The sequence below is a fragment of the Notamacropus eugenii genome, chromosome 3 (assembly GCF_028372415.1).
Source record: "Notamacropus eugenii isolate mMacEug1 chromosome 3, mMacEug1.pri_v2, whole genome shotgun sequence".
NCBI lineage: Eukaryota > Metazoa > Chordata > Mammalia > Diprotodontia > Macropodidae > Notamacropus > Notamacropus eugenii.
In genome coordinates, this window is record NC_092874.1 from 393,387,034 (window position 1) to 393,459,122 (window position 72,089).

At 37.3% G+C, this 72,089-nt stretch overlaps 2 long non-coding RNA genes across 2 annotated transcripts; one reads left to right on the forward strand and one right to left on the reverse strand.

The window, feature by feature from the left end:
- Positions 1 to 28,234: 28,234 nt before the first annotated feature.
- On the reverse strand, positions 28,235 to 41,180 carry LOC140497180 (uncharacterized). Its single transcript, XR_011964561.1, has 2 exons — positions 41,034 to 41,180; positions 28,235 to 29,411 (listed from the first exon to the last, which is right to left on the reverse strand). It is a non-coding gene; the product is annotated as an uncharacterized lncRNA (long non-coding RNA).
- An 11-nt stretch (positions 41,181 to 41,191) lies between these two features.
- Positions 41,192 to 57,415, forward strand: LOC140497179 (uncharacterized). Its single transcript, XR_011964560.1, has 2 exons — positions 41,192 to 41,412; positions 57,022 to 57,415. It is a non-coding gene; the product is annotated as an uncharacterized lncRNA (long non-coding RNA).
- The last annotated feature ends 14,674 nt before the right edge of the window (positions 57,416 to 72,089 follow it).

Here is a 72,089-nt window from a genome sequence, read left to right on the forward strand (position 1 = left end):
GCTTTTGACACTATTGAAGTCACCCTCTTCTCCTTGAAACTCTCATCTCTCATTTTTATATATAACACTATTCTCTTTTTGTCCTCCTCCTCACAGTCTGACCACTTTGTCTAAGTCTCCTTTGTTGGACCTCCACCTAGCCTTGCCCAAAAAGCATGAGTGTCCCCTATAGGTCTTTTCTCTTCTCTCTAGATACTATTTGCTTCGCTCTTTTATCTTCTCCTCATCTACTTTTTTTTATTTGATAGTCTCATCAGCTCCAGTAGATTCAAGTATCATCTCTATACTGATGATTTTCAGATCAATTTATCCCACCTAAACCTCTCTTCTAACCTTCATTCTCACACATCCAAATGCCTATTGGATATCTTGAAATGGATGTCCCACAGACATCTTTAACTCACCATTCCAAAGCTGAACTCATTGTCTTTATCCCTAAACTCTCTCTTCTTCCCAGTTTTTCCTATTATTGTCAATGGCACGACCATCCTCCTAGTAATGCAGGCTTACAACCTAAGTGTTATCCTCAACTTCTCACTGTTTTTACACCCTCCGTAATCAATCTATTGCTAAGTCCTGACATTTCTACCACCTTGATATCTTTCATATAACTCCCCTTCTTTCCTCTTACATTGCCATCATTCTGACGTAAGCCCTCATCAACTCATACCTGGACTACTGAAACAGCCTTCTGATTGGTCTCCCTGAACACGCACACACAAGCATGGATGCATATACACATATCCGTAATGCATGTATGTGTGTGTATATACACATGTATAGAAATTTGTGTGTGTTCCCAACATCAGTTGTGAACTAGCAGGATCTTGGTCTAAGTCAACTCCATCCTTAACACTTATTCAATGACGAATGACTGAACATTTCTGGAGGAGTTGAATCATCAGTCCTGATATTTTTGCCATATATGAAACAGAGGACAGTAGAAGGTCGTAGTTAAATGGAAAGATAACTCACAGGTACTCTTTGAAGCATCAAAAGAAAACAGTTGGCAGAGTGGATTTCATCATATACTCAAAAGCTCCAAAAAATATTCCATGACTTATCTGGGCATCTTATATTGAAGTGTTGGTGATGGGTATTTCTAAATAGACCACCAGGAAAATGATGCACCAACATCAGAGGACAAGGGGTAAAGAAATTTTATGAAGAACTTGATAGGACCCTTCAAATCAAATCAATATGCATTCTGATAGGTGGTGACTACAATGTAAAGATGATGAAAAATATATGATAAAGTATGGTTCAGAAAAAGTAAAACAAATAAAAGAGGCCAAAGACCAAAGAGGCCAAAGACTAAAGTTCTACAGAAGTTTCACAACTCTCAATAAAGCATATTTTCTTTAATATAATGGTAGTCCCTGGACATGATGAACACCAAACAACATTTGGTTTTGTTGTTCAATCATTTCAGCTGTGTCCACCTCTTCATGACTCATTGGTAGTTTTCTTGGCAAAGATAATAGAGTGGTTTGCCATTTCCTTGTCCAAATCATTTTGTAGATGAGAAAACTGAAGCAAACAGCATTAAATAACTTGTACAGGGTCACGCAGCTAGTAAGTGTCTGAGGTCAGATTTGAACTCAGGAAGTTGAGTCTTCCTGACTCCAGATCTGACATTCAATCTGCTCTGCCATCTACCTACTCCCAAACAACACTACAAAGATTTAAATTGGCAAAATATCAAGTCAAAGACATATGGAAGTTAGAGTTATCCCTGCATCAGGACTCTGTGTACCATCAGACTGTTGACTCATTACAGCTAAGATCAAAATCTATAATAAAGAAAAAGAAGTAATAGTAATAAGAAAAAGATATGGTATATTTTAAAGTAAATTTAGACCTGAATCATTTAAATGAGCTATTAGTAACCAAAGATGAGAAATCAACAACAGAAATAATATCAATAACAACTATAATATTTCCCCCAGTGGATAAACCTATGAATTTATTGTTATAATACGGGGAGCAAAAGACCCAAACAAACATTTGAAGTACTTGCTAAATAGAGAGAAATGATTGTCAAATGCCACACTGAATCATTGGCAAAATCTTTCAAAGAAGAATGGTGGAGGCTTAGAATTAAAGCAGAAAGAATCAATGGAAAGTAAAAACCATTCTGAGCAAAGTGTGACAAGATATTCAACTAAATAAATTTATTCCAATGTCATTCAAGAATGAAAAACAGAAAGAGAATTACAAACAGAAGAAAAATGGAAAAGACTTGTATACATTATTTGCAGCAGACCTTTTTTCCTTCAAAGATAGAATCACTACACCTGGACCATAACATCATAGTACTGAAAGAGTTTACAGAGAAAGAGGATATAGCACTAAGTGTAACAAAGACAGTAAAAAAAAATATGATTGGTTCAAGTATACCTAGAGAGAAAGGTGTCAGAGGTGATATAATTATCAGGATTTGAAGATTCTAATTTATAAGATATCTAAAATAAGGTAACTAGTGCCACAGTAGAGTGCTGGACCTGGAGCCAGGGAGGCTCAAATTTGTGATTTCAAATCTGGCCTCAGACATTTACTGTCCTCAGACCCTGGGCAAGTCAGTTTTTGCCTCAGTTCTTTATCTGTAGAGTGAGCCAGAGAGGAAAACGGCGAAATATTTTGGCAAAATACTTTTGCCAAGAAAACCCCAAATGGGGTAATGAAGAATTGGACATAACTGAAAAATTACTAAAAAAAGTAAGGAAAGATTCCAAATATGTGGAAAATAATTTCAAACCTTATTGATTTCCAAAAGGGACTCAAATGATCCACAACCATGACCTATATTCCTACTCTCCCAACTATACAATATTTTTCGAACAGTTATCTGTACACAACTTGAGAGTGTTTCCAAAGAACAATCAGGCTTTCAAAAGTGATATTCAGTGATGAATATCTTTATTATCTCATAAATGCTGTAAAATGTATAAATATAAGATCCCTTGGTAATTATTACATTTTTGTCTCCTCAAGATCTTCATCTAGGTCACTCCTGTTAACCATATTCCTCAGGTCTCTTCTCTTCTTCATCTATACTATTTTACTTCATCTTATCAGATCACACGGTTTCAATTATCTCCATGGAGATATTTCTCATATTTACTTGTTCAGCCCAAACCTCTATCTTAATACACAATCTCACATCTCCAAATGCCTATTGTACACCTTGAACTGGATGCCCTAGACATCCTAGACATCTTCAACTCACCATGTCCAAAACCAAACTCATCATCTTTATCCCCTAATCCATCTCATCTTTATGACTTCCATAATACTGCCAAGCAGCTCACCATCCTCCCAGTCAACAAAGCCCCCAACCTGAGTGTCATCCTCAACTCTTCATCCCAGTATACAATCAGCTGTCACCTCCTGCCACTTCTACTTTCATAGGTTCTCTCATATATTCACCTTTCTCTCTTCTGACATTGCCGTCACCCTGGTATAGCATTTTATCATCTCATGTCAGGACTTTGCAATAAACTGCTGGTAGGTCTTCCTGCCTCAAGTGTCTCTCCACTCCAATCTACTCAGGTCTCAAGCTGATCTTTGTAAAGTGTAGCTCTAACTATCTCACCCACATATTCAATAAATTTCCTGCTCCAGAACCAAATATAAATTACTCTTTGGCTTTTAAAAAGCTCTTTATAACCTGGTACCTTCCTATTTTTCTAGTCATCTTATGCCTTACTTTAACTTCTCCTCATATTCTGTGATCCAGTGACACTCACTGACTGCCTTGCTATTTATATTCCATCTCTTAGTTCTGGGCATTTGTCCTCCATGTCTTAAACTTTCTTCCTCCTCATCCCCACCCTCATTTCCTTTCAATCTCAATTAAAATACTACCTCTTGTAAGAATTCTTTTGCAGTGCTTAATCTTAGCACCTCCCTTCTGACACTACTGCAAATTTATCCTTTATTTATCTTGTTTGTGCATAGCTGTATGTATGTTTTCTCCCATTTTAGGCTGTGAGCTTCTTGAGAGCAGAGACTGTATTTGCCTTTCTTTGAATCCCCAGAACTTAGCACAATCTGGAACATTTTTTTGTTGTTAAGTCTTTTTCAGGCATGTGTTGTACTTTATATTCTATATCTCTTTCAGATATTTGTGAGATAATAAAGATGTAGTCCATTATTGAATATCACTTTATAAAGCATGATTGTTCATTATTAATGCCCTCTTTGAAGCACTCACAATTTTTGTACAGATAACCCTTCTAAAAATTTTGTATAGTTGGGAGAGTAGGCCTACATGTCAGTGATTACGGTTGAGGATTGTTTGGGTCACTTTTTTGGAATCAATAAGGTCCAAAATTATTTTCAACATGTTTGGACTTTACTTACTTTTTAACTCATTTTTCAGTCTTGTCTGACTCTTGATAACCCCATTTAGAGCTTTTGTGGCAAAGATATTAGACTGGTTCATGATTTCCTTCTCCAATTCATTTTCCAGAGGAAGAACTGAGGTAAAAAGGATTAAATGACCTGCCCAGGGTCACAAAGCTAGTAATTGTCTGACAGCTTTGAACTCCTAAAGTTGAGTCTTCCTTACTAAAGGCCTGGAACTCTATCCTCTGTACCCCTTAACCTATGCTTTTGACACCTTGGAAGGTGCTTAATAAATGCCAATAACCAACTGCTGAATACAAAAAAGAAAAAAAAAGAAGCACTCAATTTGGCAGAACAAAATGTTGCCTCAGGTTTTTTAACAAGTTATATCCTATCCTTGCATAAAAATTCCTTTAAAGATGTGACATAAATAGCCCTATTAAACAATAAAACATCAGGTGAGGAACCTGGAAATGTATACTCACCAAAAGTATTTGCTGCTTTGATGGATAATATCTAGCATAGAGACCAAGTTAAGGAGGGCACGATGGTGGATAGTAGAGTCCTTCAGATGCTCCTGTTTGCAGATTACATTATGCTGATTGCAGCAAGCCCCAAGAAACTGCAGGAAGTAGTTTGTCCTATTTATCTCCACAGGAATGACTAAATGGCCAAAAACTGTCTACTGCCAATCATGGCAGTCAAGATAGTGGAATAAAACCAAGGACTTGCTTGAGCTCTCCCCCAAACTCCTCCAAACATCTGTAAAAAATGACTCTAAACAAATTCTAGAGTTGCAGAACCCACAATATTACAAATGATAGAATGGAACAAATTTCTAACCCAGGACAACCTGGAAGGTCGACAGGAAAGGTATATTGCACCAGAATGGGAAAGGAGTACAGTCCAGAGTAGGTCACATGGGCTGGAGAAGGGCTGGAGTAGGCCTGAGGGGACTGAATCAATGGCAGTTGTGGTGGTTTTCAGACTTCTCAACCAACAAACACAAAAGACAACATAAAAAGTCAGTGAGAAAGGTCAGTCAGACCTGGGTGAGGAAGGAGGATGGTCCAGTCCCAGCTTGGGCTGGCAGAGATGGTAGAGGCAGCAACAGCAGCAGCAGTGGCTGCTTCTGGAGTTCTTGGCCCATAAGCAGGGTGGGGATTGAGCAACTGATCAGAGAGGGATTGCAGAGATCGCTGCTGGCATGGGTGGAGGCAGGATTCTCTTGCTTTGGTCTGTTTGGATTTGGGTCACAGTACTGGGTGGTAATCCTGGGGCAAGGAAGAACTTGTGACTGCAGTGGAGAGGGAATCCTCCTCACAGTTCCAAGGCAGAAAAGACTGCTCATGGTCATTAGAAAAGGAGTAATACCTCTCCTTGTATCATATCACCTTGGAAGATCTGAAAATTTACAGGCCCCTAGAAGTATCTCTGAAAACAGATGCACAGAACACCTGAAGTACACCCTCTGCACTGGAAGCAGAGCCCTGCCTTAGCAAAGAGTTAAAACATCAAGTATTAGGCTGGGAAAAGAGCAAACAGTATGTGTATGAATGTGTGGAGTGGGCAATCAAACTATACAATCTTACTTTGGTAACAAAGAAGATCAAAACATACAACCAGAAGAAGACAAAAAAGATAAATCTCCTACATCAAAAGGCTCCAATAAAAATATGAAATGGTCTCAGGTCATGGAAGAGCTGAAAAAGAATTTTGAAAATCAAGTAAGAAAAGTAGAGGAAAAACTGGGAGGAGAAATGAGAGTGATGCAAGAAAATTATGAAAAACAAGTCAAGAGCTTGCAAAAGCTTGCAAAAAAAATACTGAAGAAAATAACACCTTAAAAATAGACTAATGCAAATGGCAAAAGAGGCCGAAAAAGAGAATGAGGAGAAGAATGCCTTAAAAAGCAGAATTGGTCAAATGGAAAAGAAGCCCCAAAAATTCATTGAACAAAATATTTCCTTCAAAATTAGAAGGAAGCAAATGGAAGCTAATGACTTCATGAGAAATCAAGAAATTGTAAAACAGAATCTAAAGAATGAAACAATAGAAGACAATGTGAAATATCTCATTGGAAAACCCACTGACCTGTAAAATAGATCCAGGAGAGAGAATTTAAAAATTATTGGTCTATCTGAAAAACATGATCAAAAAAGAGCCTAGACATTTTCTTTCAAGAAATTATCAAGGAAAACTGTCCTGATATTCTAGAACCAGAGGGTAAAATAGAAATGGAAAGAATCCACCAGTCACCTCCTGAAAGAGATTCCAAAAGGCAACTCCTAGCAATATTGTAGTCAAATTCCAGAGTGCCCAGGTCAAAGAGAAAATATTGCAAGCAGTCAGAAAGAAACAATTTAAGTACTGTGGAAATACAAACAGAATAAGAAAAGATTTAGCAGCTTCTACATTAAGGGACTGGAGAGCTTCAAACATGATATTCTGGATGTCAAAGGAGCTAAGATTAAAACCAAGAATCACCTACCCAGCAAAACTGAATATAATACTTCAGGAGAAAAAATGGAACCACAATGAAATAGAGGACTTTCAAGTATTCTCACTGAAAAGACCAGAGCCGAATAGAAAATTTGTGTGTGTTTATGTATGTGCATATACATGTATATATGTATGTGTATAGAGAGATGATAGATAGATAGATAGATAGATAGATAGATAGATAGATAGATAGATAGATAGGTAGATAGATACACAGAGGGCACAGGTTGAGTTGAATATGAGGTGACCATATCTTAAAATAAAATTAGGTGAGAGAAGAATGTACTGGGAGGAGGAGAAAGGGAGATGTAGAATGGGGTAAATTATCTCATATAAAAGAGACAAGCAAAAACTTTTACATTGGAGGAAAAGGTGGGGGTGAGGGGGAATGAGTGAACCTTACTCTCATCAGACTTGGCTTAAGGAAGGAATAATACACAGACTCAATTGAGTATGGATATTTGCTTTGCCATACAGAAAAGTAGGAGGGAAGAAGATAAGAGAGGTGATGATGATAAAAGGGAGGGCAGATTGGGAGAGAGGTTAGTCAGAAGCAAATACAAAAAAAAAAGTGACAGGGCCAAAAGAAGAGGATAGAATAAATGGGGAGCAGAATAGGATGGAGGGAAAAATAGTTAATCTTTCACAAGATGACTGTTATGGAAGCATTTTGCATAACTTCACATGTATAGCCTATAGCAAATTGTTTGCCTTATCAATGAGAGTGGGTGGTGAGGAAAAAAGGGAGAAAATTTGGAATTCAAAGCTTTTGAAACAAATGTTAAAAATTGTTTTTACATGCAATTTGGAAATAAAATGTGCAGGCAAGGGTGTATAGAAATCTATATTAGCTTACAAGAAAGTAGGGGGAAAGGTGATGGGAAGGTAATAGAAGGGAGGGAAGACTGGGGGAAGGGATAATCAAAATGCATGCCATCTTGGAGGGGGAGTGGACAGATGGGGTGAAAATTTGAAACTAATCTTGTGTAAATGAATGTTGAAAACTGAAAATAAATAAATTATTTTTTTAAAAAGAATGTTTACTGTATAGATTTTAATATGCTTCTGAATGGACACCCAAGGAACACTATTCAAATACATACATATCTGATTAATGAGAAAAATGGATAATAAGCTGGTTGTAAAACTGAAAAAGGAGAAGATAGCAGAGTAGATTGTGTTTGAGAAATTGGAAAGCACTTTTACTGACACCAGGTTTCCTTCCCATAACAACCAAAGCCAATCTTCTTAAAACATTTGATGAGTTTTGTCGTATTTCAGACAGAGAAAGAACACCAAAGCTTTTTTTCTTAGCTTTTGCATTTTTCCCAAATTTTTATTTTTTATATAATAAAATTTTTCCAATTGTGTGTAAAGACTATTTTCAACTCTCATTTTAATGAAATACATGTGTAATAAACATAAACATATATACATATACACATATAATAACATATATTTAATTATATATTTATATATAATTTATTTATTTTCAGTTTTCAACATTCACTTCTACAAGATTTTGAATTCCAACGTTCTCCCCATCTTTCCCCTACCCTCGCCCTAGGACAACATACACCCCAAATGTCCCTTCTCCCAATCTGGTCTCGCTTATATCACCCCCCTTTGCCTATCTCCCTCCCCTCTATTTTCCTGTAGGGCAAGATGAGTTTCTATACTCCATTGCCTGTATGTCTTATTACCCAATTGCATGCAAAAACAAGTTTTAGTATTCGTTTTTAAAGCTTTGAGTTCCACATTCTTTCACTTCCTCCCTCCCAACTCACCCTCCTTAAGAGGTCAAGAGATTTCATATAGGTCATACATGTGTAGCCATGCAAAATGCTTCCTAGCAGTCATGTTGCAAAAGATTAACCACATTCCCTTCTATCCTGTCCTGTCCTCCATTTATTCCATTCTCTCCCTTGATCTGTCCCCCCCACAATAGTGTTTGCTTCTGATTTCCTTTTCTCCCAATTTGTCATCCCTTCTATTATCCTCCTTCTTCTATCCTCTTCCCCCTGCCTTCCTGTAGGGGAGGATAAATTTCCATACCTAACTGAATGTGTGTTATTCCCTTCTTATGCCAAATCTGATAAGAGTAAGCCTCACTTATTCCCTCACCTTCCCCCATTTGCCCTCCAATGTAAAAGCTCTTTCTTCCCTCCTTTATGTGAGAAGATTTACTACATTCTACCTCTCCCTTTCTCTTTTTCCCAGTCAATTCCTCTAAACACTTAATTTTATTTTTTAGTTATCTTTCCCTCATATTCAACTTACCCTGTGCCCTCTGTCTATATACATATGTATATACATGTACACACATATATACATATGCATACACTTACAGGCATACATATGCATACATATGCACACATAATATATATTACACATATGTAATATATGTAATTTTAATATTATATATCATAATTATATATAATGATATATGTAATATTATGCACAAAAATATATATATATATTACACACATGTAATATCCACAAACATACATATACTCATGTATCTATATGTATGTATATATACAAATATATGTACATACATATATATTCCCTCTAACTACCCTAATACTAACAAAGGTTACATGAGTTACAAATACCATTTTTTCATGTAGGAATGTAAGCAGTTCAGCCTTAATGGATCCCTTATGCCCTCTCTTTTCTGTTTACCTTTTCATGTTTCTCTTGATTCGTATATTTGAAAGTCAAACTTTTTATTCAGTTCTAGTTTTTTTTCAACAAGAATGATTGGAAGTCCTCTATTTCACTGAATATCCATTTTCCCCCCAAAGTTTTATACTCAGTTTTGCTGGGTAGGTGGTTCTTGGTTTTAATCCTAGCTCCTTTGACCTCCAGAAAATCATGTTCCAAGCCCTCTGTTCCTTTAATGTAGAAGCTGCTAAATCTTGTTTTATCTTGATTGTGTTTCCACAATTCTTGAATTGTTTCTTTTTCACTGTTTGTATTATTTTCTCCTTGACCTGGAAACTCTGGAATCTGGCTACAATATTGTTAGGAGTTTTCCTTTTGGAATCTCTTTCAGAAGGTGAATGGTGGATTCTTTGCATTTCTATTTTACCCTCTGGTTATAGAATTTCAGGGCAGCTTTTCTTGATAATTTCTTGAAAGACAATGTCTAGGCTCTTTTTTTAATCGTGGTTTTCAGATAAATCAATAATTTTTAAATTCTCTGTCCTGGACCTATGTTTTAGGTCAGTGGGTTTTCCAACAAGATATTTCACATTGTCTTCTATTTTTTCATTCTTTTGGTTCTGTTTTAAAATCTCTTCATTTCTTGTAATGTCTTTGGCTTCCATTTGCTCCATTCTAATTTTGAAGGAATTATTTCTTTCAGTGAGCTTTTGGACCCCTTTTCCATTTGGTCAATTCTTCTTTTTAAGGTATTCTGCTTCTTATTGAGTTTTTGGACCTCTTTTGCCATGTGGGATATTCTATTTTTAAAGATGTTATTTTCTTTGGCATTTCTTGGGTCTCCTTTAGCGAGTTGTTGATTTGTTTTTCATGACTTTGTAGCATCACTCTCATTCCTCTTCCCAATTTTTCCTCTATTTCTCTTTTCAAAATTCTTATTTTTGAGCTCTTCCATGGCCTCAGACCATTTCATTTTTTTTTGGAGGCTTTGGGCATAGGAACCTTGACCTTGTTGTCTTGCTCTGGTTGCACGCTTCAGTCTTCCTCATCATAAGAAAATACCTGTTCACCCAAAAAGTAACCTTCTATAGTCTTATTTTTCCCCCTTTTGGTCATTTTTCCAGCCAATTACTTGACATCTGATTCTTGTTAAATGGGAGGTGCACTGCCCTAAGTTTCAGGGATTTTGTGCAGCTACTTTCAGAGATATCTCCAGGGACCTGTAAAGTCTCAGCTCCTCCAAAGTGGTATTATCAAAGGAGGGTTGTTTACTCTTCTCCTGGCCTGCTCTCTTGTCTGTGAACCACCACAAGCATTCTCTTCTGCCTTGTAACTGCAAGTAGGACACAGCCACCACCAGCTCATCCATGACAGCACTCTTCCTTGCCCTAGAACCACTAGACAGGACTGTGACCCAGATCAGCCCTGAATTCCCCCAGTATCTGTAGCTCGAGACCTCCAGAAGCAGCCACTGCTGCAGCACTGGCTACTATCACCCTGGGACTGGGGCTGGGGTTAGACAATATTCCTCTCTCACCCAGGTGAGAGAGTTTTCCCACTGACCTTTGAAGCTGTCTTTGGCATTTGTGGGTTGAGGAGTCTGGAAACCATGGTGCAGTGGTTCAGCACCCTGAGGCCTGCTCCAGTCCTGTCTGTGCCAGAGCAACCCATACTGGACTGTACTCCACTCCAAGCTTGATGTGATAGACCCCTCCTGTCGGCCTTCCAAGTTGTCTTGGGTTGAAAATATGTTTCACTCTGTCATTTTGTGACTTCTGCTGCTCTAGACTTTGTTCAGTCATTTTTATAGGTATTTTGAGGAAGTTGGGTGATAGCTCAGGCAGGTACCTTCCTCTGCTTCACCATCTTGGCTCTGTCGTTCAACATTCATTTTTCTAAAGATTTTGATTTCCAAGTTTTTCTCTCTTCTACCTCTCCCCTCTCCCCAAGATGGAAAGCAATCTGATATAGGTTATTCATGTGCAATCATGTCATATTGTGAGAGAAGAACAAGAACAAAAGGAAAAAACCATGAAAAACAAAAAAGTGAAAATAGTATGCTTTGATCTTCATTCAGACTCCATCAGTTCTTTCTCTAAAGGTGGATAGCATTTTTCATCACGAGCTCTATGGAATTTTCTTGGAAAAATTTGTGGAGACGAGTTAAATCAATCATAGTTGATGATGCACAAGGTTACTGCAATGGTCTCCTTCTGCTCACTTCACTCAGAATCAGTTCGTATAAGTCTTTTTTTTAACAATTATTAAATTTAATAAATGTTAAAGTAAAAGAAAAATTTACTTCATTTTCAGAAAGGTCATCTTTTTTACAATATATTTCATTATGTAATAAAATCAGTAAATTATTTACAGAATGTGCTGGCACATGATGTACAAATATGGACAATCTTTCCATAGAAACTTTAAAGGGACAAAGTTCAGAGCAGCTCACCCAAGTCTCCTAAAATATTACTTTAAAGGTAATTGAAATAAATGACTTCTGTTTATCTTTTTTTCACACTATCCTACAACCCAAATTACAACTAATTTTAACTATAAGTTACAATCATTAACTCTAATAAAAAATTGATTAAATAATTATGTCAAATAAACCATAAAACATATATCTTTAATCAGTAAATATAAAAATGTTCTGTGAAATATTCCATGTTCCATTACTGAGTACAAGTCTCTGCACATAACAGGAGCTTAAAAATAACTGTTTGATAATGGTGGTTCAATGAAGTAAAATTCATTTTTTTAATTAACTAATTTTATTTATTTTCAGTGTTCTATGATCGCTACCATATAACTTAGGTTTTTTCCCCTCCCTCTCCCCTCCCTCGCTGAGACAGCATACAATTTTATATAGGTTCTACACATACGGTCCTATTAAATATATTTTCACTGTAGTCATGCTGTGTAGAGAATTAAAATGAATGGGAGAAATCATATAACAAACCAAACATAATACACATACACACACACACACACACACACACACACACACAAAACTGATATGCTACATTCTGAAATCGAATTCCATAGTTCTTTCTCTGGAGGTGGAAGGCATTTTGACTTAAAAGACTATTGGGAAATTTTCTAAGTCCTTGCATTGCAATGAAGTTCCAAGCCTACCAGAAAAAAACTCTCGCACATTGTGGTCATAGCTGTGCACAAAGTTCTCCTGGTTCTGCTCCTTTCACTCAGCATCAGATCATATATGTCTTTCCAAGTCTCTCTGAAGTCTTCCTGTTCATCATTTCTTATAGCGCAATAGTATTCCATTACATTCATATACCATAATTTATTCAGCCATTCCCCAATTGATGGGCATCCCCTTGATTTTCAGTATTTGGCCAACACAAAGAGTGCTGCTATAAATATTTTTGTACATGTGGGACCCTTTCCCATTTTTATTATCTCTTGGGGATATAGTCTTAGAAGCAGTATAGTTGGGTCAAAGGTTATGCACATTTTTGTAGCCCTTTGGGCATACTTCCAAATTGCTCACCAGAATGGTTGGATCAGCTCACAGCTCCACCAACAATGAATTAATGTTCCAACTCTCCCATATCTTCTTCAATATTTATTATCTTCCTGTTCTGTCATGTTTGCAAATCTGATAGGTGTGATGTGGTATCTCAGAGTTCTTTTGATTTGCATCTCTCTAATCAATAGTGATTTAGGGAATTTCTTCATATGACTATAGATATCTTTAATTTCTTCCTCTGAAACTGCCTGTTCATATCCTTTGACTATTTATGAATTGGGGAAGTTCATGTTAGTCTTTCCAAGTTTTTCTGATGGACATCCTCCTTAATTTCCAGTTCTTTGCCACCACAAAAAAAGCTGCTATAAATATTTTTGGATATATAGGTCCTTTACCCTTTTTATGATCTCTTTTGGATACACATCAAATGACTTATATTCCTATAAATTTGACTCAGTTCTCTATATATTTGAGAAATAAGGTCTCACCACAGCTTATAAAGGACCAAAGATGAGCAGACATCATACAGAGGTCAATAGCAAGGTGCAATTAGCAAAGTATCCCAAAACTCTTAGATTGGTTTAGTGATATTAAAGCAGAAAAGTGCACTAAGCTTTTTTGGCCACCTTATATAACCAATAAGGAATATTAAAAAAACAGAAAAGAATATTTTCAAAGAATCATAAGCCAAAAAGAGATTTGCAAATCATGTGGTGTGAATGAGGGATGGTGGGGTGACAGCCAGAGTACTTCATTGGCATCATCAATATCTTGAGAGAAATCAAAGAAGGTCTCCAGTATTATGGATGGCCCCAGTGTGGTAAGATTTTGGGAGAATATGAATTAGAATTTCACAGGCTGGAGAGGCATGAATGAGTTGAGGTCTACAACACAGTAGAGAACTCCTAAAGCAATAATATCACAGATCCATGTAAGATAGAGAAAGGGATGACAGAGAAGCAGAGAAGGGGATAGAGAAAGGGAGGAGGAAAGAATGGAGAGGAAAGGTTATGAGGAAGAGCTGTCATTTATTCAGCATAATCCTAAAGAGCAGATCTAGGAACATACAGTAGAAGCTACAGAAAGGTATATTCAGACTTACAATGAGGAAGAACTTCCACACAATTAGACTTACACAAAAGTGAAATGGATCACTTTAGGAGGTAATGAGTTCTTTAAAAAAAAATGTCTAAGTTCTTAAGTTCTTAAACTGAATGATCACTTTCAGGCAAGTCTGGATGTAGAAATTATTTGGGTTTTTTTTTTTATTTTTTAATATTTAATTAATTTATGTTTTCAGTTTTCAGTAATCACTTCCATAAGTCTTCAGTTTTCTCCTCCTTCCTCTGCTCTCTCTCCTCAAGATGACATGCAATCTTTATATGAGTTCTACACTTACATTCTTATTAGACAGATTTTCACGTTACTCATGTTGCATAGACAAATGAATGGAAGAAAACATCAGAAAAATTGAAGTGAAACAAAACATAACACAAGAGAAAACAGTCTGCTTCATTGTTTGTTCTCATTCCATAGTTCTTTCTCTAGATGTGGATGGCATTTTGCCTCAAGAGTCCTTTGGGAATATTTTAGGATCTTGCATTGCTACGAAGGGCTAAGTCTATCAGAAATGGTCCTCGCATACTGCAGCTGTTACTGTGTATAACGTTCTCCTGGTTCTGCTAATTTCACTCAGTAACAATTCATATAAGTCTTTCCAGGTTTTTCTATAGTCTTCCTGCTCATCATTTCTTATAGAACAATAGTATTCCATTACATTCTTATACCACAACTTGTTCAGTCATTTCCCAATTCATGGGCATTCCCTCGATTTCCAGTTCTTGACCATCACAAAAAGAGGTGCTATAAATATTTTTGTGCATATGGGACTTTATTCCCATTTCTATGATCTCTTTGGGATAAAGTCCTAGAAATGATATTGCTGGGTCAAAGGGTAGGCGCAATTTTGTAGCCCTTTGGGCATAGTTCCAAATTGCTCACCAGAATGGTTGGATCAGCTCCTCCAACAACAAATTAGTACTCCAACTCTCCCACATCCTCTCCAACATTTATCATCTTCCTGTTTTGTCATGTTAGCCAATCTGATAGGTGTGATATGGTACCTCAGAGTTGTTTTGATTTGCATCTCTTTAACCAATAGTGATTTAGAGCATTTTTCATATAACTATAGATAGCTTTAATTTCTTCCTCTGAAAAATACCTGTTCATGTCCTTTGATCATTTATCACTTGGGGAATAGAAATGATATTTTTTTCAGGCAAAATATGGACACATAGTTTTTGAGGTCACTTCCAAATCTGAATTGATGTGCTTCCATAAATGAAAAATAAATGCTCGCTGGAAGCAAGAATTTAACTCATGTCCTTTGGTGAACAGAACTGAAGTCCTTCTGATCAGTGGGAAAAAATGCAATTTCTCTGGAAATGTCATTGCTTCTGTTATACCTATAACTGAGGTTACTAAGATTTCAAAGTTGTTGATCTTCACTAAAGATTTTATGAAGACACTAGACTTTTTCTGTCATACTCAACTCCTATGTCAACAATATACCAGGCATTCAAGTTTGTGTTAAAATGAACAACTGAATTCTGTGACTCATCAAATCACAGTTAAAAGGGACCTCAGAAGCCATCTAATTCAACTCCCAACTGAATAAGCATCTCCAACCAGTGATCATCCAACCTCTGTCTTAAACTCTCAAATCAGGAGAAAACACTATGTCTAAATATTATGTCTAAACTTCCCTAAAGGGAAGGCAGAAGGAATAAAATCTATTTTAATAGGACCCAATTAGGGAAATAATTATGTGCTACCAGATTGAAATTGAGAATGGACTCTCTCTCAACTCTGTCTCTCAGAATCCTCAATTCCTTTAAAGGTGCAGCTAGCTCAGTTGCTACCACCACCAAACCCCATCCTCATTTATTACCACTCTCTTGAAATTACTTTCTATTTATCACTTTAGATATTCATTTTGTATTCTCTTATTTGCAAACATCCATACATCCCTGAGCAGATTATAAACTCCTTGAAGACACAGACTATTTTGTCTTTGTCTTTATCCATAGTAACTAGCACAGTACCTTGAACATAGTAAGTAATTAACAAATGCTTATTGATGTGAATTAAGTAGTTATATTTGTTGTTGCTGTTGTCGAGTCTGACTGCAAGAGTCTGACTTTGGTGCTTTCTTGGCAAAGATACTAGAATGGTTTGCCATTTCCTTTTCCAGCTTATTTTACAGATGAGGAACTGAGGCATACAGGGTTAAGTGACTTGCCTGGGTTCCCACAGCTAGTAAGTATCTGAGGATGGATTTTTTGAACTAAGGCCTTCCTGACTCCAGGGTCAATGTCCTATCCATTGTGCCACCTAGCTGCCCTGAAATTAAATTGACTAACTCTTTATTAGAGCTCTATAAATGGTCTCCTATAAACAAGCAGAAATTCATACCTTTGCTCACTTTCTCATCTTCATTTTTACTTCCTCTTGAGTACACAGGTGATAAACTTACATGTTAAAAGTTGAGATTTATAAAAGTTATCATTATAACTGAGGGACTTCAATATGCTCAGTGAATTTCACATTATTTTTCTTCTGTGAGGCAAGTTCCAAAGAGATATGCCTGAAACACAGCTGCTGTATTGCTTTTTCTATATCATTTTTACTCAATATCACATAAAGATTAAAAGTAAACAAACAGGCAAAAATAAATAACACCCAGGGTACACAAAACCTTGGTTATGGAAGTTGGTTGTTAGCAAGGGCGAAAAGACTTAAGACATACAGAAGATAGCAACTGAGTTTGAGAATTAATTCATCTCTTTCCCTCAGCACCTTCTCTTTTAAAGGTCTATGTAGTAATCCACTATTAGCAATCATTTAATTATTTACACACTAGATAGGCATGGTCCTGAAAAAAATGCAGATCAAATGCCAATTTTCCCATATGCTTATCTAGCAGTTGTTGGAGGTAGGAAATGTTTTATTAAGGGAGAAAAAGTGCTAGCTACTCTTTCTTTCTGGCCCTGATTCAGCTGTGGATAGTACCACTCTTTCTCAGATCTCCCTTTCAGAGATTCCAATGAGTATGACTTATGCCTTAGTCAATTTTTCCACTATACCTCTCAAGGGAAATGGGGTTCTTTTATGCCTTTGAAAAAGGGAAGTTGACTGAGGCCATTACCACTTATTTACCAAACCAACCTGTACACAAAATCTGGCTTATCTGTGTTCAGAATAGTTTGTATTTATTTTTTCTTGTCTGCTTTGAGGAAACTATACTGATACGTCAACAAAATCTCTTTTGTTCAACTTGAGCTCTCAGCTGACTCCAGTGATAAAAAAGAGAATATCTTTCTTTCTATATATCTATATACCTGGATGATCATATCCTCCCTCTCATGTGCATTGAATCTTCTAGGGAAGCCCATAAACATTGGGGAATGGTTTCTTTTTAAAACACATAGCATACAGAGAATGAATAAGATCTTTAAGAAATTGAGATTGGGTATGTGGGCTCAGTATGACGGCCAAAAAAATATATGGAGCAGGAAAAGAAGAATGTCACCAAGTCCATTCTTAATAGGTAACAGGAACAACTATAGTCCTCTCTGCATTTGATCCATATGACTTCCACATAATCCAGTTACATTAGCAGCAAAAGTCTGAACAGCTATGGTGTTGAACAGTCTCACAGCATGGCTGGTATTATCCTCTCAGCTTCTCTCCTGTTCACACCTTAAAAGACTTCACATTCTCCCAAAAGAGCACATTCTTGATTCTTGTCTCATGCAATTTCAGCTCCCTCCTTCCTGTTGAATGAAAAGAGATGAAATATCTTTTTGTATGCAGTCATAGCCCCTACAGTATTTGTATTAGGTTGCGTTGAGTATTTCTGAACTGTTCCACAAGTATATAATTCAGTTTCACTACAAATTGTTTAGGTAAAAAGGTATCTCACTTCCAATTTTAAGAGATAGTTTGATTTTCAATTGGCAATAGTCCCTAAAAGTTAGCAAGTCGATAAGCATTTACTAAACACGTATCGTATGTCAATTAATATAGTAAGCAATGGATATTCAAATAGAAGCAAAAAGAAACACAGTCCTTGCCCTCAAGGAGTTTACCTTCTTATGGGGAAGGTAATAGCTAAAAGAAAATTTTAAAGGGAGTCACTCATGGGGAACATGGTGGACAAGGAAGTCATGAGAGTCAGGAGCTAGACCCAGAGAGGAATGAAGGAAAGATCAAGTTACAAGTTTACTTTAAATGATTCTGTCAAGTAGTTTGTAGTAGTCTTTGAAAAAGCCTTTAAATATGTTAGGAAAATGAAATCATTTAGAAAAATATTATATGCAATTTTTTTGTGAAACAAAGGTTTATTTATAATATGAGTCATCACCCCTGATTTACCTGTAGAATAAATTCAAATTTATTTATATCATGGTTCCTTAAAGTGGGGCCTAGCTTTATTTCTCACATTTCAACAAACATTTATTAGGCAATTATTATGGACAAAATGAGAATATGAGGCATAGTGAATGGTATGATGACACTGGAGTCAGAAGGACCTGAGCTTAGCTGCTTCTAGTTCTGCTATATACTAGCTGTTTTACCCTGGACAGCTCATCTAACCTTCCATCAATCCAGGAAATTCTCTAAGACTAGAAGTTATAGGCAACTTGCTGACCTTCATAAGTGAAAGGAGTTTCCATACTAGGACTTCTCTACTTCCATGAAAGCACAAGTCTGAACCCCAAAAGGTTAAAAAAATGGCAAGGTCCTGAAAATACAACAGAAAATAGGAAATAATATAAGCATCAAAAATATGAAAGAAGATACAGACTCTTCCTCTTCTCTGAAAGAGCTTATGCCCTCACTGGGGAAGAGGAGAGTAAGTAAAGAGCTTAAGACATGTAGGTAGATAACTATAGAATAAAATAGAATGTGATACATGCAAAGAAGTATGGATAAAACTCTAAGAGAAATTTAAAGAGGGAGAAATCATTTCCAGATGGTTGAAAGGATGGAAAAAATCAGAAAGTCTTCAGGGAGAAAGTGGCAGCTGGACTTTGGATGAAAGAAGGGAGGTCAAGGGGATTAATGAAGGTGTGGCTAACTCATTCTAGGTGTGGAGAATGGTCCAAGACAGATGGGAGAGAACATGACAACAACAGAAGAAAATAAAAGGGGGGGGGAGGAGCCAAGATGGTAGAGTAGACACACATATGCTAGCTCTGAACCCACAGCCCATAAAATATCTGTAAAGAAGAACTCCCAACAGATTCTGCAGCAACAGAAGCCACAGAACAATGGAGCAGACAAGATTTCTGTTCCAGAGAGCCCTGAAAACCTGACATGAAAGGTCCATCGTGCACCAGACCTGAAGCAGAGCCCAGCCCTGCCTTGGCCTCTCCGTGCCAAGGGGAGAAGATCTGAGGAGGCTTCAGGGACAGAATCTCCAGCAGCCGCACAGGTCCCTCCACCCACAGGTGACAAGGGTTGGTGAGAGAGTCTTTTTGGGTGGCTGACCAGAGAGTGGGGTGTCCCCATGGCTTGGACCCCCTTGGGAGGCAGAGGCAGGGGCAGCAGCAGACAGGGGCTCCCCAAGCAGGCAGGAGCTTGGATCCATTGTTGAAGGTCTCCACAAAAACCCCCTGAGGGAACTGAGTCCCATGTGGCGGCCCTGTCCCCACTTGAGCACCTGAACTTAATCTAACACTGAATAGCAGCCCTGCCCCTGCCCAAAGCCCTGAGGCTGGGAAGCAGCATTTGAATCTCAGACCCCAAGCTCTGTTTGGGCAGATCTGGAGGCGAGGTAGGGGTAGAAAGAAAACTCAGAAGTCAAGTCACTGGTTGGGAAAATGCCCAGAAAAGGAAAAACATATAAGACTATAGAAGGTTACTTTCTTGGTGAACAGATATTTCCTCCCTTCCTTTCTGATGAGGAAGAACAATGCTTACCATCAGGGAAAGACACAGAAGTCAAGGCTTCTGTATCCCACACATCCAAAATAAATATACCATGGGCTTAGGTCATGGAAGAGATCAAAAAGGATTTTGAAAATCAAGTAAGAGAGGTGGAGGAAAAACTGGGAAGAGAAATGAGAGAGATGAAAGAAAAGCATGAAAAGCAGGTCAACACCTTGCTAAAGGGGACCCAAAAAAAAAATGCTGAAGAAAGTAACACCTTGAAAAATAGGCTAACACAATTGGCAAAAGAGGTTCAAAAAGCCAATGAGGAGAAGAATGCTTTAAAAAGCAGAATTAACCGAATGGAAAAGGAGGTTCAAAAGCTCAATGAAGAAAATAGTTCTTTCAAAATTAGAATGGAACAGATGGAGGCTAATGACTTTATGAGAAACCAAGAAATCACAAAACAAAACCAAAAGAATGAAAAAATGGAAGAGAAAGTGAAATATCTCATTGGAAAAACAACTGACCTGGAAAATAGATCCAGGAGAGACAATTTAAAAATGATGGGACTACCTGAAAGCCATGATCAAAAAAAGAGCCTAGACATCATCTTTCATGAAATTATCAAGGAAAACTGCCCTGAGATTCTAGAACCAGAGGGCAAAATAAGTATTCAAGGAATGAAAGAGATCCAAAAAGAGAAACTCCTAGGAACATTGTGGCCAAATTCCAGAGTTCCCATGTCAAGGAGAAAATATTGCAAGCAGCTAGAAAGAAAAAATTGAGTATTGTGGAAATACAATCAGGATGACACAAGATCTAGCAGCTTCTACATTAAGCAATCGAAGGGCATGGAATAGGATATTCCAGAAGTCAAAGGAACTAGGACTAAAACCAAGAATCACCTACCCAGCAAAACTGAGTATAATACTTCAGGGAAAAAATGGTCTTCGAGTGAAATAGAGGACTTTCAAGCATTCTTGATGAAAAGACCAGATCTGAAAAGAAAATTTGACTTTCAAACACAAGAATGAAGAGAAGCATGAAAAGGTAAACAGCAAAGAAAAGTCATAAGGGACTTACTAAAGTTGAACTGTTTACATTCCTACATGGAAAGACAATATTTGTAACTCTTGAAACTTTTCAGTAACTGGGTAGTGGGTGGGATTACACACACACACACACACACACATACACGCACACACACAGAGAGACAGAGAGCACAGAGTGAATTGAATAGGATGGGATCATATCTTAAAAAATGAAATTAAGGGGTGAGAGAGAAATATATTGGGAGGAGAAAGGGAGAAATGGAATGGGGCAAATTATCTCTCATAAAACAGGCAAGCAAAAGACTTTATAGTGGAGGGGAAAAGAAGGGAGGTGAGAGAAAAATATGAAGTTTACTCTCATCACATTCCACTAAAGGAAGGAATAAAATGCACACTCATTTTGGTATGAAAACTATCTTACAATACAGGAAAGTGGGGGAGAAAGGGATAAGCAGGGGTGGGGGGAGGATGGAAGGGAGGGCAACGGGAGGAGGGAGCAATCTGAAGTCAACACTCTTGGGGAGGAACAGGATCAAAAGAGAGAACAGAAGCAATGGGGGTCAGGATAGGATGGAGGGAAATATAGTTAGTCTTACACAGCACGACTATTATGGAAGTCTTTTGCAAAACTACACAGATATGGCCTATATTGAATTGCTTGCCTTCCAAAGGGAATGGGTGGAGAGGGAGGGATGAAGAGAAATTGGAACTCAAAGTATTAGAAACAACTGTTGAGGACTGTTCTTGCTACTAGGAAATAACAAATACAGGTAATGGGGTATAGAAAGTTATCTGGCCCTATAGGACAAAAGAGAAGTTGGGGACAAGGGAAGGGAGGGATGATAGAAGAGAGAGCAGATTGGTGATAGGGGCAATTAGAATGCTTGGTGTTTTGGGGTGGGGGAGGGGAGAAATGGGGAGAAAATTTGGAACCCAAAATTTTGTGAAAATGAATGTTAAAAGTTAAATAAATTAATAAAAAAATGCAATTGGGAAATATTTAACAAAATAAATAAAAATACAACAAATCACAAAAAAAAGAAAAACTAAAATAAATAGTCCAGTTTGACAAGAAAATAGAACTTGCAAAAGAGAGCGCTGTAAGACAAATTGGAAAAACAAATTGGAGCCAAATTACAGAAGGTGTGTGTGCTAAAAGAAGTTCATGTTTTATTTTATAGGCAAAAATTTTGTGGAAGCCACTGAAAGATTTTAAGCAGAGGGTCATTAAGCAAATGTATCTCTACAGCTGCATCTGTATTACATGATGATAATGATGATGATAGCATTTATATAGTTCCTACTATGTGCCAAGCATTTTACTAAGTGCTTAACAAATATTATCTCATGTAATTCTCACAACAACCTTGTGAGATAGGTGTTGTTTTTATCCCCATTTTACAATTGAGGAAACAAAATAAAAACCAGTATGACTTGCCCAAGATCTTATAGCTAATATCTGACACTAGATTTGAACTCAGGTCACCCTGACTCCAGGCTCTATCCATTGAACCAGTGAGCTACCTAACTGTATAATCACTGTAGGACTTCATTTTTCACAGTACTGGGGCTGAGAAAGCAACATTCATTGAAGAAAGTCTTTGGATTGCATTTTCCATAATTCATGCATGAGTACCCAATACATCACAAGGCAAGGACTCTCATTGAAAAAGAGTGCTTTACAAAATGGAAGACTTAAAAAACTGGGACACTGGTCAATTGAGAGAGGTGTTAGGAGACACGAAAGAGACAAGATTCAGAGATGAAGCTAAAGGGTGGGGAGAGAGGAGTGTTACATGAACATGGGAAAGAAACTTGATTGATGATACTGAACACTGTTTAATTCTGGGCTTTTTAGTTCTAAGGTGTCTATGTCCTAACTGTCAGTATCCATATCCTTCCATGCTGGGCAATCATAGAAATTAAAGGGGAATTCAAGCATAAGTTTCTTAGAGGTTTCTCAGTTCCCTTCCTTATAATTAGCTTTGTTTCATATCTTAAATAAAATGGCCTTGCTAGAAGATTATGCACCTCCAGGATGATCTTATAATAGAGCATGAATTGGATGTCAGGTTGGGCTATGAACTGCATAAACAATAACCTCCCCCCTTCACAATGAAACTGGAAGTAGTAGAGGGGTGCTACACATCTGTGAAAGAATTATACATAATCCTAACATAGGCATAAGAGATACCTTACTGAAGCAAGATCTTGAAGGATGTATTTTTCTCTCCGAAGTTGATGGCTTTTTCATTAACAAACAATAAATACATCTCAGGGATAAAGGCCTCATTTCTAGAATATATAGAGAACTGACTCAAATGTACAACTATACAAGTCATTCCCCAACTGAAAAATGGTCAAAGGATATGAACAGGTAATTTTCAGAGGAAGAAATTAAAGATATCTATAATCATATGAAAACATGCTCCAAATCACTTTTGATTAGAGAGATGCAAATCAAAACATCCCTGAGGTACCACATCACACCCATAAGATTGGCAAACATGACAGAACAGGAAAATGATAAATGTTGGAGAGAATGTGGGAGAGTTGGAACACTAATTCATTGTTGGTGGAGCTGTGAGCTCATCCAACCATTCTGTAGAGCAGTTTGGAACTATGCCCAAAGGGTTACAAAAATGTGCATACCCTTTGACCCAGCAATATCACTACTAGGACTGTATTCCCAAGAGATCATAAAAATGGGAAAGTGTTCCACATGTACAAAAATATTTATAGCAGCTCTCTTTGTAGTTGCCAAAAACTGGAAATCAAGGGAATGCCCATCAATTGAGGAATGGCTGAATAAATTATGGTATATAAATGTAATGGAGTACTATTGCACCACAAGAAATCATGAACAAGAAGACTTCAGGGAGGCCTGGAAGGACTTATCTGATTCTGAGCAAAAGGAGCAGAACCAGGAGAACTTTGTGCATAGCAACAACCACAGTGTGCGAGAGTTTTTTCTGGTAGACTTGGAACTTCGTAATAACGCAAGAACTGAAAAAAAAAATCCCAATGGTTTTCTAAGGCAAAATGCCTTCCACACTCAGAGAAAGAACTATGAAATTCATTCGCAGAATGGAGCAGATCATGTTTGTGTGTGTGTGTGTGTGTGTGTGTGTGTTTGTGTGTATGTGTATTATGTTTTGATTTGTTATATGATTTCTTCCATTTATTTTAGCTCATCTACATAGCATGACTATGGTGAAAACGTATTCAATAGGAAAGTATATGTAGAACCTATACAGAATTGTATGCCATCTTGGGGAGGGAGGGGGTAGTGGGGGTTAGGTGTGGGGGGGTAAAAATCTAAGTTTTATGGTAGTGATTGTAGAACATTAAAAAAATAAAAAAAAAATAAAAAAAGTTGCATGTATCATCTTCCCATATAGGAATAGAAAAAAATCAATAAATACGGTGGGATCTTGCATTTCTCTTTACTTCTCAGTAAATTTATGAATTGGAAGATGATGTCTGTAACAGAAAATCATTTGCACAACCTATCTGTGTCTTTTTCATATTTCACTGTGAATACTTTAGACAGGTTGCCTATATCATTGTCATAAAGATTTTTAGAGACCAAAGAACAAGCATGTAGCTCATTACTTGCTGATATCTTCAGAGTTGCTTTAAAAAAATTAAACCGGCTTCAATCCTTCACCAATTTCTTTATCTCCTCCTCTTTGAGAAATTTGAAAGTCATTCCCTAAGGATCTTCTGAAATTGCATCACCCTCAATATAGACTTTTTCTGTTTGAACATGGTCCAGTCCAACTCCTTTTCCCACCTTTATGTTCTTAAATACATTTCTACTTCCTCTTTTACTGTGTTGGCTACTGACTTGCTTGTGTTGAATCCATTATCAAAAATGATGAGAATGGGGCTCTATGGAAACACTGAAAAAAATCTATTCATTGTGATTCTATTCATTGTATTCATTCTAGTTTTATCTATAAATGCTATTGCAATGGCCTGACAGAGTTGGATCCTCCAGGAAGGAGAGGAAAATGACTCAAAAATGAGTTTGGTCATTTTCCTCTCCACTGCTTTTCATTATTTTGTGAGGTGAAACTGTTTATACTCTTCCATTATCTTTCTCTGTAATATTTTGTGAAGGAGATTGTACTCTAAAATGGTGCTTCCCTTGGCAGCGATCACTATCTACTTGGCAAGAAGATAAAAGACTTTTTTCCCCTCTCTGAAGTGGTTTCTGGGCTCTTTTGGCTTCCTCTTTGTGACAACTGTTTTACATCATATTTCTCTAACAAATAATCATAATCGGTCCATACTTTCATCCCTTTCCCAATTTCCAGAGCTGATTGTTAACTATGGAAAGATTCATCACCAGTGGGCTGACATCCATAGGAATCAAAATGGTCATCAGACTAATGTGACCTATTTCCATTCAAGTAGTTATGTTTGAAGCATGATAGAAAAAAAGGCACAGAAATCTAAGAATCACAGAACTTTTATATAATATTTTAAATACTAATCTAACCATTGGTTCTCTTAAATGAGAGATCCTTGCCCAATGACTGATATGTAAACATTCTCTGGGAGGAACTTAATCATATCAATACTGACATTCTTACTCTAAATTATACAAGAGGAAATAAGAAAGGCATAGCCACATAGAAGGATGGCCCGCTGGTTCTCTTTAGAGAGACTAGTAAAAGAGTTGACATAGCTAGTTTTGTTGTGGATCCAAATGCAGGAAGAGAATTAATCTTAGAGAACAACTGATCATCTCATGTTGCAGTGAATGTAGCACAATGGAACCTCCCATCACAATTTCCAGTGTGCTCCATGAAGCTAGGAGAAATTAAAGACAAAAGAACATCTGTCTCATGCCTATAAATATGAATACTTTTTCAAGAAGATAGTCAAAAGTCAGAACAAGTATAAATGGAGGAATTTAATAATATATATGGCATGTATTAAGTATGTATGTATGAAAGCATTATATGTATATATATGAAAGTAAGACATATGAAAGTATTAAGGATATCAACTCAAAAGAAAAAGGGACAGATATCAAATGTTTTGGAAAATATCATGGTCATTATTACTACCACCACCTCCCCAGAAAAGGTGATCATGAAAATATAATTAACTAATAGCCCATATGCATATTTCTCATCTCTGTAAAACCCATGAGAATGCTTTAAATGTGATGAAAGTATTTCACATCTGATATCTACAGCTGACTGTGTCTCCATATTCACAGAATTAATTAACTAAAACAGGTTAGTGATACAAAATCCACTGTACTATTTTTTTAACTAAAAACAGCATTTGATTCAACAGGATGTTTGATTTCAACAGGAAAATGGGACAGACAGAGGTCAAATGATTTGCCTAAGGCCACACAGCTAGTAAGAGTCTGAGACTGGATTTGAATTCAGGTGTCCCTGATTCTAGGTCTAGTTCTCTACCACTGCAACCCATTGCTTATTATCTAAACTCTGGACTCACTTAAAGGTAGATTCAATACTAAATACTGATCCCTGATAATTATTGAATATCAATAACTAATAATTTATGTATGCTATGCTCTACCCAGAATTTGCCTGGGAATATTTTAGCTCTCCCTCAATTGCCTTGAAATAACCAAGTTTAGCAAGGTGCAAAACATAGAACATTTATTGCACATAATAAAAAATACAAAACAGGTTCACGTTGCAGCCCACAGGTAGTCAAGAATACTTTTACCTTCTGTTGAGTCCTGCTCCATAGAATCCTATATAATCACTCTAGACTTATATCTATAATTGTGTCACTTCACCCAAATCCCCCTTTTGCCACACACACACACGCACACACACACACACGCACACACACACGCACACATCCAGGAAAAGCACTCAAAGTTACCCTATCTTCCTCAGAGATCTACATAGTCTCTACAGGCTCAAATAACACCCTGATGTTGAGTACCCCATCTGACACACATTTAAATCAGAAAATAATTCTGGGGTACTAGGGTGTCGAACAACCTACCCCAAGTTCACTCATTCCACATGACTCTCAGCTCTAGTCAAGAGTCATATCTGGGTTTGCACCTCTCCAACTTAATTATGTGATTCATTGTTCTTTTATTTCAGTCCCTCCATCAATCTGCCATGGCTACCTCCAAATCCCGTGTTCTTCAGGTCTACATGACATCAATCCCTTTCTCCTGCCTACATACAGCTCAGGGTTGCCAAGTCTTCTGTTCTTCCAAAAACTTGGAACTTTCTTCAACTTGCTGCCATTGCATCCTGACTTCCTATGGTTACTACCACTGTAGCGACCATTCCTCAAAGCTTTACAATCTAATTAACACAAGTGTACACTGACAAGTATCCCTATAGCTTAGTTAACACCTTTCTATTTCTATTGTTAGTTTCACAACTGTGTCTGGCTGACACACAGTATGGCTACTTTAGCTTCTGAGAAGACCTCCTGAGACACCCTTATCTACCGGAAGTTCTTACTCTTAGTTAACATGAGTTAGTTCCATTTATTTCACACTTAAAGTAGTGTGTTCTCACAAGTAGTCAACATGACCTACTGAGTCTATTTCAGACTGGGAAAGAGCCCTTATGCTCCTTTTTCATTTGTCTTTTGAATTCTGATCATTTTCACTAGCAACTCAGACCAGGCCATGTCAGTTACCCTGAGGTTAGGAGAAGCTTCAAGATAATAGTAGGAGAACTAGAGAAGAAGCCTATGGTTGTTTCTAGCTTCATGTGACAATACATGGTCTTGTCTCTGTTATACAGCTTTGATTTTTTTTTTCTATAATCTCTCCTATAACTTTTCTTTTTAAGGGTAAATTCAATCCATTTGCTTTTAAAATTACCCTTTGACGCTTTTATTTATTCCCTACCATTTTTTGTTAAATTATTTGCTTTGTCAGAGGAGATGGTTTCTATTTTTTAGATTTCATAACTAAGACAAAAAAATTAAATACAAATCTTTATGCTATTAAATCTCTAAGTATTTCTATATGTTGACCCCACCATTATCAAAGAAACAATTTTTGACTTGCTATCACCATAACTCCTTCCCATTTCCATATTCTTTATTCCTGCATTTCATTCTTTTCTTTATCTATAGCAAGATTTTTATTGTATATATCGTTTTTGTGCTATAATAGGATCAGAGTAAGAGCTGAACCAGATCTTAAGAGATCTTCTCATCCAACCTCTTCACTTTTTTACACAGGAGGAAACTGAGGCAATGAGAAATAAGCAATTTATTCATGGTTATTCCAATATTAAGCAGCAAAGCCAGGATTTAAATTCAAGTCCTCTGACTCCAAATCTAACACTGTTTCCAGTACAGCATAATATACTTCTCTTCTTTTTCATTTGAATTCCAACTGTGCAATCAGTAGTGTTGTGAGATCTTTATTTCACTATACAGGCTCTTATTCTGAGATAACACCTATTTCCAAGGCACCTATTATTCTAAGCTCTTCCCTCCTCGGGACTAACCACATCAATTTCAAAAGATCTTTTGGACCACAGATTTTCCTCTATGGGTTGAAGTCTTTTTTGTGTGTCTTTTTAATGTCTACTTTTTACTTTCAAGCCAAAGGTTTAGATTTCTCTATGAAATTTATCCTCATATGCAATATGTATTTTGTAATTTTCTTAAGTGTTAAGTTCTAATGACTTGTCATTTCCTTTTTTACTGAATATAGTAGACACTTAATAAATGATTCTTGGATGCAGTATCCTGATTGATTTTTTTTAAATATGTGTTCTCTTGTTTCTGGCAGCTCAAAGAATTTTTTTTTCCTTTATCACCATAATTTGGAAGGTTGATAATGAAGTCCCTGAGTGAATTGCACATATAGTTTTTCCTTGTTGGAGTTTTTTGAAACCTTTCTGTTTGCCAGATACTGTTTATTTGTGATATTTTTAGGAAATTTTCTTGAATAACTTTCTGAAATGATCAATTTTTTTAGGAAAGTGTGCCCAGTGCTAGTGAAGAATGTTCTTTTTGTTTAATTTCTATTATCTCTTTTCCCATTTTCATCCAAATTCCTATCTACAAATAACTATCTGTACTTGCTGTCCATTTATTCTTTCACTCACTCCTCAACACTTGGCAAACTGGCTTTCAGTCTTATCATTTAACTGAAACTTTTCTCCCAAAGTTGCCAATGATCACCTAATTGATAAATCTGATATCCTTTTGTTTGCAGTTCTCATATTTCTGTTGAATTTGACACACTTGATCATCTTCTCTTTCTTGCTATTCCCTCTTCTCTGGATTTTTGTATTTTTCTCTCCTGGTTCTCCTCCTACCTATCTAAAGTCTCTTTCTCAGTCTTCATTGCTGGTTTATCATTCCAACACTCTTTAGCCGTGGGCATTCTCCAGGTGAATGGTTAACAACTGAGTTGCCTAAAAGAAAAAAAAAATGTATATACACATTTTTTAAGTTTAGTTAACATTTTCTTAAGCCTAGATAATCAACAAAATAATGAAATAAAGTCCTAATTTGTAGCAATTGAGCTTTCTGGGGTATTAATGTCCATGCAACAAACAATTTAGAACTGGTTCATTTCCCAACCCTTCTCTCTCAGTGGCTTTATTAGCTCCCATTTAACTATCATCTTTATGCCCATGACTCCCAGTTTTATGTATCCAGTTCTGGTGTCTTTCTTGTGGTTCAATTCAGCATCACCAACTGCATATTGGACTTGTCCTAGAAACATCTCAAGTTCTGCATGTCTATCAAATCTCATCATTCCCTCCAAATGTCCATAACCCTCTTCCATAATTTCCTATGTTTCTCAAAAGTACCATCATTATTCTAATCACCTATGTTCAAAGCATGGTGTAATAACTCCTCAATCTCCTTCACCCCAAATATATGATCAGTTGGCAAATCTTGTCCATTCTACCTCCACAACATCTCTTGCATATGATCCCTTTTCTCAGCTTTCAGCTTAATTCAGATCCTCATAACCTCTTCTCTTGATTATTGCAAGGGCCTTCTAGTTGGTTTCCCTGGCCCAAGTCTCTTTTCCACTCCAAATCATACTCCACATGACTGCCAAAGTGATTTTCTTCAAGCACTATTTGGCCGTGGCATTCTCCTACTTTATAAATGCCAGTGGCTTCCTATTGCCACTAAAATAAAATATAAATTCCTCTGTTAAGCTTTTAAAATTCTTGACAATTTTGCTGCAACCTATCTTTTCATATTGGTTGGCCCTTACTCCCCCCCGACCCACATCGTCAAAGAATGCAAATGGTTTTCTTACTATTCCTCACATATAACAGTCCTTTCCTCTCTGTGTCCTTACACTGGTCATTTATGCCTGGAATGCATTTCCTCATCTCTTTCTCATAGAATCTCTGTTTTGCTTTCCTTTCCTTTCCTTTGCTTTCCTTTCCTTTGCTTTTCTTTCTTTATCTTTCCTTACCTTATCTTTCCTTTCCTATTCTTTTAAAGCAGGATTATTGCCTTGTACATGAACTTTCTTGATCCCCTCAACTAACATTGTCCTCCCTCTCAAACTATTTTGCATTTGATGAGTTAATAATGTATCTGTATTCACTCTCTTTATAGTTCCTTTTAACTTAATATTTTATTTTTTCCCAATTACATGTGAAAACAATTTTGACATTCATTTTTTAACATTTTGAGCTTCAAGTTATTACCCACTTTTCCTTCCCTCTCTTCTCATTGAAGAAGGCAAACATTTTGATAGAGGTTATACATGTGCAGTTATACACAAAACAATTCTGTATTTGTCATGTTGTGAAAGAAAACACAGACAAAAACAGAAAGGAAGGAAAAAAGGAAGGAAGGAAGGGAGGAAGGAAGGAAGGAAGGAAGGAAGGAAGGAAGGAAGGAAGGAAGGAAGGAAGGAAGGAAGGAAAGAAAAATATTGGTTTTAAAAAGTATGTTTTAATCTGTGTTCATACTCCATCAGTTATTTTTTCTGGAGGTGGATAACCTTTTTCATCATAAGTCTTTTGGAATTGTCTTGTATGATTGCATTTCTGAAAATAGCTGTCATTCACAGTTGATCATCATACAATATTGTTGTTATTGTATATAATGTTCTTCTGGTTCTGCTCATTTCACTTAGCATCAATTCGTGTAAGTCTGGGCTTTTCTGAAGTCTACCTGCTCATCATTTCTTATATCACAATAGTATTCCATCACAATCATATACCACAACTTCAGCCATTCCCCAATTGATGTGCATCCTCTCAATTTTTAATTCTTTGCCACCACTAAAAGAGCTGCTATAAATATTTATATATATATATATATATATACATACATATATATATATATATATATATGTCATTTTTCTTCTTCGTTTTATATCTCTGAGCTTGTATTGGTCTATTGTTGGGTCAAAGGGTATGCATAGTATTGTAGCCCTTTGGGCATAGTTCCAAATTGCTCTCCAAAATCAGTTCGCAAAATCTATCTACGCTGCATTAGTGTCTCAATTTTCCCGCATTCTCATGACATGTCATTTTTCTTTTCTGTCATATCAGTCAATCTGATAGGTGTGAGGTTGTGCCTCAGAGTTGTTTTAATTTGCATTGCCCTTAAGAGACTGATCATCATTTAGAGCATCTTTTCATATGACTATAGATAGCTTTGATTTTTTAATCTGAAAACTGCCTGTTTATATTCTTTAGCCATTTATCAATTGGGGAATAGCTTTTACTTTTTTATATTTGACTCAATTCTCTATATATTTGAAGGATGATGACTTTATCAGAGAAAATTCAGGTAAAAATTTTTAAATAGTTTTGATTGATGGCTGTATATTTCCTTCCATCCTATTTTCCCCCTATTTATCGATTTCTCTTCATTTTTCCTTTCACCTTGTTTATCCTCGGAAAGAATTTTGCTTCTAACTATGGCCTCCCCCAATATGGCCTTCCTTCTATTAAGCTTTCACCTTCTCTTATCCCCTTCCCTTCCTACTTCCTATAGAGTAAGATTTCTTTACCCAGCTGAGTATATATATCATTTCCATTTAGAGCCAGTTCTAATGAGAGTGAGATTCAAGAGCTCCTCCCCACATTCCCTATCTTTCCCTCCACTGTAGAAGTTCTTATGTGCTTATTTTAAATTTATTTATTTAACTTTTAACATTCATTTTCACAAAATTTTGGGTTACAAATTTTCTCCCCTTTTATCCCCTCCCCCCCCCCAAACACCAAGCATTCTAATTGCCCCTATGACCTATCTGCTCTCTCTTCTATCATCCCTCTCTGCCCCTGTCTCCGTCTTCTCTTTTGTCCTGTAGGGCCAGATAGCTTTCTATACCCCTTTACCTATATTTCTTGTTTCCTAGTGGCAAGAACATTACTCAACAGTTGATCCTAACACTTTGAGTTCCAACTTCTTTACCTCCCTCCCTCTCCACCCCTTCCCTTTGGAAGGCAAGCAATTCAATATAGGCCAAATCTGTGTAGTTTTGCAAATGACTTCCATAATAGTTGTGTTGTATAAGACTAACTATATTTCCCTCCATCCTATCCTGTCCCCCATTACTTCTATTCTCTTTTGATCCTATCCCTCCCCATGAGTGTCGACCTCAAATTGCACCCTCCTCCCCATGCCCTCCCTTCTATCATCCCCCCCACCCTGCTTATCCCCTTATCCCCCACTTTCCTCTATTGTAAGATAGGTTTTCATACCAAAATGAGTGTGCATTTCATTCTTTCCTTTAGTGGAATGTGATGAGAGTAGACTTCATGTTTTTCTCTCATCTCCCCTCTTTATCCCTCCACTAATGAGTCTTTTGCTTGCCTCTTTTATGAGAGATAATTTGCCCCATTCAATTTCTCCCTTTCTCCTCCTAATATATTTCTCTCTCACTGCTTGATTTCATTTTTTTTTAAGATATGATCCCATCCTCTTCAATTCACTCTGTGCACTCTGTCTCTCTGTGTGTGTGCGTGTGTGCATGTGTGTGTGTGTAATCCCACCCAGTACCCAGATACTGAAAAGTTTCAAGAGTTACAAATATTGTCTTTCCATGTAGGAATGTAAACAGTTCAACTTTAGTAAGTCCCTTATGACTTCTCTTTGCTGTTCACCTTTTCATGGTTCTCTTCATTCTTGTGTTTGAAAGTCAAATTTTCTTTTCAGCTCTGGTCTTTTCATCAAGAATGCTTGAAAATCCTCTATTTTATTGAAAGACCAATTTTTCCCCTGAAGTATTATACTCAGTTTTGCTGGGTAGGTGATTCTTGGTTTTAGTCCTAGTTCCTTTGACTTCTGGAATATCCTATTCCATGCCCTTCGATCCCTTAATGTAGAGGCTGCTAGATCTTGTGTTATCCTGATTGTATTTCCACAATACTTGAATTGTTTCTTTCTAGCTGCTTGCAATATTTTCTCCTTGACATGGGAACTCTGGAATTTGGCCACAATGTTCCTAGGAGTTTCTCTTTTTGGATCTCTTTCAGGCGATGATCTGTGGATTCCTTGAATACTTATTTTGCCCTCTGGTTCTAGAATCTCAGGGCAGTTTTCCTTGATAATTTCATGAAAGATGATGTCTAGGCTCTTTTTTTGATCATGGCTTTCAGGTAGGCCCATAATTTTTAAATTGTCTCTCCTGGATCTCTTTTCCAGGTCAGTTGTTTTTCCAATAAGATATTTCACATTATCTTCCATTTTTTCATTCTTTTGGTTTTGTTTTGTGATTTCTTGGTTTCTCATAAAGTCATTAGCCTCCATCTGTGCCATTCTAATTTTGAAAGAACTATTTTCTTCAGTGAGCTTTAGAATCTCCTTTTCCATCTGGCTAATTCTGCTTTTGAAAGCATTCTTCTCCTCATTGGCTTTTTGAACCTCTTTTGCCAATTGAGTTAGCCTATTTTTCAAGGTGTTATTTTCTTCAACATTTTTTTGGGTCTCCTTTAGCAGGGTGCTGACCTGCTGTTCATGCTTTGACTTCATGTCTCTCATTTCTCTTCCCAGCTTTTCCTCCACCTCTCTAACTTGATTTTCAAAATTCTTTTTGAGCTCTTCCATGGCCTGAGCCCATTGAATGGGCTGGGATATAGAAGCCTTGATTTCTGTGTCTTTGCCTGATGGTAAGCATTGTTCTTCCTCATCAGAAAGGAAGGGAGGAAATGCCTGTTCACCAAGAAAGTAACCTTCTATAGTCTTATTTCTTTTCCCTTTTCTGGGCATTTTCCCAGCCAGTGACTTGACCTCTGAATATTCTCCTCACACCCACCTCGCCTCCTGATCCTCCCAGCCAGTGTTTGGGGTCTGAGATTCAAATGCTGCTTCCAGCCTTAGGGCTTTTGGCAGGGGCAGGGCTGCTATTCAGTGTGAGATTAAGTTCAGATGCTCAGGTCAGGGCAGGGCCGCCTCTCAGGCTCGGTTCCCTCAGGGGGTTTATGCACAGACCTTCAGCAATGGATCCAGGCTCCTGCCTGCTTGGGGAACCCTGGTCTGCCTCTGCCTCTCAGCTTCTGTGTCCCGAGGGGGCCTGAGTTATGGGGGCACCCCACTCCCCTCTTGACCCACCAAAGAGACTCTCTCACCGACCCCCATCACCTGTGGGTGGAGGGACTTGTGCGGCCGCTGGAGATCCTGTCCCTGAAGCCTGCTGGGATCTGTACCTCTCGGAGCCGCGGCTGCCGCAGGTCTGGGCTGGGCTCCGCATTGCAGCACGACGGACTTTTTGCGAGAGGTTTGCAGGTCCCTCTGGAACAGAAATCTCCCTCGCTCCACTGTTCTGTGGCCTCACTGCTCCAGAATTTGCCGTGAGTTACTTTATACAGATGTTGTATGGGTTATGGGTTTGGAGCTATGTGTATTTGCGTCTTTCTACTCCGCCATCTTGGCTCCTCCCCCTTATGTGCTTATTTTAGGTGACATAATTTACCCCATTATACCTCTCCCTTTCCCCTTCCCCCAATGCATTTCTCTTTCTCACCCTGTAATATTATTTTTTCTAGATTCAACTCACACTCATGTCATCTGTCTATATATACTTCTTCAAACTGTCCTAAGAACAGTAAAGTTCTTAGCAGTTACCAGTATCATCTTCCCAAGCAAGAATGTAAACAGTTTGACCTCATTGAATCCCTTATGATTTCTCTTCCTCTTTACCTTTCTGTGCTTCTCTTGGGTCTTGTATTTGAAAGTCAAATTTTCCATTCAGTTCTTGTCTTTTCATCTAGAATGCTTGAAATTGTTCTATTTCGTTGAATATCTGATTTTTTTCTCCTAAAGGATTATACTTAGTTTTTTCTGAGTAAATGATTCTTGCTTGAAATTCTCACCCTTTTCTCCCCCAGAATATCATATTTCATGTTTTCCAGTCCTTTCATGTAGAAATTGCTAAATTTTGTAATATCTTAAGTGTGGGTTTATGATATTTTAATGCTTTTTTTTTTCTTTCTGGCAACTTGCAATATTTTCTCCTTGACCTGGGAGCTCTGGAACTTGACTACAATAGTCCTGGGAGTTTTCATTTTGGAATCTCTTTCAGGGGTTGATTGGTGAATTCTGTCTACCTTTTCCTCTGGTTCTAGGCCATCAGGGCAGTTTTCCTTGATAATTTCTTAAAAGGTGATGTCTAGGCTCTTTTTAATTGGGGTTTTCAGGCAGTCCAACAATTCTTAAATTGCCTCTTCTCAATCTATTGCCAGGTCAGATGTTTTTCTGAGGATATATTTCATATTTTCTTCTATTTTTTTCATTCTTTTGACTGATTCTTGATGTCTTATAGAGTCATTAGCTTCCACTTCCAAAGGATTTTTGTTAGTAAACTTTTCCATCTCCTTTTTCATTTGACTAACTCTGCTTTCCTTCACAGTGTATTTCTGTGTTCTTTTACCATTTGGACAATTCTGTTTGTTAATGTATTTTTTCCGTCAGTATTTTTTGTGCCTCCTTTACCAAGCCGTTGACTTTTTTCGCTATTTTCTTACATCACTCCCATTTCTTTTCCCCTTTGTTTACCTCTTATTTGATTTTTTAAGTTCTTTTTTCGCTTGTCCATGAATTATTTTTTTTTTTGCCTGAGACCAATTCACATTTTTCTTTGAGACTTTGAATGTAGAAGTTTTGAATCTTGCCTTCTTCTGAGTTTGTTTTGATCTTCCCTGTCACCACAGTAATTTTGTATGGTATGGCTCTTGTTTGGTAGTAGTCCCCTCCACCCTCAGATAAGGAAGGCAATGAGGTCTTAAAATATTACCTTGTTAAGAATTACATTCATCTGTTGTAGAGGTCTTGAAACATTGAGTGGTTCACTTATTAATGAACATATTAATAAAGCATGTTGTTTTCATAGTTCAGTCATTTCAGTCATCCAACTCTTCATGACCCCATTTGGTGTTTTCTTGACACAGTTACTGAAATAGTTTATCATTTCCTGATCCAGCTCATTTTTACAGATGAGGACACTGAGGCAAAAAATGGTTAAGAGACTTGCCTAGAGTCACACAGCTAGTTGAGTGTGTTAGGCTGAATTTGAACTTGGATCTTCCTGATTATGGACCATTGCACCACCTAACTACCATGAATAAAGTATAAAGGGTGAGAAACTGAGAGTGACCAGCAAAAACTTGAAATTAAAGTGCAAAAAAAGTATTTCCACTTTGTTTTCCCTTTAGAAAATTCCTTCTGTTAATCTAATGGAATTTTAGAGTGGCTAGCCATTGGGAAGCTAAAACATTAACCTTGACTGGTGACCTTCACAAAGGAAATAAATTCTGTAAACACAGACATTCTCACTGAAGGTTCAGGCAAGGAAGTCATCTCTGGCAGTTGAAAAGAGAGCCAGTTATGAAGGAAGAACATAGGTCATAAGACAGAATCATTCTTTGTCTCTTCCCTTTCACCCTTTCTTGAAAGAAGTAGAGATTTCTCTCATCCTTTCCCTCACTAACAGTGGCATCTTGCAATGGAGGAGAGATAGAGAGTACCTAGAATCTAGCTCAGTGGTCAAGATGAGCTGACAAAAGGAATAGGTCCAGAAAATCCATAGACATTATCCATCAGCAGACACACTATTCCCAAAGGGGAACAATGTAAATATGTCAAGGAAAGAGAAAAGTCCTCACAGCCCTACATCATAAGAGGTATGAAGCCATATGTACCCCAAGGGTTTTCCTCTCCACTAGTGTATTCCACGCCTGCTCTTCCCCATAATCCTATACATAAATGTGAGACAATGCATCTCAAGTTTATGGGTGTGGTGTTTTGTAACAATAGTTGTCACTACGCTATTTCAATAAGTGTATTGGCCTTGACCTATTTGTTTCCTTAATAGCCTATTGAGGGCAAACATACTTGTAGTGACTTATGAGCTGTGGTTTTAGTAGCATGGTTCCACATAATACCTTGAACCTTATTTAGTCATCATCCAGGGGATCCTACCTGTAAGCATGAGGGAAGAAGGAAAGAAGTAAAACCTATTCACCATGATCTCAGTTATACACATATTTGGGAGTTTTGTCCAATGAAATATTCAAATTCTCAATATTAATTCTCCATCTTTATAAATTTTCCATATCTCTTCCCTTGCTTCTTATATCCAGTTTTTCCCTTAATTCATTTTATAATTTTTAAAAAGTTTGAGTCTTCCTCAATTAGATCTGTTTAAGTGTATTTTTAAAAAATTTTTCATTGTGTTTGATGCCATCTCTAAAATTCCTTTGATGTGTATTTTTTCACTGCTAATTTCCCATTTGCCATAATTTCCTCATACCATAATATGAATTTTATTGTAAAGGGTTTTTTTTCTTAGTAATAATGGATAGTGGCTATATAGTTTTAAATTTTATGTGTGCTAGTTCATTTGAACCTCACAACAACCCTGGGAGATTAGGTGCTATTATTACTCTATTTTACAGGTGAGGAAACTGAGGGAAAGGTTCAGTGCTTACCCCGGGTCAACAGCTAGTAAGTATCTGAGGTCAAATCTGAACTCAGATCTTTCTGACTAGGGGTTAAGTGTTGTGCCACTATGCCACCTCCAACTTGATTTTTGCTTATTATATGGAGAAAGTTTTATTTTCTTATAAAATTTTTCTAGCCAGTCTTGATTCTTTTCAACATTTTTTGTTATTATCTTAGAAGAGAGTTTTAATGATCTTGGTTTCTTTGCAATCTCTTATAATCCATCAATCAATTCTGCTTCTTCCCAAGCCTGGGAAAGTTTGTTCTGTAGAACAATCCTTGAACCTTTATGGCTTAGGCAGAAACAGAGTTCACTGCCATTCTACTATTTTCCCACAAGATATAAAAGATAGTCTTCTAAAGTTTTGACATACATGTGAGAAGCACTTTGTCTCAGAAAAGTTTTTAAAGTTGCATTTTGCTTAAAATTTTCTGAAACAGTCCTCAGATTCTACCTACAAGAATTACTTCAATTAGGTTCTCCACTATTCTGGTGGGGAAAGGGGAAGAGGGGAATACTTGGTTTTTCAGAAGACAAATATTTCTCCACTTAATAAACTTTACGTTCCTGGCTTGCTCCACTTACTTCTGCCTCAACCCTTTTCTCATGCACTGTCCTTTTCCTAGATTCATCCTAATATCTGGAATATTCTATGCTTGCAATTATGCAAGTTTAAAACTTTCATTTCCCTAGTTGATTGTCCTCTCCCTGCCATGACCTCAAGAGTGGGAAATCAATTAGATGTGCCTAAATTGAACCTCTTTTTAACCTGGAGTTGTCCTCAAGCCTAGAATAAAGATGAAACCTGCTGTCACATTGAGGGCTTGCTTTACAGATTTGCCAAGTCCACTCATAAGACCACTGTGGAATCCCACATTCTGCTGTGGACTGAACACAATTATACCCAAGACTTCCTCAGAACACAATTATACCCAAGACTTCCTCAGAACATCTCTTCCCCATCCTGCATTGGAAGACTGAGTCTCAGCTTCAGTACGGTGCTACTACCCTATTTTTGTACATGTCAGCTACCTCTCCAATTTTGTAATATGGATCCTACCCTAGTACCATTCTCTGATTTCCCTGACTTCCCCCTCTATGATGCCTTAGTTGTTTCCAGTTAATCTATGAGAACTTCTTTGAAATATGCTGGAAAAGGGGTTCAGTGGCTTTCAGAATTGACTGTCTCATCTAATTCCTCTGCAAAGTCTTTTTGGTCCCTGTGATGGACCAAAATACCTAGGCCTATTAACATCTGGACACAAAGCAGCCTGTTCTACTGCCCTAACCTTGCCCTCTCAACCTTTATTAACATTTTCTGTGTTTCTTTGCTTTCCATTTAATTCTATAAGAATCTCAAGTTCTTTACAAATTTGCTCCCCAACTTCATGATCTAGAATAGGGATTCATAAGCATTTTTATATCATGAACCCCATGGCAGTCTGGTAGAGCCCAGGGACAGGTACCTTCTGAGAACAGAGTTTTAAAGTGCAAAAAAGTTTACATAGAATTATAAAGGAAACCAATTATATTGAAATAAAGATGCAATTTTTCCTATCCAAGTTTGCACACCCTCTGAAATCTATTCAAGCTTTCCTCCAGGGTCCATAGAGCCAGGTTAAGAAACCCTGATCTAGGGTATCTAAACTTTTTGTATGGATCAGCACCCCTACTTCAGGGAATTATATATTGGGACCACTCATTTTCCCCAGATAGCAGCATTATTACAATAACAATTTGAGGATTCTTTCCTACCTCACCCCACCCCATCTTTCTTGGCCATATAATATTTCTTTCAGAGAGAGGCAGCATAGTAGGATAAAGAGTCAGCTTCAGAGTTAAAAAGACCTGGGTTCAAGCATTATTTGTGACACATACTGCCTGTGTGACCCTGAACAAAACATTTAACTTCTCAGTGTCCTAAGCCACTGATGTCAAAATCAAATAGAACTAGATTCTTGCAGATTGCATATCAACTTAGAAAATCACAAATTAACATTATCCAAGTTACATTGAATTTTTATTTATTTTACTAAATATTTTCCCAATATATGTTAATCTAATTGAGCTGCACTGAGGAGTTTTTCAAGCTGCAAACCACCTATAAACCTCAAGGATGGCATCTCTGATAAAACATTTACTAATCAATTGATTATTTTCAATCACAGTACTAGTTTGCTTTTTATGTACACTTCTTATACTCTAGGGTTATTAAAGTACACAAATGGTTAAAAACAATTCTGTAAGATAAAAAGCATAAATTCCTGATTTTAAAAGGACAAATCCTACTAATTCAGAGTTCTATACTGTTTTAGGTATGTATGTAGAAGGTAAAAGATGAAATGACTGAGGAAACAAAGGTTTGAGCTTCCATTTATTAAGCAATGCATGCCAATTGACCAGCTCTCCTCAGTTTAGGACCAGACCTCAAATATGGATTTTCATACATTAAAAATAATAAAATAAGAAAGCAATTAAAAGGAGGCTGTACAACATTAGGTAATCTGATTTCTAATTGGAGGAAAGATAAGGAATGTTCCAAGTGGGGAGGTAGAGAGCAAGCAAGAAAAGTCTCCCACTCTCCCCAAGTGTCTATAAGAAGCAATCAAAGGAACATGGAAATAGTCACTGCTTGGTCAGTACTGGGACTGTTTTCAGATAAGACATACGGATTACTTGAGATGTACAATTGTCAGAAAACTCTTTGCACAAGTCTTTGGATCTGACTAGGTATCTATCAGCATAACTTAGATCCTTAGTTAAGGGTCTCTAAGCAGTAAGTAGAGGTAGTATAGCTTCTCAGTCACACAGGGCTAGATTCAAACAGTGCAACAAAGTCCTGTCACGATTCCCACAATGGGACAAAGTTTTCTCACAAGGCAGAAATTGAACAAGAACCATAATTGAATAGAAAGGGAACTGAGCTAACTTTAGAATTGAGTCACAGGTTCATTCAATTCTCACCACCACTTGCTGCCCCAGTTTCCTCAGGTTGTCTCTTCTCTTTTCTTGATTTTTCCATAAAAACCTAGAAGTCAATAAAAGAACATTTCCAAACCTTTTTCCCCTGCCCAGTAAGACAATTTAGCGTCCTACTGTCACCTACCTCACCAAATACCCCAATGTGAGGGGCACTCTGGACCTGGGCCCCCCTGAGAGGATAGGAGACCCCCAAGGGTCTGGACCTGCTGACGTGGCTTTGCCACGGTGGCACTGCTGACGCGGCATTGCCACGCTGGCACTGGGGCGGCTCTACTGGACTGGGCTGGGCTCTGCCCTCAGGGAGGAACTGGGGAGGGGCTTACCCGGAATAGGAGGGCGAGTTCTGGGGGATATAAGGCACAACACGGAAGGGGAACGGGGGGGACTTCTGGCTGACTATCATGTAATAAAGGTGCTCTTATCCACCTCCGGAGTTCTGCCTGATAATTTCTCCCCCTGATCCCCAAGGGGGGAGCCAGAGATGTCTGAAGACCCTGGGCAGGGTGAGTTGATGCGGTGGTCGGGGTTCCGCCCCTGACACCCCAACAAAACACGTCAAAGATATGATCGCATAGAATTACAGGATGATAAATTTAGAAATGGAAAAAAACTTAGAGGTCATTAAGTCCAGCATTTTTATTTTATAAATGAAGACACTGAGGCCCAAAGAGATGAAGTGATTTGCCTAAGGTCACATAAGTAGTAAGTGGCAGCACCTTAGCCATAAGATTTAAGCTTCTGCTCCCTTTAGAAAATAGGAGATTTGGACTGGAGTACAATTATCCCTTCCACATTACAGGGGCTAGAGATAACAGTGATCTGGAAAATGCATAAAATTTTTTGGCCTTTGCATCGTATCAGAGAAGAAATGTGAATTTTTTTTCCTTTCTCTTTATAAGGTGCTTACAATATCTTTTCGTAAAATTTGGGTTAAGTATTGGTCATAGTCTGTCTCATTTGCTGGCCTTCCTGTGTCATCTATGGCTTCTGCAAAACTCCCCAAAAATTTCCTTTTAATTTCTTATGAAGACCCACTATATACAGAAAGTGCAATGGAGAAAGTCATGATGTGGAAGGCACAACTGTATAACAAACCACAGTATATGATGCTTTCTGATTGCCCAAGTCACATATGGCATAGCATTAACAATAGACAAACTGACTAGGACATTGATTTAACATTCCAGTGCAAACTGTAAAACACAGAAATATGGAGTCAACATGATGCATAGTGAAACTATTGGCTGGATTGTTGTGTTTTCTAAAACTCTTCCATAAAGTAAAAAAGAAAACATGTAGACTCTCCAATTCAACAAGTATTCATTAAGTCTCTACAATGTGCCTAAGACTATACTCCCAGGAAAACCACTGGGGAGACTGGATCTATGAAGGCCTCCTTCTACCTCCAGCCTCCTCCTGGCACAATAACCTCTGGTCCTTAGTAGCCTGTAGTCAATCCAGCCAGAACTACTCAGGAGACAAAAATATGAGAAGACTCCATTATATCAACATTTTAATTAGAACCTTGGGGCTGATTTATTCTACAAGATTCTGCCTGCTTAGTTCCCTAGCCTACTTCTCACAAATCCTTTTCTCCCACATCACTCGTTCAGAACCACTGCCCTACCTAGGTGAAAAATTCTTTCCCTTACCATCTTTCCCTATAAGCTCATCTTTATCAACTTGGTCCCATCCCTCCCCAGTCCCTGTGTTCACACTGTCCATTCTATTGTACCCTATGGTGTCACTCTTCTATTGTTAATAAACTTTTCTTCTTCCTAATTCTTTTTCTGTTTTCCTTTTGCCTCCTGGCATTTACCTGGCTTTGCACTGAAAATACCCAACACATTATTCAACACCCTCTACAGTGCTGACTTCTCTTTTATTCATGCCCCTTGATTTAGCAACCTTGCTTGTTATGAAGTTTATAGCAGCCAATTATGAAATCTTGTTCAATCCTCATTGTTGTTGCCTACTAACTTTCAGGACATCATCAGACTTTCCTCAAGGCAGGAGCTGGCATAGGGACTACCTCCCTGCCCTTTTCCCAGCCATCATCCTTGACGACTACATGCATATCTTTTATTATTACTTCCTTTGACAAGAACAAATACTCCGATATAGAAAAAGAACATCAGAAAGGAAAATAAGCAAAATGAAACAAAAGTGAGACCATAAGTGATTGCACATGTGTACTTAATCTGATATCTACAAATTGTTGGTCATACGTTCCCAAAGCGGGCGTGTCATTTTTTATGCAGTCATATGCTCATTATTTTCCCTGCTTTCCTGATCCTTTTTGGCCTTCTTTCCTTGGTATTTAATGCGAGTTTGTTATTGTTATCGCGGTCTTTAATTACAGAGTTGCAGTCAGTGCACACATCATTTTTTAGTTATGGTTTCTTTCACTCTCTATTGCTTCAAATATGCCTTCCTATATTCCTTTAAATTCTTCATAATCACCAGTTGTTATGGTGCAATAATATTATGATAGATTCATAACTGTAATTTGTTCAGCCATTCCACAATCATTGAGCCTAATTTGTTTACAGTTTTCTATAACCAATACAATAGATTCATACTGCAATTTGTTCAACCATTCCACAATTGTTGGACACCTAATTTGTTTCTGTAATGTTTTTTTTCAATTACAAATAATGTTACTAGGAATAGTCCATTGTAGAAAAAGGTCTTTTTCCTCCTCTCGTCAATAACCTTCAGAGAATAAAGTCCTGGTAGTGGTCAAAGGGAATGTACATGTTTGTAACATTTACTGTGTGTAATTTATATTGTTTTCCCCAAAAGCCAAAACTGCTTGTATTCTTTATAATGATATATTTAAATATGTGTGTATGTATGTATGTTATTGTACAATATTATTATCTTTTTTAATCAAATACGGTAACTAATATTAAACAAAATTGCTATTGTGCTACATAGTAATTAGGCCTAAATGGTAAGCAGTTAGGGTAAGTGTCTAAAATTAATATTATCTTAAAGAGCCAAACCATGAAAATATTATTCTATTCCTATGTAGTCGGTTCTCTAGTTTCTGTAATCTATGTAATATCAATGTAGACAATTTTCCCAGAGACTGGATAATATGTAATCATGATTTTTTTCAAGTTTTGTTTTTAGATTATAAACATTTATAAATAACTTCTACTTAATGAGACATCTCTTGTTAACAAAGTAAAATAGTTAATTTAAGTAAAATTAATAATACAGTAACCTCATCTGAAAGTGCTAACGCTCCCTCTCTTCTCTATTTTTTAAATTAGCTGAAATCTACTTTTATTCCCTCTTGCCTCACACCCAATTGGGGGGAAAAGGAAAGAAAAATAATTTCTTGTCACAAAGATGCATAATCAAGCAAAATAAACTGTATTAAATCTATACCACAAAAATACAGATGTCTCATTTTATACTCTCAATCCATCACCACTCTATAATGGATGAAACATCTTTCATCATTGGTCCTCTGGACTCAAAAATGGTCATTGTATTGATCAGAGTCCTTAAAGCTCAAAAATATTATATTAAGAGACAATAGCATGGAGAACATAGTGACCCTGAAACCAAGACCTGGGTCCTAGACTGATCCCTCACATATACTGGCCAGGGGATGTTAGGGCAACTCACTGAATTTCTCATTGCTTTAGGTAATATTTTAAAACTATAATTTGCAGTGCAATTGCTAAGGATGGGTAGAGGTAGTTTCCTTACCTAGAAGTTGCATATGGTGTTGAAACATAGGTCCAGTCACTATCTTTACTGTATTTATCCATATATGAACACATACACCAGGAAAAAATGTAAATTCCACAAGCATAGGGACAATTTTACATTCAACATTTTTTCCGCACTGACACCTAACAGTCACTTAAAATGCTTGTTCATTAATTGATAATCATACCTACAGTATATAAATTCTTCAGTAAGTGTTTCATAATTTATAGTCCTACATTAATATCTTCTTATAATCTTGAAATAAAAAGGTGGGCATTTGTTTCAAGGAGAAACTTGGAGTCATTCAAAGAACTTCATAATTTTCAAAGGTGATCATACATGCTCTCCTCCTCCTCCTGCTCAACTCTAAGCCCCATTTATCATCCTTTAGCAGCATCTATTCAAGATATAAATAATTAGAGATAGGCTTTAAAGGTTGTCCATTCAACTTCATATTATAGCTTGACATTCTTCATCCACTTGTATTTTCCCCATGTGCGTAGTTAAATCAAATTCTTTTTGAGTAATTGTGGATTTTATTTGGGAGTTTCTATGTGGTTCTGCAGCTTGATGAAATCAATACAATGTCATTGACAAGGAGCATTTGGAGGATTTTACTATCTATAAGAAATTGTTCTCTACCTTGGATTCTGTGTTGGATCCCTTCCAAAAGAAGAGTATATCTCTGTAGTTTATATTTCACTGGGTATCAATGATTAGAGGGTCATTGAAGAAGTTTATCCCTGTTGTTACAATTTTCCAAGAATTTCATATGATTCAGATATATGTATAGTAGATAACTTTTTGGAGGAGAGCCTTAGAGGTAGGATTTTGTTATACTCTACTAAAGGCTTGTTTTATAGTCAGCAAAGAATAAGCACTGAGGGACCTTATATTCTATACATATTTTTTGTCAATTGTATGTAATTAAATGAACTAGTCAATCGATTAGCATTCATTAAATGCTTACTGTATAGCAAGCTCTGTGCTAGGCATTGAGAATATGCATAAAATGAATAAAACAATCTGTACTCTCAAGGAGCTTATATTCTACCAGAATTAAATGACTTAAATGTAGGTTGCTGTGAAATATTTCATCCTTCATGTTTCTCTTTTCACCAGAAAATTTTTGAGGCCAATGGAGATTATTCTTACAAAAGTTTTATAGAAATGGGAATGTAGGTCATGGAAATAGCTACTATTGAATTTTAGTTGTCTTTTATTGCTAAACTTTTTCATCATTCCCAGGATTATATGTTTAGAATTGAATGTATAGTAGATTATATGTTTGGGAAACACCTTGGAAGTGATCAAGTCTAGCCCTCTTATTTTATAGATGAGGAAACTGAGGTCCATAGGTGTTAAGTGACCTGTCTATGGTAACACTGGTATAAGTATCTGAGACAAGAATTGAAATCAGACTTTCCTGACTCCAAACCCAGCACTTCACCCACTATGTCATGTACTTCCCAAATCTTTGATTACTTTTGATCATTTAATGGGTGTCAATGGATTCTAGGGTTGTTTTAATTTGAATTTCTTTGCTTACTAGAGATTCTGATATTTTCATGTGAATGTTGAAACTATATGATTATTTCAGGAAGCATTCATTCATATCCTTTGACATGTCCTCATATCCTTCTATCTACTGGAGAATGTCATGTTCTCTTGTAAATGTGTGATACAGTTCCTTATAAATTTTGCATGTCAGACTTTTATGAGAAACATGACACATAGATTTTTCCCAGTTTATATCCTTCTTATTCTGATGGCATTGATTTTTGTTGTGTAAATTCTTGTGTTATTAAATCAGTTCATCTATTTGGTCTTTTTTTTTCATCTAAGTCATGGTCAGTTAAAGATTATTCTGTTTTCCAAGGTTGTAAAAGATGTAACATTTTCTTGTCCTTATCAAATAAAAGCTTTTTGTCTTTTCAGGAAAAAAATCTTTCCATGTCACATTGATTCTTCATGATTGTAACTTAAGTGTTACTTTTTGTGAAAGAATTGTTTTTTGCTTTTTCATGCCTTTCAAAGTATTCAAATTATTGATCAATTTCTAATTTACTTTGGTATAACATGTAACATGCTGATCCATTTCCATTTTTCACCAAACAACCATCCAGTTTTCTAATAATGTTTATTTAATAATGAAACTTTCTCCATGTTTTGTGATATTCAGTTCAGTAAACATTAGGCTGCCACATTATCTCATTCTAGATCACTGCTAATTATGTTATTTTTTAATTTTAATCACTGCTTTATAGCATGATTTGATAACTTAGAATATATTTTACTCTTTCTCTTTTTGCATAAAGTTCTTGATTTCTTGATCTTTTATTCCTCCATATGTTATTTTTGTCCAATTCTATGAATTAAACCATTGTATCTTGATCAATATAGCATTAAATCTATAGATTAATTTGAGTAACATGTTAGCTTGGCTTAACCTTTAGTACTAAACATAATCTGATTATTTTAAAAATAATATTTCTGCTGTTCATGTGTCCCTTAGTGAATTAATTCCCAGGTAATAAATATAATAAATTATTATCTTCAATTATTTATATTAGTTTTTCCTGATTTTATTGGTCATCTATAAAACATTGGTGATTTTGTGAATTAATCTTATATCCCATTATTTTGATGATGTTGGCAATTCATTTAATGTTTCTGTCAATTCTCTTAGTCTTTCTAATTATAGTCATCTCATCAAAAAAAAATGTTAATGTCTTCTTTGCCAGTCCAGTATAATTTTTTTTCATACCAATGAGCATAAATAACGTCAGTTCCATTCCATTAGTTCTTCAACTAACTCCAACACACAAAAGGTAGGAAGGGGCAAGATTTTGAAGAACTTTAAATGCCCAAGAGAAGAATTTATATTTCATGCTGGAGGCAAGAGAAAGTTACTGGAACTCACTGACATGGTCAGTCCTGTGTTTTAGAGAAATCATCTTGGCAGCTGAGTAAATGGAGGATAGATTGGAATGGGGAGAAACTTGAAGCAGGGTAGAGATAAGCATATTTCAGTGAAGTCAGAAGTTGTCTAATTTAAACCTCATTGATCATCTTAAACCTGTAATCAAAGTTAGATTTGGAAAAACATACTGTTCCTTAAATGTTAAAATGTTAAAAAAAAAAAAAAGTTTGTTTCATAATGAAAACTTCTTAAAAATGTAGACAGAGCCAAACTGTGCCAAACAAATGATTGCATAAAAGTATTACATATTAAAAGACGTTTTTAAGAAAAACAATTAGAAGGTTATCACAATAGTCCAGGAAAAGGATTAAAAAGATATTAACTAAAGTGGACATTATGCAAGTGTAAAGAAGTGGGTCGCACACAAGAGATTTTGAAAGTAGAAGTAACAAGACATGGCATAGGATTTGGTGGAAGTAATGGGGTAAGTGAGAGTAAAAAGTTGAGGATGACCTCAAAATTACAGGTCTGATTGACTAGCAGGATGATGGTGCCCAGACAGTAAGGATGACATTCCAAAGAGAAGAAAGATTTGGGAGAGAGATAATAGATTATGTTTTTTAAGATGCTGATGGAACATCCAGTTTGAGACATCTAAGAGGTGTCTGGTGATATGGATCTATAATTCAAGAAAGAGATCAGGGATGGATTTGGGAATCATTTGCATAGCAATGATAATTGAATCCATGGGAGCTCATGAGATCACCATGTGAGATAATGTAGAATGAAAATATATCAACCTTGGGAAATGGCAGCTGAGAAAGCTAAATTGCAAGCTGAATTATGAGCCATATTGTCTTAGGACAAAGGAAGCTATAATCCCACTATATATTTCCCTGACCAGACCACATCCAAAGTAATATGCTTCATTCTGGGTACCATATTTTTGGAAGAACAATTTGGAATTGAATAATTTGGATTTGGAAGAACAATTTTGAGAAGAACAATAATTTAGAGAGTATTTTCAGATCTAGAGATAGTGAAAGGCATCAAGTTCTTGCCATATGGGGATCTGTGGAAAGAATTGGAGATGTTTAACCTGAAGAAAGAAGACTAATATGATAGCTATCTTCCAGTATTTAGAAGACTTCCACATGGAAAAAGAGCTCTAGGAGGCAAAATTTAGAAAACAGGAAGAAGTTGTAAAGGAGAAAATTTAGACTCAAGGTATAGAAAACCTTGCTAACATTTAGAAGTATCTCAAAGTAAAATAGTCTGTCTTAGGAGGAAGAGAATGCTAACTCTCTGGAAGTCTAGAAGAAAGAGAATTCTCACTCACTAGAAATCATCATTCAAATGTTAAATGATCATTGGTTGCCTGTTATAGAGTGACTTCTTCAGACTGATGTAAATAGAAGTCCTTCCAATTCTTGGATATTGTCATTCTATGAGTTCCAGCTTTGTTTCTAGGTTCATTGTTGAATCCATTGTTTATTCTAGTGACTTCTCCTAGTCCACATTTGTTCAACATGTTGGAAACTGTTTTTCTTCTTGTTCATTGCCAAATGTTTCCTTATGTGAAAGACTATTCTCTTTTTGGGGCCTTGGGTTTCTCCTCTGTCTCTTTTATTATATTCCTCCCCTATTCTCTTTTATTCTCAGATCATGACACATTGCATCAGTTGCCTTTCCTGGTTTCAGATCCATAAAACAAAATGTCCCTTCCAGGATCATTTCATCACTTCTAAACTCACCACCATACTATTAACACAAGCCTTGACCCACCTCCATCATCCTATTCTACCCTCTGTTTGGAGGGCTGGAGGGCAGAGTCCTCCCAATGCCTTCCTTTACAAAAGGCAGAAACTAAACTCTCAGATTTATAGAACAAGAGGCCTCCATACTTATACCCTCTGGTGTCCCGCTTTCCCCCTGCTTTGCTGCCTCCATTTGTGTGTTGTCTCTCCCTTTACATTGTAAGCTCACTGAGGGCAGGACAGTCTTTTAATTAATTGTATCCCCAGAGCTTAGCATGGTACCTGGAACATTGTAGGTGCTTGATAAATGTTTATTGGATAGGATTATTTTTGTTCCGGGGTTATATATGCCTCTATTGTTTCTGACACAGACAAAATTTACAGAACAAAAGAAAGTGCTACCAAAGCAAGCAACTTACATTGATTTAATGAAACAGATTCATCCCCAAAACCCCTTAATATTCTTTATTCATGAGGGCTTTGGCTGCAGAGACAAGCACACAAGGTTGCTTAGGGGAAGAGTCATAGATCAAGAAGAATACACCAAAAGAGGCAGAAGGGGAAAATGCCAGGAAACACCCAACCCCTACAGCCCTGCTACAATGAGGTTCTTTCTTTCTCCCTGGCAAATTTTCTCCCTCATTTAAATATTACAGAGTAATTCCCAGTGTGATGAAGGTTAGTTTTCTAAATATCATCCCAGAAGACGTCATTCTCCCTGATTATATTTGCTGACTGAAGGCACCACTAGCATGGGGAGAAACTAGTGTGTGCCTTAGTGTGCCTTAGCTGCTCATCCTAGCAGCTTCCTTCATGCCCCTGGGAAGCCAAGCTGTTCTGCCTTTGTTTTTGTGCTAACAAATGTTTTGGGATGGTGACTGTTTTTCCAAGAACAGTTTATGTAAGTGGCCAAGAAGGGGTGAGGGATTGAAAGCGAGAGATTTGAGAGGTGATAGAATTTGCAGCTGATAGGTGTAGACATGTAGTCAGCAGACATTTAAGTACTGTCTACTATGTGTCAAGATATGGTGTATAACATACAAAGCTGAAAAGACAACATCCCTTCCATCATGCAGCTTGTAATCAAGGAAGCAAGAGAGATGAATCAATGAATTAACTAATTTAAAAGGTGCTTACTATATACAAAGCAATTATTAGGTGCTTACTATATACATTAGGTGCTTACTATATACAAAGCAATGTGCTAAACTCTAGTAATAGAAAAAAGTAGGATGGTCCCTGCTCTCAGCAAGCTCACAATTCTAATAGCAGAGACAGCATACAGAGAAGATTTTAACTAATTCATATGAAAATATTTTTTGGTCCCTAGGGTACAGCAGCAAAGCAGATAGTAATGTATCAACTTTATGTCATTTCCACTGATAAAATCATATCAATTTCTGTTATTGAACCATCTGATAATGAGAAAGAATTTGGTGGTAGGAACATTTTATTTTTTTTTCCGGATCTTCAGTAGCTAGAGCTTGGAGCATATGCAAAAGTGGTTGCCAGGTCCATCTCCTGATTGCTCTTCCAGATACTGGCTATAGAGGACTGGTATTCAAGCAGGATTCAATCCCTCCAGAGCTTTGAGCTTTACCTGCCCATCTCCGTAAGTGGTCAGCAGCTGGTGCTAGTGGAGGTAAGGACATGGGCCGCTTTTCTTCAGGAGTTACTTCCCCAGATGATGACTGCTGGGGCTGAGCTGGAAAAAGAACTGATGGTCCTGGGGCACTACTATTTCAAGGTTCTTGGATTTGGGATCCTGGGAAGTGCTCATCAGGATCTAAAGACAGATGGTTGTCAAAGTGTGTGTGGTGGTTTGATCTGCCTGACAAAAACCACCTCCCATCTCTCCCTCAAGCTACTAGAGAAGCTGAGAGACAAAGACAAACTGAGAGACTCACAGAGACAGAAAGGCAAAGAGATGAGAGACAAAGATAGAGATAGAGATGAGGGAGAGAGAAAATCAAGTAATGATGGAAGGGAAGAAGAAAGTAAGGAAGGAGAAGGAAAGAAAGAGAGAGAAAAAGGAAGGAAGGAAGGAAGGAAGGAAGGAAGGAAGGAAGGAAGGAAGGAAGGAAGGAAGGAAGGAAGGAAGGAAGGAAGGAAGGAAGGCAGAAGAGAAGAGAAAAGAAAAGAAAAAAAGAAAGCTGTGGATTAGTGCCAAGTGAAGAGTTAGAAAACAAATATAATTCAGGTTCAGGTGAGGCAAAGGTCACTGGGCTACTAGAACTAGAGAAGGCTTAAGGGAAAAGGTTGTGTTGAGCTTTTAAGAATAAGTAAACTTCAGATTCATGCAGAGGAGCTGAGGGGCATAAAGGATGAGGAAGTGGCATATCAGGCAGTGGGACTAGTGTGAATAAAGTCTTCGGGATAGGAATATAAATGAATAAACTGTTAGAGTTGGCTGGAGCTTCATGTAAAAATCATGTAGTAAGAGAAAAGGCTAGAGAGTCACTGGAGCCAGCTTCTTTATCCCTGACCACCCAGTGTGCCACTTTAACTCAAATACCTGTGTCTGGGATTTGTATGTATATCAATGTGAAAATAGTTGATGCTGAAACTAGATGGGACTGACCTTGCTAGTTGGTATGGAGCAAAACAACTACACCTGAAGTTAGGAAGACTCATCTTCATGAGTTCAAATCCCATCTCAGACAATTACCAGCTGTGCGACCCTGGGCAAGTCAATCAACCCTCTTTGTCTCAGTCCTTCACCTGTAAAATGAACTGGAGAAGGAAATGGCAAACCACTCCTGTATCTTTCCCAATAAAACCCCAAAGAGAGTTATAAAGAGTTGGGCACAATTGATAAACAACAATATTAACGGAAACAAAGAAAAGAGCAATCGCTTCTCTTCACCATCCTACAAAAAAATACTCCCTTTTATATTTAGAAGTAGAATGCTGCTGCCCAATGTCAAACAGCAGAAGCAATAAGTAAGCGTTGCCACTTGGACGTCTTACATCTGAGGTTCTGTCAAAGCAAGGAACCTTGGATTATAGGTTAAACTTGTCAGAGCCTTAGAAGATATCAAGTGCAAAGCCTCATTTTGCAGATGAGGAAACTGAGGCCCAGAGAGACTAAGTAAATTGCCCAGGGTAATGCTGCTTACCTTGTAAATATGAGATGGGATTCCTGGCTCTAAGTCTAGTGTGCTATGCATGACATGAGAAGTGCCGAACACATACCACTCCCAGCCATGTGAGGCCCATAATACTCCCAAGAGTGAATCAAATCAGATGAAAATGTAATTGGGACATAGCAAACTGAATAAATAAAAATATAATAAAACATAGATAACATTACATTTTAAAACTAAGTCAATTTGGTGTATAGATTGGTAGCAGTCATTTTTATTTGAGTTAAATACCACTGTATTACGCAAGCCTGCTACTCACTATAGGGTCATTAGGGCACACAATGATAGGTCTCCTCAGCCTGGTTCCCCATTTAAGGGGACATAAGATAATATTGCTCCTTTTTTATTCTAATCTGATTTTATAATCATAATTCCATCCTTGGATCCATGTGGTCCACTTGCCAAAGCTTTCTAATTTCATTTCTCTTTTCTGACAAGTTTATAACCCCTTGACTAACTGCAATAAATAGGAATCAAAATAACCCTTGAACATGACTTGGAGGCAGACTATCTCTAGTGCTGTTGACCCTGATGATGAAAGGGGCTTATGGGTAAGAGAAACAAAAAGACATAGGAAAGTGAGGCCATTTCAAGGAAGAGATGGAGAAGAAAAGTCTAAAGGGTAAACAGCTATGTTCTTTCTAGAACTAGCAATAGCAATGAATTTGGAGCCAGGGCAACATGGATTCACATGTGCTGGGTGAAATTCAAAACTGCTCATCAGAGAAAAGAGGGCAATGAAAGACAGTGATATTCCTTTTACCTTTCTCTTCTCTGGAGAAAGAACAAAGGGAATTGAATGTACCATGTTCCAACTGCTTGCTTTAAACTCACTCAGTTTAAAGTTCACTCAAAGCTTTCACCTTTGTTCTAAATGTTTCTTTAGTTTCTTAAGCCAGAAAATGTGATAAAGTTGTTGATCAACATAAATGCCAATTGTCCACTTTAAGACTTCTTTAGATGGAAAAAAAGAAGGATTGCTAGTTTTAGAGATGAGACATTTTGTCAAACTGACAGTCTAGGGCCTTGGAGTCTCCCTTGATAACAGTTGTAGGAGGACATGTAAAGTAGAGGGGCTGGCATTATACTCTGTATGCTTAGAAAAGAACTGGAAACTAGGGTATTTCTAGTTCAGTCTAAATTGATTAAAAAAACTCCATATGCAATGAGCGAAGAGCCACCATTTTCCTATCCTTTTCCAGCTATTTGGTGGGCTGAATTTGAAAAGAAAGCCATAACCCCAGTCCCCAAGAAGAGTAAGCTACAGGTAAAGTTCCACAAGTCATCTCAGTATCCTCAGACAAGTCCTTTGATCTGAGGGTTGATTGACAGCTCAGCCTGCCTAGTTTACCAGCACATAGCTAATGATTAATAAATAAAATGATAGTGCTTTGTTTCACCTGGTTAAAATTGAGAAATTGCAGGTGATGTGGCTACTGTCATATCACATAGGGAAAGTGTTGGCATGACTTTAGTTCTAAACAGGTTCCTCATTATGGAGGCCAGCGTCAATTCTCCCAGTTTTATTAATTCATCAAGGTAAGGAGGCATACAAATACATTCACCAATATGCTTTTTGGTCCATATGTTTCAGAAAACCAATATTAAAGGAATGTAAAAACCATGATAAAAGCAGAGTAGAGCTTCAATGAGGCAGATTGAATTAGTTAGTCAATAAACATTTATTGAATGCCTACTGTGTACCAGGCACTGCACTAGCTCTGAGGACACACACACACACACACACACACACACACACACACACACACACATACAGTCCCTACTGTCAAGGAGCTCATAATCTAATAAGGGGAAAATGGTATGATGCAGTCATATTACTACCATTTTCCATAGAATGCCTCCAGATCTCCAAACAGATCTCCCTGGCCTGAAAAGCCTTTTCTCATCTCTTGCTACCATGCTGGCCTGGCCTAGAACTTACCTCTGTGTGGTAAGCCTAATTTCTCTTTCCAAGGAAGGGAACACGGGTTCCCCTTAGGCCTGGGGACTGTCCTAATCTTCAGCACCAATAAGTATTCACACAGCCTCAATTGTCCCTGGCAAGATTCCTTCCTAAGAGTATCCTACTATAGCGAAATGAAAATCATGGGGACCAATCTATGAGCAAAGAATAAAATGCCTACAGGAAGAAATCAAGTTGTGGGAAAGTTTGCCAAATTAGGAACCTGGAGCACAAGGAGAAGGGATCCACATAGCCTAGAGACATGCCTAGAACTATGGGCCAGGTCTGCCAGCACACCTTGAAGTCACATTACTACTGGTGCTTCCTTCTGCTACCCCTTCTCCTGAGGGGCACTAAACAACTACAGTGGGGCTTCTAGGCAGGAGTGCCCTGGAGCCAGCTTTAACTAGCTTTTGAGAGCAGATTGTTAAATTTTCAATGTAAGCCAGCTCTAACCAGCTTGGAGAGTCAGTTGTCAAATTTTCAGTGTGAGCATTTAGACCTCAGAAATTGCAAGATAAAAATCAGAGCTTGATTTATTGTTTTGTTGGTTGTCTAGACTAAGAAAACTGTTAATGATGAAGATAAAAGTTTATAGTGTGTGCATACATTTCCCTTGTCCTCATCCAGTTGTCAAGCATTTCCTGGAACACACTTATATTCCTCTATAAACACTACTTGAGCCCAGCAAAAGTGCAGTAGATGTTTCAGGAAATATGTTCATCACCAGACTGGGGCCCTAAACTTGAAGACGGGAGGAAGGAGAATGAGGGAGGAGGAGGACAAAGAGGAGAATGACAAAGAGAAGGAGTATAAAGAACAGGAGGAGGAAGAAGAAGAAGGAGAAGAAGAAAGAGGAGGAGAAGATAAAGAAGGAGGAGAAGAAAGAGGAGGAGGAGGAGGAGGAGGAGGAGGAGGAGGAGAAGAAGAAGAAGAAGAAGAAGAAGAAGAAGAAGAAGAAGAAGGAGAAGGAGAAGAAGAAGGAGGAGAAGAAGAAGGAGGAGGAGAAGAAGAAGGAGGAGAAGCCCATTAAGGTTTACAAAATACTTTACATCCATTATCTTACTCAAACCTCACAACACTCCTGCTTCTAGACATGCTAATGATAGCCCCAGTCATCAGATGCAAAAGTTGGACATATGTGTGCAAGGGTGTATAGCAACACACAGCTCATGTTCCCTACCCAATTAATGCAGTGCATCTGTATTCTAAGTTGGTTTGAAGAGACAATTATTTGTAGAAAATGCTTTGTGTTTAGCAATGTACTGTATTGTAGAGAGTACCAAAGGAGGGTCAGTGTTCTAAAGGAATTTTAGGAATCATAAGTTTTTCTTTTTGAGGAAAAAAAGACATTATGTCTAATGAGTACCACATACTCCCCCATATGGGGAGGTCACTAGGAGCTGGATTTCATTCAGATGACCATAGATTTAAACCTGAACAAGTCCTCAAAGTCCATCTAATCCAACCCCAACCAACTCATTTTACAGATAAGAAAATTTAGGCCTGGAAAATAGATTATTTTCTTTGGTCTTAGCCCTATGAAGGAAATATTATCATCCCTATTTTACAGATAAGAAAACAGAATCAGAGCCTTGCTCAAGGTCATATACGAAGTGTGTCAAAGGGATGATTTGAATCTATGTCCATTGACTCTTGAGCTACTCTTTCCACTATACAATATTGCCTCCCACTTTTCCTTCTTTTACTATAAAATCTTTGATCAACAGAAAAATATTCATTAGTTATTTCATCTAGTAGACTACCTACTGTTTTATAGTAGCTACTTTTTGAGATTTTGTGAATGGTCTAGAGATGAAAGGAAGACTGAAAATAAGTCTTTCATTTAATTGACAAAATTAGGTGTCTGAAAATGGTATCTGTATTAGCACTTTAACTAATTCCCCTCCCATGTGACAAGCCTGACAAAAATTGTGGAACAAGAATGTTCTTGGAAACCAAATTCACAAATAAAAACTTGAAAAATAGATGCCTGTTACATCTTTCTCAAGTTTTTTTTTCTAATGAGGAAAATCCTATGCCAAATCATTCATCCTCTTTAAGCAGAAACTCCTATAATATTAACTATTACCCAAACATTTGCTAACCCAACAGTTTCAGTTTAGAAGATCATAACTCATATTCTGAATGTATTATGTATTACTAAATACAAAAAAGAGAACATGATCATCTTGAGTTTACATCAAATTCATAAGCCCTTACCTAATACTAAATAGAGCATATGTTCAAATCACACTCAAAACTTTTTAAAAATTAGAGTTTTTCATAAATGGAAAAGACTTCTTTATGAGGAAGTTAGTATTCTAGTGAACTTCCAGCCACAGTTGATGTTCCAATAGAGGCTGAAATGTTGGAGAAGCATTCTAGCTTTGAGTGGAATGTGAGACTAGATGCCTCTAAGGTCCCTTTAGTTTCAAAGACTTCACATGGCATAATAATAGAAAGTACTTGTTGCTTGTCTTTCATTTGCAAAGACCAATGGCATATTGATGGGTGATGCTTTCACTTGCTCATAAATTGGATTTAAGTGAGGAAGAGTTATACAATGTTGTCTGCCTTGTTTTCTCTTCCAGAGTCATCAATGTCAATGAAAGACAAAGTCAAGATGAGTGGTGATGACCTGGGATGCAGTGGATGACTTTGGTGTGTTCAATGTCTGACCAAATTCTAAGCACTCCACGTCACCTGCTTCAGGTGCCTTCATGTCTGTTGGGACAAATTGTTCTCATCCACCCATTTCATGAGAGAAGTCTTCACATGCTTGGAGCAGACATAAACCTAACTCACCAATGAGTCCGAGGGTACAACCAACCTTAATTATTTCATCTGCTGAAATGGTGTGTAAATTTAGAACTGTAATGAACCTTGGGGCTCACCTACTCCAATTTTATATGTGGGGAAATTGAGGCCCAGAGAGTTTGACCCTAAGATTACATAGTGATTACATAGTAAAAGAATCATGATTCACACCTATTGCCTATGAGTCTAAAGTCCACATCCCTTCCATTGAGCCATGAATGAGTTGATTTCCCTAAAAAGTTTTTGCATTGTGCCGTACAGATATGCTCAAAATGAAAAAAAAAAAATCTGCTGACCTCTACACCTAAATATCACACCCAGAAAATAGTTGGGGAAAAATGTTTGTGTGCCCCATTGCTCTAATACCATATCATATACAAATAATCTATCACCAAGTATCAAAGAGGGACCCTCAGTACCATGTGAGCAAATACTATAGCCGGAATAAATCCTAGAGTCATTATTTCATCAAGGGGAATGTCATACTCTAGATTCTAAAACATTGCTGAATAGGTTATGAACACAAAAAATTCACCATCAAGGATTCATTGGGCAAATGAAATAATAGATGGGAAAGTACTTGGAAAAACATAAAGTAACATGCAAATCCAAAGGATTATCATCATCATCAATATTAATTCATTGAACCACTAGCTGATAAAACCCTTCTGCATTTCTTGTTAATTGATTTAAAGATAAAATAACTTGGTGGAACGGGCTTGAACACTTCTCAGACAAAGCTGAAGCAACAGCCTCAATTTAGGACAGTCTGATGTCTGGTTTGGGTATAAAAAATTTAATAAAATATCAGGGGAAAAAAAGAGCATGATCATCTGAAATCTGTATCAACTTCACAAGCCTTTACCTAATTCTAAAGCAATGTGTTCAAATTAAGTAAAGAACTTTTTAGAAATTGGAACTTTTCAAAACTGAAAAGGATTGCCTTGTGAGGAAGGTAGTACCAAGGGGTAGAAAATTTTGAACCCAGTGTTCAAATACTCATGCAAAAATAGATCTGTGATATCATTGATTTAGATGAGATACTAGATTATCTCTAAGATCCCTTCCAGCAGTCAAGCCTATAATAATGCAAATATTTTATCTCAATCACATGTAGCATTTACACACTGGTATCCATTAACACATACTGGTGCCAATTAGTTTTTCAACATACAGCAGTGTTTCAAAACGATGGGGCTCAGGATCAGTAACAGAAATTGGAGAGAAATGGGAAATTCTTGAGCTTTAGGGTTTGAATTCAGCCTCAGACACTACTTCTATTACCTTGCAGGAAGCATTAAGCCTCGGTTTTCTCCTCTGAAAATGGGGGTGATTATAATATTTCTTTCACAGGGGTGATGAGAAACCCAAAGCTCTTTGCAAACCTCAATGTATTATGTCAACAATTAAAATTATGGATTATAATCCCACTTCTATCACTAAATGGGTAATGGGGGAGATTATAGGCACCATGAGGGTCCACTATTGGCTGCAGATGGACTACAGCAGAATTAGAGGACGTATCTGGCCCTATCCCTCCTCTAGAATGTTTCCCCAGTGCAGAGACCTCCAACCCCTCAAATGATTGTTCTGTTATCCAGGGATAGATGAGTAGAATAAAATTAGTCTTTCCCCTGCAGTCAAACCATCTGGTGGCTAAGAAATGTTTCTAGCTTTGTCAATAAAACTGTTTATTGCAAGCATACAATATGGGCAAATTGTGGTCTGGGGGTGGTGCTGTCTTTTTAAAGCTGCATATAAATGTGTCTCTCACTGAAGACTTCTGCTGGATATTTTCACAGTTGAAGTTTTAAATAATTAGAGATGTCACCATTTGTTAAACAGGGAATCTAAGGTCATAGTGGTCAAATCAGTGCCACAAATATGTACCCCAAACTTATCAGTTCAGGAAGATATTTCAAAAGTCCTCTATATCCCAGAAATATGTGTGTGCAATTGAAAAATAACAAGTGTTTCTAGTGCCTTGCAGGAGTTAGAAGGGGTCAGTAGATCACCAGAACCATGGAGAAAGTAGGGAATATGTGTACATTTTGAGATTTCTTTTCTCTTTTCCCTTTAACAGGCTTCTGGTCTGCCACCCTTCCATGCCTTTCCTTCTATGTGGTCAGTAGCAAAGAAGCTTCTTTGCTAATAATAGAGATGATAATAATTCTAAGGCTCAGACCCTTTGAAGGGAGCAGGTGGCCCTAAGCTGCTCATGACTCCTGACATAGCCCCTGAGCCCTGTGACCTATTGGCTGTGGCAGCCTCAGAAAGTGACAGACTGCTCTAAAGCTGACATTTTTGTTTGGTTCCCCAAACTCTATGGGTACGACTGAGAGAGACTGTGTAAAAGTTGGACTCAGATTCAGTATAGACCTGCAAGCTGTTACCTGGTTTTTGGGAAATCAGAATTCCCATGGTAAGTCAAATCTATAGTAAGGACAGATTCCAGGGCACCTAGACTAGTGAGTTCTGAGAGTTTAATCAGCTGATGAGTGGGAGAGAAGACAAATTCTACACTCTCACAATGTTTCCCTGTTCTTGATGAGTGCAGTACTTGACTGCTGAAAAGGGGATCCCAGACACATAAGTCTTGATCCTAACCCACTTGAAAAAAGTGAAAAACACAGGAGGTTTTCCACTTCAGAAAAAGAGTTGAGAGAATTGGTGGCAGCTATCTAGCTGAGTCATGAATCTCTTAAGGAACTTACTCATTTTCTTCACATAATAAATATATCTAGAGTGTGACTTGCCTATGAAATGGCATGATAAAGACTCAGAAAAGAGCCTCCCAATGGCAAGAGGAGGATGGGTCAAACTGAAATGTCCATAATTTTTAATATTTCAGAATAATCATCTGCTTTTTTTTCTGTATCCCAGAACAATATTGAACCCAAGGCCAATGCTGAGTTACCACAAGTTAATCAAGCTGGGAGCAGTTAAATGTTGAAAGATGATGAGAAATCCCAGAATTGGTACTCGGAGTGCCCTCTGGTGAGCAGTCAAGACACAGCAGCCTTTGTAAATGCCAGCACATGGGCACTGGTAGGAAGTAACCTGATTGGTCACCTAACCATAGTGCCATCTGGTGGGCAAATTAAGTCTATATTTTAATTAGTTAATTAATAACTGCATTCTTTTTCTCTGTAAGATTCAGAAAGTAGGAAACAAGACAGATGCGCATTGCCATTGCTTCTATAGCGCTACATGTCCACCAGCCCCCAAAGCACCTGTCGTAAAAATAAACAATTGATTTTTCTTCATATAATAAATGCTGCCCTAGGTGAGATTTTTTATTTTTTTTGTGTTGTTTTTGTTTTTTTTTTTAATCTAAAATAGTTAAAGTATTGGGGTAAAACAAATCATGGCATCAGAGAATCATGGATTTACAGATGGAAGGAAACTTAGGGTCTTCTAGGGTCATTCAGGTACCTGACAGAAACAGGATTTAAATGCAGGTCTCTGACTCCAATACTCAACCTCTTTCTGCCTCAGTTTCTTCAACCATAAAATGGAGATAATAATAGTATCTCTTTCCCAAGATTGTTGTGAGGATCGAATGAGATAATATTTGTAAGTGCTTAACACAGTACCTGGCACATAGTAGGTATTAAATATTTGTTCCCCGCTGCTCTGCTTCCAGACCCAGAGGGCTTTGTATTACATCAAAGAACAAAGGAAATATGTGCTTAATAGAAAGCACATATATAAGATTCTATGCAGTACAAACTGGATGGCTTTTGTACTGGTTACCCAAATCTTCAGTTAAAATTCTCAAGGACTAACTTGGTCCATGAGACTTGTGTGTTGCTATTGTCCTGGACCTAAAATGAGGAGACAATTTTCTCTACTAAAATACGTCTAAACTTATTTGGAATTTACCTTCTTAGATGCTTTGGAAGTGTGTCTTTCTACAATCTCACCATCACTTAAAACAGGATTTTGATTTCTAGAAAGATTATGGTGTTACATCCATCTTCCTACATAGACTTGGCTTCCTAGTTCATTATAAATTTAAGCATCTAGTGGCACAATGGATAAAATGCTAAATCTGGAGTTAAGAAGACCTGCCTCAGATGATTATAAGCCGTGTAAGTCACTTAACTTTTTTAGCCTCAGTTTCTCCATCTTAAAAATGGAGATAATCAGATATTAATAAAGTATTTGCAAACTCTAAAGTAGAATATAAATGTGAGTAGTTATTTTGCTGTTTTTTTGCTGTTTGCTGTTGTTATAGTAACCAGAAGGGACTAATCTGGTCCAAGGGTGGGGAGCCTGTCACCTTGAGGCCACAGTTTAAATTCCTAATTTAAAAAAAAAAATTTTTCTGTGAAGATTGGATTCAGTCAAAGGGCTGCACTCGAGGGCCTAGAGGGTCACATGTGGCCTTGAGGCCACAGATTCCCCACCCCTGATTAGTCTAACTCCTCATTCTACAGATGAGGAAACTCAGAAACACAATTAACCAACAAAAATTTCCAAGTCCAAACGTTCTTGCTCTAATCAAATAGGAACTCCTCACTAAAATGCATTTCTTTGGTCCCAGGCCTACAGTCCCAAGACAGATGTTGCAATAGCAAAAGACAAAACTCATCCTTTGGATTTGGGTAATATCTAAATCAAATTTTTTAGCTAGGTTGCATTAGAGTTAGGTTTTAGCTAAAGAGAAAAAGGTTATTGGGAGGAGGATGGGGGAAAGTGACTTTTAAGAAAAGAAAATATCTTATTAAGATTTGTTCTCACTGGATTATTCAGGAGCCACAAGGTATAGGCCAACACCATAAACCATTACAAGGCTTATTAAAGACTAATCTTTATCCAGTATGTGCAGTATTAACAGGTAGAGAAAGGTCAATATGTATATATGTACACTATTATCTTGTATTTGAAAGGAATCTAACACAAAGGCAAAATATTCTATTTTTTAAGAGATTGAGAATATGTTTTCCCCAATCTCAAAAAAACCTTTAATCCCAATCTACTTATCTTGGGGGCAGGGGGCCTAGTTGATGTCCCCAGGAGTTGTCCTACAAGAATCTGCCTACCCATCTCTACCTTATGGGAATTCAACTGGTCAATCAAATTTTTCACCAGCAAAGTAAAATGGTAGAGAAAGAATTCTACCTGATCAGATCAAACATTTATTTGGTATGGTATCTTCATTAAATCTTCATTGTAAGCTCCTGGATAAGTGCTAAATCCTAACATTTTAAAATGAGAGTGTTAATAATTTCTCTATTTACCATATAGGTACAATTGAGCCAAAGCTGCTTAGAATTTAAGAATTAAAAGAAACTTGTGATCTCTCCTTTTCCAACTGGTGACTTTTCAGCAAATATTTCCATTCCTTCTGAAAAGTGATTTCATGCTTCAGGAAGTAAAGAAAGTTGGTACATTGTCAATACAAATGCAGATAACTCCAGTGATTGACATGAGAGGTGTTGATTGTTCTCAGCCTTGGATCATTCCCATCATTCACCACTTTTACTCCTACACACTTGCTGCTGAAAAAAGGTGGAGAAAATTACATGGACATTCTGACTGAGTCCACTAAAATTTATGTGTCAAAATCTCAACTGAGTCCTCCCTACTGGTAGGCAATCCTTATATACTTCCCTTATCAACTCACTATCCTGCTTTATTTGAAAGATGTGTGCTAAAGTACCCAAGTGTGAAGGCAGAATTGAGGAGGAGAGAAAAACTGTGAGCCAGGTATGGAATTCACTGAGGCAGGCAGGCAGATGAAGATCTGCAGACAATGCTACTAGGATTGTTATTCAGTGGTAGAGGCAAAAAATGCAAATTTGTGTAGATTGGATGAAAATTTTGGGAAAGATCTTGAGAGGATGGGTGAGAGTGGAGAACGTTTGCATGCAGGAAGGAGCCATTAGATAAGAAGAGATTAAAGATTAGAGGAATAGAGGTAAGAGTGTACAAATCAATATTTAATAATAGTAACAAGATTTATGAATGAAGGAAAGCTGGATGTGGTCAAACAGAACATGGAAGGAATAAACATCAACATTTTAGTTGTCAGTGAAGTTAAATGGACAGGAATGGGTGAATTTAATTCAGATAATTACTATATAGACTACAGTCAAGATTCTGGTCAAGAATCTCTTAGAAGAAATGGAGTAGCCCTCATAGTCAAGAGTGGAAAAGGGTGAGAAAGGGTGAAAAAGGGGTGAAAAAAGAATACTGAGGTATAATCTCAAAAATACTCAAATGAAGGGCTTATGGAAGTGATTGTTGAAAACTGAAAATAAATTAATTAATTAAATGTTTAAAAAAAGACAAAAAGTGATAGTGATAGAAAAAAAATACCCAAATGACATGTGCTCAAATCCAAGGCAAACCTTTCAACATCACAGTAACACAAGTCTACACTCCAACCACTGATGCTAAAGAGGCCAAAATTGATCAGTTCCATGAAGACCTACAATATCTTCTAGAAACAACACCCAAAAAAGATGTTGCATTCATCATACATTAGCATTGAGTGGCTAACAGAAAATCAAAAGATAATTGGAATAATAGGCAAGTTTGGCCTTGAAATACAAAATGAAGCATGGCAAAGACTGGTAGAGTTTTGTCAAGATAACTCACTGGTTATAACAAACACCTTTTCAACAACCCAGAAACTTACTCTACACAAGGACATCACCAGGTGGTCAATATAAAGACCAGATTGATTATATACTTTGCAGTCAAAGGTGGAGAAGGTCTATAGAGTCAGTTAAAAAAAGACCTGGAGTTGACTGTGATCATGGGCTTCTTATCACAAAATTCAGATTTAAATTGAAGAAAATAGGGAAAACCTTCAGGTATGTAGGTATGGCTAAATGATATTCCTTATGAATATAAACTGGAGGTGATGAACAGATTTACAGGATTAGAACCAGCAAAAAGAGTATTTGAAGAACTATAGACAGAGGTTCTCGATGTTGTACAGAAGGCAGCAACAAAAATCATTCCAAAGAAAAAGAAAAGTAACAAAGCAACATGGCTATTTGATGAGGCTTTACAAATAGATCGTTTTCTTTAAGTCTAGACAATTGACAAAAAACATTAAATCTTATGTGCAGCATTTGCCAATTTCCAAGTTATAATTGCTCACACTAAAATTTTAATAGTCAGCTCTCATAAACCTGTATGTGCTGGCTCCAATACACCCCTGGATGGAAGGGATGACTGAGAGGGAAAGCTGCTGGTAAATATGGGAGATAATAGGACTGTGATCAGATGTAGAGAGGTTGGCTTTAGACAGCACCCCCTCATTATCTGATACTGCAGTAAAGCGGCAGGGAGGGTGATGTCAAGGGGTTTATGGATGAAAAGCAGAGGGAAGTCATGGTGAATGACTTTCTTAATCAATAAAATATAATTAAAAAGGTAGTGCAAAAGACTTGAGAAGAAAAGGCAAGGCTCAGAATATTATGGGGAGTAAGATAGAGAATTAGGAAGGAGTGACAGAACTGCTCTGCTACAATGAGGGTCCAGGTGAAGCTTTCAATGGAGGTGGGGAAAAGTCATGTTACCAAATTGACTGGGACCATTGAAAGCAGATGAGTAGGAACAGAGGAGGCCAATGATGGAAATAATCCAGGTTTCAGGTTTAGCAAATCGTGAATTCTGATAGAACAACGAGGCAAATAACTCAAGAGAATAGGGCATTGTAGAGTGAACTGGTTAACAACATGTCTACCCTTGTCTCTCCTTGTAAAAATAGGGGTGGTTTGATCTCCTCAAAGGGATGGCTAACTGGGTGATCCTGATTGGGGTAATTCCAATATTCTAGCCATGGTTATCAGAGGCATTTGAGACCCATAAAGCAATTAATATTCCTTACTTCTCAGAGGGACATAATCATCCAACCTAAAGGACAAACTACCTTTCCCAGCTGCAGTCAATTGTGACATTCTCAGCTATCCAGAACTCCTCCTTTCCTGTGTCTTAATAAAAACTGCTATTATTTGTTGTTTTGCTTTTTTTCTGCACCACTGGGATCCCTGACTTTATGTAAATTGTCATTGACCCACCTTATTAACACTTGTATGTGTCAACTTATCTTGCTAAGAGAAAACACACCTTAGTTTCTCTGTTATTTTATGTAAAACAATTGATAGGGAAGGAGAACATTCTAGACAGAAGAGAGAATGTGAGTGCAGACATGGAAAAAATCAAGTGCAAAGCAGGCTAGGAATGTGAGAAGTAGAGCAATTTGACTATCTTAAGAATTCATATGGGAGGTATTAAGAAATAAGTCTGCTACGACAGATTGGAAAAAAAAGTAAAAAAGACAGATTAGGATCAGGGTATAAAAGATTTCAAATGCCAGACTCATTTTAATTTTTCCAGTGAAATATCCATAAGTATTATAAAATAACTGTGTATGGTTTAGCCCACTTAACCAATAGGGAGATCATAAGATTGTAACATAATCAATGAATTCATTTTCAACCTAGAAGCCAATTCTCAAATTTAGGAAACCCACGATTTTTTTTTCTTGTTTCAGAGAAAGAAAAAATGGAAATCAGAACCAAAAAACAGGCAAAGCAAAGGTTCTTAAACTTGAGATCAAAACAGAAACGTGGGTCATGGAAATCTACAGAAGACAATGAAAGCATTCTATGGAAAGATTCAAGGAGTTACACAGGCAAATCTGGCCAGGTTATTTCCAAGTGAATGTATAGGATAAGCATGATCCTGGTAGTCAAAAAGTGAACACTCATCTTTTTTATCCCCCTTCCTACTCTAAGTGTATATTGTGTGCCAGTGGGTCATTGGTGCACCATACCCATAGTAAAATAAAGAGCCGAGACTATAGGGCAGAGAGCTTAGAAGAGCAAACATGGTAGAGTCAGAATCAAACAAAAATCACTGTTGGAAATTGGCAGCTTTGTAATGGTATCATAACCCATACAGCAGACTTGTATGCTAATTACTCAAAATTTCATACTTCGTCTTGTTACTACTTTTCTTTTGGGCTTTCCCTGGGCTGAAGCTTAAGCCTCAGTCGGAGGTATATGTTATTCCCCCCTGAAAACTTAACTTTTAATGTTCTCATTATTTTTTTTTAAATAGAATAAGACTTTCTATCTTTAAGGTTGACTTTTTACCTGCAATAAGTTATAGTAAAATTAGTCCAAATGTCAACATTTCCTCAAAAGAAATAGTCTTTAACTTTCTACTGAACTTAAGAATGGGAAGAAGCAGCCAAATGTTCTGATTTGATAAGAATATTACATATATTTCAACCTCTAATGTAGTGCTGCTAAGGGAGTGACTCCAGTGGCCTCAAAATACCTTCAAAACTGAATAAAGTGACCAAAGCTACGTAGTACTCTCCAATTCATCATAGTCAAACCTGCCAACCAAGTGTCAACACATAAAATAGGCAACCTTGTAAAAATGGTTTTCAAAAGCAGTATCCTGGCTGGTGGTACACCATAGATAACAAACAGATAAGATAGGGGAAATGCCAGCCTCAGGGAGGTACCTACCTGAAAGTCTGTATCCAAAGCAACCTTGGTATTTTGGAGCTAGGTGAACAGCAGAAATCAGGATACTATACAGGTGATATATATTGGAGCAAGGTGCAGTTAGGAACTAGGGGAGCTATCCAGGAAACAAGTCAAGACCAAAAGTCCAAAAGCAGGACAGGCAAGAAGACAGGGAAAGGGGGTCAGAAAATTCAGACAGGAGCAAGGAAAGCCAGAGGAACTGGAGGAATATGAAAAAGTAGAAGAACAAATTCATCAACAAATAAAGATTTATTAAGTGCCTATTCAGCACTTAGATGTTGAGAATACAAAGATAAAAACAAAACAGTTGTTTCTCTCAACAAACCTTTATTTCTGTGGGAGAAATTTATATTCTACATGCCTACAAGAGGCAAAGCAGCAGCAACAAATAACTAGAACTCAGGAAGAGAGAGAGAGAGAGAGAGAAAGAGAGACATAAGTATTTGTGTATATATATGCTGCATATTTGTGTATCTATGTATAATGTGTCTATACTAAAATATGACTATTACATATACAAAATACACATACATACATAAAATCTTATATATCAGTATATTATATATCATATATGCACATATACATGTATGTGCATATGTGTTTCTGGGTGTGGCTACTTATATATATGTATGTATATGTATAAATTCATGAGTTCATGTATTTATATTTATACATAAATATATTTCTGCATTTTCTCTGAAGGGAAAGACTCCAACATATAGATATATATATGTACATATGTGTGTTTATGAGATTGAGATATATTCATATGTAGATAGGTATCTAATTCTGGATGATAAATAGATGATGAGAGAGAGAGAGAGAAAAGAGAGAGAGAGATACAGATATGGTTCTGGATGTAGATGTAGCTGTGCATGTGGTTATGGATATGGAGATATATATATAGACAGACATAGATATTAACATACATATAGATGTAGATGTAGACATAGGCATAGTCAAGGACATAGATATAGAAATAGATATAGATATGGATGTGGATATGGATGTACAGGTAAATGTAAAGGAAGACATAGATATAGATATATCCTACCAGAGCAAATCTAAACATGGCCACACTAAGGCCTGCAGGTAGAAGTAGAGAGACTGTGATGACTCCCTACCATTTCTCATAAAGGATGCTACTATGACTTGTTGGAGCTTGTATGAATAACACTAAAAATTATCACCAAATTAGTGATTTAGAAACCATACATCCAAGGAACCCTAGGAAACCTTAGAGAATCTAGTTCATTGCTCCCCATTTTGAAAATAAGGAAATTGAGGTCCATCGCTAGTAAGAGGCAAAGTAGGGATTAGAGCCTAATTCTTGACTCCTCATTCAATGTTCTTTCTACTACACTGAGGTATAGATGGCAACGTTATTAAATGTTTTGACCAAAGGTCTCTGTTATATTCACTTGGGCCTCAATGGGCCCTAGAAAGATAGATTTCAGCATTCTGAAGGAAAACCCCTTAAGAAGCAGCATTGTACAGTAGAAAATGGCTTTGAAATCAAAGGACCCAGATCCAAATCCTGCTTATCTCACTTATTAGCTATATGACCCTGGGCAAGTCATTTTATCTCTTGAGGCCTTGGTTTTTTCATCTGAGGAAGTTGGACTGGATCATATTTTAAGATCCCTCTAGCTCTTAATCTATGATCCTATGATGCAAGATCCTATGGCTTAGCCACACTACGTCCTAGTTGTGTTGTTATACTATGCATAAGGGCTTTTAAATGCTCCACAGATGGGGGTGAGGGAGATGAGAAGAAATGCATTGGCCAGCAATCTTTTGACAGAGGCTACCTCACTTTGGCGAAAAGCTCAAACCCTTTTCAGGAGAAGCCTTCAGCTCTCAGTCACACAGGCACCATGCCACCACTTCCTTCTGGTAGATGAGATGTAAGATGTGACATCCTCAAAACTAATCCTTCAGCTATCCAGAGAGAGTTGCAAGTTGAAATGCCAGCAGGAAGTACAGTGCGACATCCATATTTAAAAAAAATACAACCTGAGGGAAAAAGGAGCTAAAACAAGAAAAACAAAGAGTCTGAGTTGCAAATTTTATTGCCTTCAGGGAAATGCAGAGCCATCAGTCTCCACAATGAGCACTGCCCACTTTCTTTCAGTATGACCAAAACTTCATAGGCACACATATGTACAGGGCATTGTTAAATGAAAAGAGATGAGATTCTTCATATAGCAGATGATGACAGAGCTGCCTCTATACTGAGTCACAGGTGAGTTTTCATTCATTGCTTATAAAGAACCCAAAGGAATATTTTAACCAAAATTCTTCAGCTATAGCCATTTATATCACTGCCAGGTTTTGCATGTAGACAAAGCTAAAAAGAGTTTTTCTTCCTCTAACCCCTAATGTCCCTGTGGTTCAGTCCCACAAATATGCAATTTACTCTTAAAATTACACTGCAAAAGTAACAATGATGAACTAGGAATTGACTTAGAATTTGTAAAAATTGACACACATATTAGTACAGTGGAACAGTCTTTTAGGAAAGTCTTCTCCAAAGTGCAGCCTCCTGGAGGACTTTGGTCTTACTTCAAGAGCTATGTGACCACCCAATCAGAAATGGAAATATGGATTGTATCCAACAATCCCCATGATCCCTAATCATGGACTTGTCTACAATATAACCACATCCTCTTCTTTACCTATTATAGCTCAATTCCCTCCCACTTTCACCTCTTTCCACCACTGGCCTCTCATTCACCAATCTTTGGTCATTCAGGACAATTGTAACCCAGGCACTCATTACAGCTGAATAGGCAAAATTTCCCACTGGCTCCTCTCAACCAGCATCCTGACACCCTTATCTCCAGATCAACTGATGGCTAGCACAAGGCAGCCTTCTTTGATTAGTTTCTGTGTTCTGTGGCAGTTCCAATGAATAAAAACCTCAACACTTTAATTTTTAGCAGGAAAGAGTGGGTAGCATATGAGGAGGGAAGACAGATGGATTGCAACCAGCACTGAAGATCTCACTCCATTATCTTTCTCTCTAAAACATTTTTTTTAATTTTAAAATTTCTGTGAACTACCACTATTCTACTCTCAAGTTCTAAGACTTTCATGTCACCCTTCACTCTTCATTCAACTGAATTATTCTTTCCAGATTATCAATGTAACCAATTACCATGACCTTTTCTCAGACTTTTTTTTTCCTTTTTGATTATTCTGCACCATTTGACACTGATGATGAACATTCCTTCCTGGATTACTTCTCTCTTCTGGATTGTGGAAAAAGATGTAAATATGTCACTAAAAAAAAAACTTCTCCTTTCCACATATTTTTACAACTTGGAAACAGGATTTTCTAACCTGTTTAATAACCTTCCAAGTGAAATGTTTCAGCAAGGTGGTACACTGAATACAGTGGGCCTGGAGTCAGAAAGACCTGAGTTCAAATCTATCCTCAGGTTTTTTTCTTCCTCTATTACCCTCAGCTAGTCATTTAACTTCTATTTGCCTCCATTTCTTCAACTGTAAAATAATAGCACCTACCTTCCAAGGTCATGAGGATAAAATGAAATAATATTGATAGAGCACTTAGCACTGTGCCTGGCACATAAAAGGTCCTCCAGTGGCCAGATCCCACACCCACCCTGAGAGGGTCAGTTTTGCTGATACCAGATAAGCTGCCAGATCTCCACAGCTTCCATTTGCCAGCACCAGAGGCCCCAGCACACAAAGTCAGTGAACAGGTCCTGGACCCAGCACAAGAAGCTTAGGTCATTAGCCCCTTTGCTTCAGGAGGAGAGCTCAACTTTAAAAGCCAGGAAATAAGCAAAAACAGAGAGCAAAAATCAGAAACAGACAATGACCATAGATTCAATTTATGGGACAGGAAAGATAAAACATAGATTCAGAAGAGGACAATGTTGTCAATAAACCCACATCTGAAAACTCATAAGGGAATATGAACTGATCTCAAGCCCAGAAAGTCTTCTTGAAGAGCTAAAGAAGGATGTTAAAAGTCAAATAAGAGAAGTAAAAAAAAATGGGAAAAGAAATGAGAGGTATGCAAGAGAGAGTCAATAGCTTGGAAAAGGAAGGACAAAAATCAACTATAGAAAATAAGTTCTAAAAAAATATAATTGAGCAAATGGAAAAAAATTCACTGAAGAAAACAACTCCTTAAAAAGTAAAATTGACTGAATGGAAAAGGAGGCACAAAACCCCACTGAAAAGAAGAATTCCTTAAAAAGTAAAATGGGACAAATGGGATACAAGGTACAAAATCTAATTAAAGAAAACAACTAAAAATTCGAACTGAGTAAGTGGAAGCTAATAACTCTATTCCAATAATTAAATTAAGTAGTGAAAAGAGATTGGACTTGGAGAAGAAGAAGGAGTGAAAAAAAGGGTAAATTATATCACATGAAGAGGCACAAAGACCTATAACAATAGGAGGTAAGAAGGGAGGGAGATTATCATTGTTTGAACTTTACTGTCTTCAGATTTAGCACAAATAGGGAGTTACATAATCAGTTTAGGTATAGAAATCTAATGTACCCTATAGGAAGTAAGAGGGGAAAGTGGGAGGAAAAGGGAGAGAGTGGATAGAAGGGAGGAAAAGATTGGAAAATAATAAGGGGGAAAGGTAAGGGACTTATAGGAGAGAGGGCAGACTGAGGGATGAGGTGATGAAAAGTATAACTCTACTGAGGAGGGAAAGGGAGAATGGAGAGAGAAAAGCAAAAATAGGGTTGGGGAGGAAATAGGATGCAGAGAAAGACATAGATAGCAATCATAACTGTGAATGTGAATGGGATGAACTGTCCCATAAAACAAGCAAAGCAGAGCAGATTAAAAATGATCAGCTTGAGGGGGTGGAGAGTAGAACCAAGATGGTGGAATAGAAAGACTACCTGTATGGGCTCTCCCCCCACAGCCCATAAAATACTTGTAAAAAATGACTCTAAACAAATTCTAGAGCAACAGAATACGCATAACAACAGAGTGAAAGATATTTCCAGCCCAAGGCACCCTAGAAGGCCAACAGGAAAGGTCTATCACACCAGACTCACAACAGAACACAGGCTAGCCTTCGTCACAAGGCATGGCAGGGACAGGACTACAGCAGATCTCAGGGGGCAAAATCCAGGATAGCAGCTGCAGTTCCCAGATCGCTCAACCCAGAAACACCAGGGACAGCTTCAAAGGTTAGTGAGAAAGCTCTTTCACCTGGGTGAAAAGGGAGCAGAGTCCTCCCCTAGCTCTGGCCCCAGGCAATGGCAGCAGCAGCAGCATTCATTTGTGGAGCCCTTGGCCTAAAGACCCTGGAATAA